Source organism: Pseudonaja textilis, chromosome 18, assembly GCF_049901715.1.
Source record: "Pseudonaja textilis isolate UNSWEBS1 chromosome 18, rPseTex1.2, whole genome shotgun sequence".
NCBI classification, from domain to species: domain Eukaryota; kingdom Metazoa; phylum Chordata; class Lepidosauria; order Squamata; family Elapidae; genus Pseudonaja; species Pseudonaja textilis.
Window position 1 is genome coordinate 1,473,808 of NC_142007.1, and position 68,145 is coordinate 1,541,952.

The 68,145-nt window shown below is 48.3% G+C and overlaps 5 protein-coding genes and 1 long non-coding RNA gene across 11 annotated transcripts; 1 reads left to right on the forward strand and 5 right to left on the reverse strand.

Moving 5' to 3' along the window:
- Positions 1-504: 504 nt before the first annotated feature.
- On the reverse strand, positions 505-6,277 carry LACTBL1 (lactamase beta like 1). The gene is made up of 6 exons (XM_026722065.2): positions 5,750-6,277; positions 4,805-4,914; positions 4,253-4,410; positions 3,065-3,312; positions 2,193-2,298; positions 505-1,837 (listed from the first exon to the last, which is right to left on the reverse strand). Exons 1-6 carry the CDS (start codon positions 5,925-5,927, stop codon positions 862-864), a joined length of 1,776 nt encoding a protein of 591 aa, XP_026577850.2. The 5' UTR covers positions 5,928-6,277; the 3' UTR covers positions 505-861.
- Positions 6,278-10,866: 4,589 nt separating this feature from the next.
- Positions 10,867-44,128, reverse strand: EPHB2 (EPH receptor B2). Of its 5 annotated transcripts, none has more exons than XM_087915110.1 (16): positions 44,034-44,128; positions 37,791-37,855; positions 34,456-35,140; positions 28,855-29,010; positions 27,590-27,925; positions 22,546-22,670; positions 20,020-20,182; positions 19,466-19,574; positions 18,627-18,694; positions 18,344-18,466; positions 17,705-17,952; positions 17,168-17,383; positions 16,082-16,231; positions 15,392-15,585; positions 14,499-14,654; positions 10,867-13,316 (listed from the first exon to the last, which is right to left on the reverse strand). In XM_087915110.1, the coding sequence occupies exons 2-16, from the start codon at positions 37,845-37,847 to the stop codon at positions 13,208-13,210; spliced, it is 2,895 nt and encodes a 964-aa protein (XP_087771236.1). In that variant the 5' UTR covers positions 37,848-37,855; positions 44,034-44,128; the 3' UTR covers positions 10,867-13,207. The 5 variants fall into 5 exon arrangements, with proteins under 5 accessions (XP_087771236.1, XP_087771235.1, XP_087771234.1 ...); XM_087915109.1 differs by having other exon boundaries at positions 18,344-18,469; XM_087915108.1 differs by having other exon boundaries at positions 18,627-18,733.
- A 4,138-nt stretch (positions 44,129-48,266) lies between these two features.
- Positions 48,267-52,007, reverse strand: C1QB (complement C1q B chain). The gene is made up of 3 exons (XM_087914853.1): positions 51,932-52,007; positions 49,951-50,142; positions 48,267-49,136 (listed from the first exon to the last, which is right to left on the reverse strand). The coding sequence occupies exons 2-3, from the start codon at positions 50,139-50,141 to the stop codon at positions 48,554-48,556; spliced, it is 774 nt and encodes a 257-aa protein (XP_087770979.1). The 5' UTR covers position 50,142; positions 51,932-52,007; the 3' UTR covers positions 48,267-48,553.
- A 1,506-nt stretch (positions 52,008-53,513) lies between these two features.
- On the reverse strand, positions 53,514-57,323 carry C1QC (complement C1q C chain). Of its 2 annotated transcripts, none has more exons than XM_087914850.1 (3): positions 56,699-57,323; positions 55,493-55,671; positions 53,514-54,270 (listed from the first exon to the last, which is right to left on the reverse strand). In XM_087914850.1, the coding sequence occupies exons 2-3, from the start codon at positions 55,668-55,670 to the stop codon at positions 53,714-53,716; spliced, it is 735 nt and encodes a 244-aa protein (XP_087770976.1). In that variant the 5' UTR covers position 55,671; positions 56,699-57,323; the 3' UTR covers positions 53,514-53,713. The 2 variants fall into 2 exon arrangements, with proteins under 2 accessions (XP_087770976.1, XP_087770977.1); XM_087914851.1 differs by having other exon boundaries at positions 56,375-56,712.
- A 2,594-nt stretch (positions 57,324-59,917) lies between these two features.
- Positions 59,918-63,562, reverse strand: C1QA (complement C1q A chain). The gene is given in 5 exon segments (XM_087914852.1): positions 59,918-60,570; positions 60,572-60,674; positions 60,808-60,983; positions 62,262-62,497; positions 63,422-63,562. Coding segments are annotated over 3 exon segments (726 nt in total). The 5' UTR covers positions 60,971-60,983; positions 62,262-62,497; positions 63,422-63,562; the 3' UTR covers positions 59,918-60,110.
- A 2,053-nt stretch (positions 63,563-65,615) lies between these two features.
- On the forward strand, positions 65,616-67,273 carry LOC148124450 (uncharacterized). The gene is made up of 2 exons (XR_015739823.1): positions 65,616-66,005; positions 66,945-67,273. It is a non-coding gene; the product is annotated as an uncharacterized LOC148124450 (long non-coding RNA).
- The last annotated feature ends 872 nt before the right edge of the window (positions 67,274-68,145 follow it).

Consider the following 68,145-nt stretch of genomic DNA (forward strand, 5'->3'; position numbering starts at 1 on the left):
AACCTGGATTTATTTATTTATTCATGATACTCGCCGTATAAATTAAGCATGATGCTTGCATGATAGTTCCCTAGGGGCCTAATATACCCTAGGCAACTTTAAGATGGGTGGACTTCAACTCCCAGAATTCCCCAGCCAGGTATGTTGTGCTGGTCGGGGAATTCTGGGAGTTGAAGTCCACCCATCTTAAAGTTCTTAAGTTTTAAGTTTAAAATTCTTAAAGATTCTTAAGAGACATTGGCCTAACAGCTACAAACTTCTCTCTCTCCCTCGTTCTTTCTCTTTCTTTCTTCCTCTCTCTCTCATTCTGTCTCGTTCTCTTGGGATCTGTGTACCTGTAATCATCATTTTTATTTTATTTTATTTTTATTTTTTTATTTTATTTTATCTCATTTCATTTTTTATTTTATTTTATTATTTCATTACATTTCATTATTTCATTTCATTTCATGATTCTTTCATTTCATTTCATTTCATGATTCTTTTATTTTATTCTTTTGTTCTTTTTTAATATATAAAGTTTTTTTTTGATAACAAAGACAAAAACAAACAGATAAAACCCTTCTTTCTGTTCAACGGTGTGTCAGTTGGGTACATGTATCATTGTGCGCATAGTAACATTATCATACATATCTTACTTATTAATGTTTGTAATCATTCTAGTCAGTATTTTATATCATATGTAACCATTATTATATTATCATTAACATTGAAATATGTAAGTACAGTATAATATACCAGAACCGATAAACGACTGAGTTAGACAGAGTAAGAAAATGAATATGAAATATACCCTGGAAAGACAGTAACTATCCTTTTGTTCTTTGATATGGGGATCGCCGCCGGAATCCTGGCTGACATTTAGGAGAAGACAGGTCTCCTTTGAAGACGGAGGATGTTGTAGGTATTCAACCCTGGGACATCGAAGCCAGGAGAGAGCCCCTTGGGGTCAAACGGGTAGAAGTTGAAAAGTTGCCCGTCCTGGGCCTCGAGGGAAATCGAGGCGGGCCCTACCTTCAGGACGCATGGAAATTCCTTCTCGAAGACTACCTGGAAGATGCGGTCTTGAAGGTGATGGAGCTTAATGGTCCGGTATTCTTCAGGGATGACCTTCTTGATATGAGGCCCGAACTGCTGCATCAACAGCTCTCCTCTGGACCCGACCTTGATCTCGTAGAAGGTCAAGTTGGAGAAAGTGTAGTAGCCCACATAGGGAACAGGGCTCGGTGGAGGGTTGAGCTTCTTCTCGACTTCCCGAAAAGCAGATTCCAGGGAGGGGATGAGGTACTCGTAGACCTGGGTTACGAGGTCTCCTCCTTGGGGGCGAGGACCGGCCATCAAGACGATGAAGCTCAGGCAGAGTTTGGGGACCAGGGAGAAGGTAGCCGAGAAGCCATCGATGTCTCCATCCTTCCGGAGGAGGTCGTAACCCATCTGCTCGTTAATCTCCCAAGGGGTGCCCGTCTTGTTGGCAAAGTAGTCCCTGGAGCACGTCAAGAGCGGCGTCGACATGACCTTCAGGGTCTCGGGCTCAAGAAGATGCCGGTGATAGGAGCCCAAGAAGACCATGGCCAACTTGGCCAGATCGGCCGCTGTGGAGAACATCTGGCCGGAAGGTCTATACCAGCCCAGGTCGTAGAGAGGAGCCACTTCTCCACTGCCGTAGACTCCGACGGTCATCCTGGAGTGGACGTTGGGCGTGATATCGAAGCCCGTGTCCTCCATGCCCAGGCGGTCAAGGATGTTCTCAGAGACCCAGTCCTGGTACTCGGTCTTGGCCACCTGCTCAGCTAATACATGAGCCAAGAGCGAGAAGGCCAGGTTACTATAATGGCACCTGCGGAAGAAAAGCAGAGAGGGTTACTATGTGATGGTGAGTTCTAGTCCCACCTTAGACAAGAAAGCCAGTTGGGTGCCTTTGGGTGAATCACTAGGGGATGGTGAATTCTAGTTCCAATGTAGGCATGAAAGCCAGCTGGGTGACTGGGTGAACGGTGTAATAAGCTCACCTTCTTCAGCAAGGAGGGGGGGCGGGGGGTTGGACTAGAAGACCTCCGAGGTCCCTTCCACCCCTAGAATTCTATGTGCTGCGCGCTGCGCCCGAGGAGAAACCTGGGCGCAGGTTCGAAACCCCGCAACCCCGAGTTAAGACAACCTGAGTGAACCAGGCAAAACTTGGGTCTTCCTCTCACCGAGTGCCTGGATCGGCCACCAAGATGTCATCTCGGAGAAGAGCTAACACTTCTTGGGTGCTTCCTTTCCACACGAGGCTGGTGGACCTCAAGCGCCGGGGAAGCCCTGAAGAACCAGGAAACCAGATGAACATTGGGGTGTGTGTGTTTGTCACCTTGTTCATGGGACGTCAAGAAAAAGGAGCAGGCTGGGTTTGGGGGGAAGGCTGGGTGGGAGATATTTCCTTCAGGTGGGAGCTAACTTTCCACGTCCAATTGCCAGGAATGGCCTGCTGGGGGCTCGGGCGGGGCGGGCTAGCTAAGACTCTGTGGGGTTCAGAGACCCTCCCCAATAACCCTCAGAAAGACAAGCCGCCAGGGAAAGCTCTCGATAGGCTTAACTGAATTTCTGGGAGTTCAGTCAAGAGCATTTCACACCTGGTAACAGTGTGGCAAGCTAGATAAGCAATCCACGCGGCGCTTGCAAGGGAAAATCGGGAAAATCAGATCACGTAGCCTCCGAGGGGGGTTAATCCCCAAATAATAAGACTCACATAACTCATCAGAAACTCCACTAAGATCCCTCTCACGGTCACTGCTTAGTAAACCTGGTTTCACCCCCGTCTTTTATTTAAGTATTAAAGGCATGAAATAATAAAACAACTTTTTGGTATATATTATCTTTTTTTTTTAGGTAATTAGGGCAAAGAAGCGATGTTGAGATGGCCACACCCATCTATGATGTCCCCTTCTAGTCCTTCTTTTAATTAGAAATACCAAATTCCTGCAACTTTTCTTCGTACGTTTTAGCCTCCAGTCCTTTAATCACCTTTATTGTGCTTCTCGGCCCTCTTTCTAGAGCCTCAACCTCTTTTTATGTCAGTTTTTCCTACCTGACAGCTGGCTGGCCATCCTTCTCAGGGTGACCGAAGAAGGCCTGCGGGGTAGCGGTTTGTCTTCGAAATAACTCCTCCCGTCCCTTGAAGAGGGCAGTCTGGATTCCTTGAGCTGCCCCAAGGGGTTTTTGATGGAGAAATTTGGGGCGTAGCACTCCAAGGAATCGTCGAGGGACGTTATCTTCCCTTCCTCCCAAAGCTTGTGCAGCATGAGGGTTGGGAACAACTTGGAGATGCTTCCGATCCTAACATGTCAGTACAAAAAAAAAATCACACAATCACAACGAAGAGCGTGAGAGGCGAGATCTAGGTCGCCATGAATTTGCCGTTTCAGGGGGAAAAAAACATCCCAAACCCAGGAGGACACTTGTGTCGTTGCGTTTGCAATCCTCGCTTCTCCTTTTCTCAAATTTACAACCGTGTTTTCGAATTAAGGGGCTCTAGGGCAGCAGAGAAGGACATCTGGGTTAGATAATTACAGATGGACAGAGTTGGAAAGGATCTTGTAGGTCATCTAGTCCAACCCCCTGCCCAAGCAGGAGACCCTACACTATTTCTGACAGATGGCAGTCCAGTCTCTTCTTGAAAGCTCCCACAACTTCTGAAGGCAACTTCTGTTCCATCAGTTGATTGTTCTCAGAAAATCTCTCCTCATTTCCAGGTTGAATCTCTCCTTGGTCAGTTTCCATCCATTATTCCTTGTCTGGCCTTCCAGTGCCTTGGAGAATAGCCTGACCCCCTTCCTCCTCTCTGGGGCAGCCCCTCAAATATTGGGAGGCTGTTCCGCTGTCTCCCCTGGTCCTTCTCTTCTCTAGACTAGCCAGGCCTGGTTCCTGCAACCATTCTTCATCTTGGAAGGGGCATTCTCGTCACTTGAGACTTTAAAAAAAAAAAAATTGGATTCCCATCTGTCAGAAATGGTGTAGGGTCTCCTGCTTGGGAAGGGGGGTTGGACTAGATGACCTACACGGTCCCTTCCAACTCTGATGATCTATTATCTGTTCTCTAAAGTCCTCACCCAAAGTTGTGTGTCCGAATCCCTAGATAACAACGGGAATTCGTGACGTGCAAAAAAACCCAACCACACACACACACACACACACACACACACACACACACACACACAAACTCGGGCACCTGATGCTTGGCCCACACATCCTTTAGCTGAGGAAACCCCCAAATCACCTGTAAATGGAATATTCATTGGGGAGGCCTGAGAAGTCGCTGGAGATGTTGCGTTTCCCAAAGTTGCCGGTCCACAAGACGGTGTCGTTGTAGATGACAATGGCCGACAAAGCTGGAAGGCCGGGGTTGCGGATTTTGTGCCGGAGGAGAAGGTCCACCTCGTGAGAATTTGGGAAACCAGAAAGCAAGGAATAAAATTTTCCCCCTCCGCTTATGGCTAGAACGAGCTAATATTTACATATCCCCTTAAACCACAATGCTGTTTCAGCTTAGTGTTAAAGTGTAAATGGTGGCTTGCGGATCATTGTTTCTGAAAAGCTGGTTGGGGTGAGCCCAATCATCCATGGTTAATAGAATAGGATAGGATAGGATAGGATAGGATAGGATAGGGTAGGGTAGGGTAGGGTAGGGTAGGGTAGGGTAGAGTAGAGTAGAGTAGAGTAGAGTAGAGTAGAGTAGAGTAGAGTAGAGTAGAGTAGAGACGAGACATCAGAAAACATCCGAGAGGAACAATCTGCAAAAATAACCACACCTGTTTGGTCATAATTTTACCTTTTCCAGAGCATCTTTTAGGATTGGAATGGGGTGATCCAGCTGGACAGGTTCTGGGTAACGGGGACACATCTCCACAGCTGCTGGTTTGGCCTCTGTATTGATTGAACCTATCAGATTACAGATTAAAAGAGTTGGAAGGGACCTTGTAGGTCATCTAGTCCAACCCCCCCACAACTTCCGAAGGCAACTTCTTGTTCCATCGGTTGATGGTTCTCACGGAAGGGCCCGGAAGGACAAAGGCCATGGACAGGCATACGACTTGAAGCACTTCACAGAAAATCCATATGTTCACTGGATTATGGGCCTCATGAAGTCGTCCCACCTGAGATGGTTCGGGTAGGTTGGACAGACATATGAAAACAAGACTCGCAGAACCAAGCCGGATCATCAGTTGGCTTGAAGTTCACTTCTATCACAAAACGGTTAAAGTAGTGTTGGTAAAGTCCAACACAACTTTAAAGAGGTCTGGATTTCCTCAGTCTGAAAGGATTTAATTTGGCAAACTTGGCAACTTTGTCCGCAAGTCTTAAAGTTGCCAAGTTTGGAGAGCTCTGGTCTAGGTCTTCCTGCTGGAGCTGGGGGGTTGGACTAGAAGACCTCCGAGGTCCCTTCCAGGCACCCTATGAATCTAAAATCTGCTGGTTTCATGCAGCAAAGAAATGCAGAAAGCTTTGTTCCAGATTTTTTTTTTCCCTCCAAGCCAGATCTGGTAATCAGAGATTTAAAAAAGCCAAATGAGATTAAAATTAATCAGTGAGTTTGTTAGAGAGGGGGCTTGCATGCACACGCAAAACATAGTCACCGAACCAGTAGTAACACCGGTTGAATCCCACCCCTGGTCGAATGTACTACATGTCCCATCTCCCAAGGAACGTGCAGCAGCCGAGGTTCACCGTGAAGCCGCCAGCGAAACCGGTGAGATGGATTGGATTTTGTACTTACCGGACTCCACTTTGGGCAGACTATATTGCCACAGGAAGCAGCTGGTCATGACTACAAAGAGTAGGAAGAAGATGAGGAGTGCCACATGGGCTACTTTCCCTTCCATGGTGGAGGACTGGAAGAAGTTGAGCCTGATGGCCGTCTGATGTGCAGAAACGAATAGATTAACACGCGCCATGAAAGAGAAGGAACAAACGGCGTATTATAAGATACGGGAACTATTTTATCGACGGCCAGAGAAAAAACAGCACAGCTAGAAACAGCTAATAGATGCGTGAAATGTAGAAAATACGTTAATAGAATTAAACATGTTAAGAAGAGGAGTGTTATAGCAATATAAAGGGGCGTGCATAAGCGCACCATCGTGCCTCCTGTCCCTGTTCTGTTGTTCCCATTTGTTTCATGCCTATTTCCGGTTTATACTTACACCTATTATCTTGTAAGCAATTGACAAATCAAACAAATAAATAAAGTAAAAAATAAAAGAAGGAAGGAAAGAAGGAAGGAAGGAGAACAGGGAAGGAGAAGGCAAGAAGGAGAGAAAAGAAGGGAGGGAGAAGAGGAAAAGAAGGGAGGGAGTGGGAGGAAGGAAGGAAGGAAGGAAGGAAGGAAGGAAGGAAGGAAGGAAGAAAGGAAGGAAGGAAGGAAGGAAGGAGAGAGAGAGAAGAATGGAGGGAGGAAAGGGAGAGGATACTGTTTCCAGCTCTGTTCTCAGGGGGAGAGAGAGAAAGAGAGACTTTTGGCTTCATGCAAGGAAAACAGCAGTAGCAGCAGAAATCTTTCTTTTTCTCCCCCAAACTCCGCCAGAAATGAGTCTTTGCTGGCACAGCCGCTTGGAGCAGGAGGCCTTGCAGGGTCCCCAAAGACTCATTTCTGGCGGAGTTTGGGGGAGAGAAAGAACGAATTTCGCTGCTTTCCATGCGTGCAGCCAAACGCAGAAGAAGAAAGAAGCGGAAAGAAACAGCCCGGTGGCCAGGTGAGGCGCGTGGGGCAAGTTCCCCCCCTCCGCCCTTTCCCCCCTCCCCACACTACCTTGTGGTGTTCGCAAGCCTTGTGTTCCCAGGCAGCCTGGATTAATTGTTTTTTTGGGGGGGACATTTCTCTGTGGACCACCAAAATTTTCTCGTGGACCACCAGTGGTCTCCAGCCCACTGGTTGGCAACCACTGGACTAGACCAATGGTCTCCAGATTTTGTGGCTTGGTGGCCTGATGGGGGGGAGAAGGGATGGTTCCTGCAAGCGGTCTGGGGGGGGGGGCTTGTTAGGACCCCTGCCCTAGACAGCATCTCTCCGCCCCATCCCTCGTGAGCTTTCCCACATACCTATCTGGGAATCACCTGCCTTCCAGATAAGGCCACACCTGCCTTATCCATATTGATGGATTCCCAGAGCGATTCAAAACGTCACGAGGAAATATTGCTCCCAGGGTGGCAGAAGGCGCTTATAAATAACACACGTTCGTAAGGATTTTTATGGGAAAAAACACACGGGACGTAAACTTCACCTCTAAAACCATCCATCAAACGCGTCAGTCCCTCGGTGGCGGGGCAGGGAGGGTGGGAGGGGAATTGTGGCTCGTATAAATGTCATATTTCGTGACTCACCGTTCAAAGGGGCGCCACACTTTAGCGCGGGAGCCAAGTCAGTCAGAAGGAGGGAGCAGTAAAACGGCAGAGTCGGAAGGGGCCTCGGAGGTCTTCTAGTCCAACCCCGCCCCCTCCCTTGCTCAAGCAGGAGGTCAGGATTCCGGCAGTGACCCCAATGAAATCGTGAAATCAAAAATTCCTTCTTCTCCGTTCTTCTGGCAAAGCCCCCCTCGCCCCCCACTTCCTCCTACATCACCCAGAGAACCTCTGGGTGAAGGATGGTCCCCAAAGACGGATGGTTGACCACTTGGGTGTGCGTGTGTTGTGTGTGCAGGTGTGTATGCGTGAGATCGGTCCTTAGCAACCCTGTTGCCCAATTCCTGAATTCTTTCCTTCTCTTCCTCCTTCTAGGACTTCGTCCTCCCATCCAACCATTGAGGGTGAGGGGAGAGGTGGACCTACCATGATTTTGGGGGGTCTGCTTTCCTCCTGCCGGCTTCGGGTGGCAAGAGCGGTGCACGATGGGCTCCGTAGTAGCAGATTTTTTTTTTCTCCCCTCCTGTCTCTCCGCTTCTGTCACCCGGTTCTGAGTTTCTGCAGTCTATCGCTGGAACCGAGCAAAATCCAGATTTATGGGGCTAAGCTGCCGGCCGCAAGCTGTTGTGTGTTTCCACCGTTGAAAAGATCTAGGAAGCAGAATAAAGCTCCTGCTTCCCCCATCCGAGCAAGGAATGGAAAGCAACACACACACACACACACACAAAATTAAGAGAGGTGGGGGATCTTCTACAGGTTATGTACTCTGTGCTGGCTGGGGAATTCTGGGAAGTCCACGCATCTTAAAGTTGCCAAAATTGAGAGGCAGGGATCGATTCTGTCCTGTCCTTCTATTCTATTCTATTCTATTCTATTCTATTCTATTCTATTCTATTCTATTCTATTCTATTCTATTCTATTCTAATTCTATTCCATTCCATTCCTATTCCTATTCCCATTCCTGTTCTTTCTTCTATTCTATTCTATTCTATTCTATTCTATTCTACTCTACTCTACTCTACTCTACTCTACTCTACTCTACTCTATCCTATTCTATTTCCATATAGTCTATTCTATTTTCTTCTCTTCTCCTATTCTATATTCTCTTCTCTCCTCTTATTCTATTCTATTCCTTCTCTTCTCTCTTCTATTTTAATCTTCTCTTCTACTTTCTCTTCTATTTTCTCTTCTCTTCTCTTCTCTTCTTTTCTCTTCTCTTCTCTTCTCTCCTCTTTATTGCTTTATTTGCTGAGAACCGTGCTTCAATTCACGTGTCACTCAAAACAAAGGGGGGAAAAAAACCCAGGTTTTCGTTCCATTTTTAGAGACATCCAGTTGCGCTTAATTAAAGTCTACTTTTGCTTTTAAGGACCAGCAAGTACATAAATCTGTGGCACCCTCTGCTGGTCAGCTATACAATTTATTCCTTCCTTCTTCCATGTAAATATTAGGGCTTCCATATCAGACTCTTCATTGATTATGGAAGGGAGGGAAGAGAGGAGAGGAGGAGGGAGGGAGAAAGGATGAAAGGAAGGAAAGATGTGATGGATGGAAAGCAAGGAAGGAAGGAAGGAAGGAAGGAAGGAAGGAAGGAAGGAAGGAAGGAAGGAAGGAAGGAAGGAAGGAAGGAAGGATGTGATAGATGGGAAGGAAGGAAAATGTGATAGATGGGAAGGAAGGAAGGAAGGAAGGAAGGAAAGATGTGATAGATGGGAAGGAAGGAAAATATGATAGATGGGAAGGAAGGAAGGAAAGAAGGAAGGAAGGAAGGAAGGAAGGAAGGAAGGAAGGAAGGAAGGAAGGAAGGAGAGAAAGAAATGGAGGGAGGAGAGAAAGGGAGAGAATACCCATTTCTAAGACGTGCATAAGTGCACCATCGTGCCTGCCATCCCTGTCCTATTGTCCCCATTTATTCGTACCCATTTCCTGTATTCTTACTCATGTTTATGCTTATACATATTACCTTGTCAGTGACTGACAAATAAAATAAAATAAATTCTGTTAACGCAACCAACGCAGGGTTGGTTCTGGTTTTTTTGGCAGCTGCCTTGTCTGGTCCATCAACTCAACATCTTGGCCTGGGAAGTTGGCTTCCTTTCACCCAATTGCAAACGCGTTTGGATGTAGCCACGGATGGCCAGAGGCCAAGCTGTCATGGGTTGACAACAGATGTCCTTCCATGCATGAGAAAACCCCGGGTTTTCTTTTCTTCTCTTGTTGGTCCACAGACCTCCTGGTTTGTTAACTGACGCCTACAGCGATGGGCGTAGATTACCGACGGCGTCCCTGCCCTAAATTTTTTCACGTGTTGGAGGAGGGGAGGGTTGCCGTTCTCGCGGGTAGCTCCTCCCAGCTTGATCCTCCCTCCCTATCCATCTCCAAATCAGTGGCTTGGAGAGCCCACCGCCCTCCGCCGATGAGCAGGCTCGGGGCATCTCCTTTGGAGGTGTCAATCTTAGTTTGTCATCTTCCCCGGACAAGCGGGTCCCACCAACCCCCCTGAGGTCAACGTTGAAGGCCCAGTGAGTTGGGCTGAAGGCCAACCCACTCGTCTCTCCCTGCCACCCTTCCCGGACATGGAGGATGATCCGTCTTGATGAGCCACGAACTTTTGAACCCGTGGAAAGTTGTCCTTCAGACAGGGGATGGAGTCATCAAGAGTTCAGCGCCCTTTCACGCGTCGACACCGTGAAAGAGGCCATCAGGAGCAATATCCATCAACGGGTGTGTGTGTGTTGTGTGTGTGTGTGAAGTCCCTCCGTCCCTCTGTCAACATGCAAACCCACAGCCCATCGCAGAAGACCCAAACAATGTCCTTTTTTGTGCCTCTGAGACAATTAGGAGGCCGAGCTTGGGATGAATCGAGCCAGGACACCTGCGTTGCCTTGGGGTCCCCCTGCCCCACCCACCCCCTCGGGGGGGGGCTGCCCTGTCTTCCCCCCCCTCCTCCCCTGCCAGGTTGCATCACCCTCCAAAGGTCTGTTGGGCTGAGCGGTCCAGGGGTGTGAAAAATCCTTCTTGGAGACGGGGAAAGTTAATTGGAGAAGATCAAAGCATCACGCATGGATGGCTTCTTCTTCTCTCCAAGGAGACAGCGAAAAGGGGGTCGAGGAGGGAGGAAAGACAGCCTCAGTGCCTTTTCCTGATGTTCACGGGAAGCTTTGGAAACGGATGGAAGACGGGTTCCGCGACCGCCATCACGGAGGCCCTTCGGTTGGGAATCCTGGATTCGAAACGGGGAGGGCTACCGTCACGCTAAAGACGGGTGAACTCCGTTCTTCCGAAAAGAAACGGAAAGGAAATGAAAAGAAAGAAAAGACACGGGCAGGGGGGGTTTGAAACGGGGCAAATTATTCCGGGCGTGGCATTATTACTAAGGCTTTACCAAAGCGGTCCTAACCCTTTCCTGTGATTTTCATTCTCTGCCCCGGTTTACAGCACCTCGAGGTGGAAACGTAAAGGTGCGAAGACTCAAGGAAAGAAAGAACGGGTCCAAACGTTCACACTTCACATTTATTTTGGAAAAAAAGAGTCTTGTTTAAAAATACTCCTGCAAAGATCGCGGAGTCAAGGGGTTCTGCGGTTGTCTTTATAAATACATTGAGTTTCATTTTTTTCTTTCTCTCTTCCTTCTCCCCTTTCTCCAAAGAAGTCCGATGGAGTTACGGAGAAGGCCTGGTTGGAATGGAAGACACACCCTTGCGGGGGAACAAGGGCTGGAAAAAAAAACCACCTGTTATTCACATTTTTTTTTTTTTTTGTCATTCTTTTGTAAAAAATACAAATACTGTCCAGGGTAAAGAACAAAGGTTGCAAGAGACCTGGGGATGAGTTGAGATGCACCTTCGTGAAGCTTCAAGTCCGACGGGCCGTGAATGTCCAAAGTTTAAGACCCTCCAATTCCAAACACCCCTCCCAAAAAGAAATTACAGACAAGAGAAGAAAAACCTCAAATTTTCTCCGTTTTTTTTAAATAAATACTCGCTCCTGTTTTGCAGCCACTTCTCCATACTCCATCGTTTCGTACCAGATCCACATCCAGACGTCCAAAAGCTGGCTTGAAGGTGGTAACCTATTGATCCAAATGTTGCCTTCTAGATGAAAGGTTCTTGATGATTGCTTGGTCCGGTGGAATGGGGTAGCCTCGGGACAGGTGGACGTGAGTTTGGTAAAACAGGTGAAAGACGGGGGCAAAATGAGAATTTTGCACTCACAGAACAGAGCCAGTGATGGTATTCTACCGATTTGGCCCGGTTCGACTGATCTGGTAGCTCCGACGATTGTCTGTGAGCAAACCTGTTCGCTCTGACAACGATCGGCTGCTGGACCCCCCGCCCCACCTGTCAATGACTCTATGCTGACCTTTAACTCCTGCTTTTCAGCCTCCGCTGCTTTTGGACTGCCCTGTTGAAGACACCGGGAGAGTGCAGGATTTCAGGAGACGGTCAGTAGCAAACCCTCTGCGCTCCTGCAAAAGTGGGCATTTGCAACGCCCCACCAAGCCGCACCCCCAGACGCCCCATTGGTAAAAAAAATAAAATAAAATTTGAAACCCACCACTGAGCAGAGCCCAGCTACCAAAGCCAACGGGCCGTGTGAACTTGGGTGCCCAGAATTCCCCAGCGAGCGCGGAGAATTCTGGGCGTTGGAAGTCCACGGATGCCGGCTGCAGAATCGAGAACACAAGAGCATTTCTCTAATTTGGCAACATGGAGAATTCTGAGCGTTGAAGTGCCCATTTTGCTGCGTGGGGAATTCTGGGAGTTGGAAGTCCACCTATTTTCAAACTGCTCGACTAAAGATAAAAGACCCTGGATAAAAGACTCTTCATAAGCCAGCTGGCTGATGTGGGAGGAACCACATCTCAATTAGAATGAAAAGGTGAGTGAGTGGGACGGTAGGATAGCCACAATTTGAGCAAACCCATAATTTGGCACTTGGGAGCAACTCGGTGTCAATGCCTGGCTCCTTGGGAGGAGAAACACAATATTTTTTTTTTTTGCATTCGGAGGAGGGCGAAAACAACACAGCCCCCATCACCACCTCGGGACCCCCACTGCAAACGAAGGAGAAGTCATGGACAACCACCACAACAACAAAAAAAAGCACAACAAGTCTACAACACGCTTACAAGGGAGGAACGCCTGGTGAACAACGGCAAGTGTGTGTCGGAGCAATGCCATTCGGGGTGGAAAAAGAGGAACGGGGTTCCAGGAAGCGCCAAGATTCCACCCAATCCCAACTCGATCAAGGACCGATCTGACCCTCGGGAAGCTCCGGGAGACAAGGTTGAAGAGGACATCAAAATTTGTAAAAATAATAATAATAATAATCCCCAAAAATGCTTCTGTCCTTCAAAGGAAAGCGGGTTTTCAAAAGACCCATCTGTAGGTAAAACCTCCTGTCTCCGGGCCCTTCTTCAGTCCAGCCCAGTGACCGTGTCTACCGAACCCCGGATGAGACGAAGCCTCCACAGCTCCGTTACGGACGTCCAGGGACCTCCTGTGTAGACGGCGACGCTGGTACGGCTCATTCAAAGGACAGACAGGGTGGAAGGGGAGGGCCAAGAAGGGCTGCTTGCCGTCCCTTCCCCGACTTTAGCCCTTTGAGGAGAAGGTCCACGCCGCCGACGTGGAGTTCGGAAGTGTCCTCCTAAATAAGAAATCCAGGGGAGGGGGGCTCTGGTGTGCTGAGAGTCCGTGGCTGCTCAGCGCTCCCGTGTCCGTCTTGGTTCGAGGAGCCCCGAGGCCCGTAGGAAACCTGGACGTGCTCCAGGACAACGGGGGAGCGGGACCTCCAAACCCGTAACCCGACGTGTGTGTGTGAGAAGCACGTCTCAAACTTCCACAGACTGGATCTGGCTCATCTGCGTCCGCATCACCTGGACACTGTTCAGGATCTTCTTCTGGTGTCCGGCCAGCGTCACTCCGACTCTCAAGATATCTCTGCGAGGATGGAAAGAAGAGCAGGGAAGATTAAGGAGAGACTGTGTTGTATTCTGTATTGTAATGTTTTGTATTTTGTATTGTACTGTACTGTATTGTATTTTATATTATTTTCTATTATATTGAACTGCATGGTACTGTATTATATTCTATATTGTTTTGTATTTTGTATTGTATTTTATATTGTATTGTATATTTTGTATTGCATTGTTTTGTATTTTCTATTATATTGTACTGTATATTTTGTATTGTATTGTTTTGTATTTTGTAGTGTAGTGTAATGTACTATATTGTGTTTTGCAATGTATTGTGTTTTGTCTTGTACTGTACTGTATTATGTTTTGTATTTTCTATTGTTTGGTATTTTGTATTGTACTTTGTATTGTATTTTAAATTGTATTTTGTATTAAATACAATACAATGCAATACAATATACAACACAGTACAATATAAAGTACAACACAAAGTACAACACAAAATACAATACAAAATACAATAGAGTGTAATACAGTACAGTGCAACACAATACAATACAAAATACAAAACAATAATAAATTATAATACAAAACAATATATTTTGGATTGTATTTTACATTGTATTGTATTTATTTTATATTGTATTGTTCTGCGTTTTGTATTGTTTTGTATTTTGTATTGTATTGTACTGTATTGTATATTGTATTTTATATTGCATTGTTTTGATTTGGTATTGCATTTTGTATTGATTGTATTACATTTTATATTGTATTATTTTGTATTACATACTGTATCGTGCTGTATTCTGTATTGTTTTGTATTTCGTGTTGAACTATATTATACCATATTGTATTTTGTATTGTTTTGTTTTGTGTTTTGTATTGTATTCCATTCCATTCTATCATGCTTTTATCTTATTTATTTCATTATTCGATTGATGATTCTATTTTACAGGTAGTCCTCTAGTTACGATCACAATTGAACTCCAACATTTCTGTTGTGGAGCGAGACATGGGTCAAGTGAATTTTGCCCCATTTTACAACCTCCCTCATCACCGCTGTTGAGGGGATCTGTGCTTCTTACATCAATCCCCCCGGTTGCTAAGTGAATCACAGACCCTAAACGAATGGTTGTAAGCCGAGAACTACCCGCATTTGATTTCAGGCGAGGAAATAGTTTACAATTTTAACGCTTAGTGTTCTTACTCCATCGTCATCTGGGAAACCAAGGCGAAGGTGGAGAAGCCGTTGCTGGCAAAATTCTCTTTGTACTGGCCCATCTTGATGGCTTCCAGCCACTCGTCGACAGTATTGAAAGTAGAATAATCTGGAATGGTCCGGTCCAGCAAAGGAAGATTAATCCTGTAAGGTCAATCAAATTAAAACCCATTTTTGCTTCCGAGGAAGACCTTTCAACCAATGAAGAAGACTCAAAGTCTTCTCCACGATCAAATTTTAAAAGTTTGCTTCCAAGGAAGGTCCTCCATCCAACGAAGAAGACACAAAGTCTTCTTCAGTATCGAAGTCTGAGTCCTTCAACCCGTGAAGAAGACTCAAAGTTCTCCACAATCAAAGTCTAAAGGTTTGCTTCCAAGGAAGGTCCTCCATCCAACGAAGAAGACACGAAGTCTTCTTCAGTATACAAGTCTGAGTCCTTCAACCCGTGAAGAAGACTCAAAGTTCTCCACAATCAAAGTCTAAAGGTTTGCTTCCAAGGAAGGTCCTCCATCCAACGAAGAAGACACAAAGTCTTCTTCAGTATCAAGTCTGAGTCGTGAAGAAGACTCAAAGTCTCCACGATCAAAGTCTAAAGGTTTGCTTCAAGGAAGGTCCTTCAGTGAGTCCTTCAACCCATGAAGAAGACTCAAAGTTCTCCACAATCAAAGTCTAAAGGTTTGCTTCCAAGGAAGGTCCTCCATCCAACGAAGAAGACACAAAGTCTTCTTCAGTATCGAAGTCTGAGTCCTTCAACCCGTGAAGAAGACTCAAAGTTCTCCACGATCAAAGTCCAAAAGTTTAGTTCCAAGGAAGGTCCTTCAACCAACGAAGAACACACCAAATCTTCTTCAACGTCAAACCCCAAAAGTTCCCGTCCTTACCCTGAGGAAAGAGGTGCCATGGCTTTCAGGCTGTTGGGGTTTCGGATCATCTTGTCTAAGGTGTTGACAATCTGTCCGAATTTCGGCCGGTGGTTGCGGTCCTTCTGCCAGCAGTCCAGCATGAGCTGATGGAGAGCGCTCGGACAGTCCATGGGCGGTGGCAATCGGTAGTCTTGCTCGATCGCATTGATTACCTGCCAACGAATCATCCATACTTTTACACCTCTTGAACCTTGTGTGAATTTTACGCTCAGCGCTCCCGACTTGTTGTTATTTTGGTTCTATGGCTAGTTCTCAACTTAGGACCGTTCTAAAGTTATGACTGATCCCCAAAAGGGGACTTGAAGCCCAGATTCAAAGCTCCAACATGGTCCCCTCCATGGTCGGCACTAAACTTTGGGTCACATTCCACCAAATCCCACCCAATCAATTATTATTATGGCCAGAAACCATCATAGTAAAGAGGACAAAGACTTTGAGTTAGGGATTACGGCCTCCAAGAAACATTGAGGATATTCTCACACGGGTTCCTTCTCCTCTGGTCCATGAGCAACCCATAATTTCTGGGGGTGGGGGGGAAGAACCCCACATTTTCTGCTCCTTGGTGTTTACAGGAGATGCCATCCCCAGAAGTTCTACCCATCCTACAAGCCCAAAGGATTCCTCAGATATTTCCAAGCTCTGACTTACGTCCTGGTTGGTCATATCCCAGTAAGGCCTCTCTCCGTAGGACGTTACTTCCCACATGACGATGCCATAGCTCCACACGTCGCTGGCAGAAGTGAACTTTCGATACTGGATGGCTTCGGGTGCCGTCCAACGGATGGGAATCTTCCCGCCCTGGGAAGAGAAGGAGAAGAACTGGGTTCGAGAAGGACTGGGCGCCTTACAGCGGGAGTCTCCCAACTGGGGCAAGGTTAAGAGTTGTGGACCTCAACTGCCAGAATTCCTCAGACAGAATTCCGGAAGTTGAAGTCCACTCAGTCCGGCTGGGCAGAGCAGGGGAGAGATAGAACAAGGGAGAAGGAGTTCAGAGGAAGACCGAGGCCCACCTCCTCTTCATCCTAGGGCACGCGGGGAGGATCGGAGAAGGGAGCAACGTGGGTTGCGTGGCTTATGGGGGAGGAAGCGGCCCTGACTCCCTTCATTAGGCACACCTGGGAATGAGAGTTTAAAAGAAATGCAAGCTGAGTGCGGCATCTGTTGGGAGATAAACCTGAGTTTATCTTGTGTTGACTCCACTTATCTGTGTTACTGGCATCTTCCCAACCGTGTGAATTTCGCCCTGCCTTCACATCTAGAATTCTTGCTCCTGCCCTGCCAAACTAATGACCTCGTTTTGGCTTGAGTGGACTTTAAATGACAGTTTACGTTGACCACGTTTTGGACTTGATTCTCTGCAGCCCAAAGGCTGTTCCTGGGAGGGTTTTTATCTCCGCCCCAGAAGGTAACCAGGATGTTGGGGGGGCAAAGTTGGAGCTTATTGATTATCTGACTGGGTTGCCTTTGCGCCGCGCCCCTCGGGGTCCTCGCAGGCCGCATGCCAAGTGTGATAAGGTGGGTGTTTTTGTAAACATTCCCCTGAAAGACTGTGGGCCAAGCCTTGCGGGCTGTACCTCAACGCAATTCACCGCCGCGGGAAATAAACGAGGTTTGGCCGGGATTCGAGATCGGGTTTGATGCTTTTTGAGGGAATCCTGGCTTGTCCCCTTGCACTGATCTCAGTTAACCTTCCCCAAAATCTTATCCCACCATCCCTTCCTCCCATCCTCTTACCAGGGCGCTGGTGTAGGTGGGATCCGAGGTGTCGTCCTCCAAGAAGCGGGAGAGACCGAAGTCGGAGACTTTGCAAACCAGGTTGCTGTTCACCAAAATGTTGCGGGCGGCCAAGTCGCGGTGGACGTAGTTCATGTCGGCCAGGTACTTCATGCCAGCCGCGATGCCTCTGAGCATGCCCACCAGTTGGATGACCGTGAACTGTCCGTCATTTTGCTGAAGGACGAGGATGAGGGACAAGAAAGGGGTGTGAGATGCCAAGACGGGAGAAGGGGGGGATGTTCTCCTCAACCTTCTCTTCTGGGTGTCTTTGACTGACTTCCAGGTATCGGAATAGAGCGGGGAGGGACCCTTGGAGGTCCTCCAGTCCAAACCCTTCCCCCCAAGCAGGAGACCCCTACACCATTTCAATCCATCCATCAAGTCCCAAGACCCCCTCCCCCCCTTTTCCCTGGGGAGCGAAACGTGTCCTGCAAGAGGGGAGGGGGTTCCCCCGCGAGGGAAGGCGGGACCGTCCGTAACGCCGACGTTTCTTACACGAAGGAAGGAATCCAAGGAGCCGTTCTCCATGAATTCGGTGACGATCATGACGGGGGGGCTCTTGGTCACCACCCCCTCCAGGCGGATGACGTTGGGGTGGTCAAACTGGCCCATGATGCTGGCTTCGCTCAGGAAGTCCCGCCGCTGTTTCTCGGTGTAGCCCGATTTCAAGGTCTTGATGGCTACGAAGGACTCCCGTTTGCCCGGCAACTTCAGGTGGCCACTGCAGACCTCGCCAAATTCTCCTGAGGGGTGGGGGGTGGGGGAGGGTAGAGGGGAGGGAGGGGGAAAAGCAAGCCCCCCCACCACCAAAAAAAGACATTTATCTCTCCCCCTGAAATCTCGCATTTCTACATTTCAGGGTTGAAACGGGGCGCGGGGGGTGGCGCTCCTCGGTGGTCTCTGAGCTGGGTGGGGGTTTTTTTTGCGGACGTTTCATGACCCAACTAGGGAACATCATCAGGGCTAGAAAGCTCCCTCCTCCTCCTCCACTTTGCAAACCCCCAATCCCTTCTGGCACTGATAATGTAACCTAGTTGGGCCGTGAAACGTCTGCGAGAAAACCACCCAGCTCAGAGAGCACCAAGGACCCCACGGTCCTCCTCCTCCTCCTCCTCCTCCTCAGGTGGGCCTTACCTGCCCCGATCACCTGTTCGATTTTCACGCAGGAGATGTCAATCTCCTTGGCAAACTCCCGGACGGCTTCGTTGGGATCCTCGTAGGTGAAGGGATCGATGTAGATTTTCATCCCCGGAGTAACTACTCAAAAGGAGAAGACAGTATGGGACATTTGCTCACCCACCCACGACACTCGACAACAAGCCTGCGTGATAAGCCAGAATAAACCCCCCCCCCCCCCCCCCCGACCAACCCCCTCCTCCTCCTCCTCCTCCTCCCGCCCCCCGTAACTCGTACGTACTGTGGCCGCTGGTGTAATGCTGCAGCTTGTCGGTGTACTCCGAGTCGTTGCGCTCAAACCCATGCCGTCTGGAAGGAGAGCATCGTGCTGAGCGGTAGGCCGACGGACTAGCAGAGCAGGGGGGCAAGGCTGGGATTCAGCAGCGGGTCCCCCCCCTCCTCCTCCTCCTCACAGACGGCCCCCCCAAAACCAAGACCCCTCCCCCTTTTAAACCCCCCCCTCCCCTTGCCCCTCAAAGGCCCAGCGTGGTTCCGAAGTTGTAACTGTCCTGAGTATGTGCGGAGGGTGGGGGGCCAGCCCCTGCCCACCCGTAAGCTCCCAGGTACATGGGAGAGAGAGGGATGGAGGGGACCCCGGAGGTCCTCTAGTCCAACCCTGCAGGCAGGAGGCCGTATCTCATTCAAGGCAAACGGCGGTTCCCCCCTCTTCTTGGAAATATAATATAAAGCGTTGGAAGGGACCTCGGAGGTCTTCTAGTCCAGCCCCCTGTTCAAGCAGGAGACCTTAGACTATGTAAATTAATTAATCAATCGATCAATTAGAATAGAGCTGGAAGGGACCTCGGAGGTCTTCTAGTCCAGCCCCCCCCTCCCCAAGCAGGGGACCCTATATGATTTCAGACAAATGGCTGTCCAGTCTCTTCTTGAAAATTTATTCCTTTATATATGTGTGTGTGTGTAGAGGAAACTTAGTGTAAACCGAGTTCGAAGGAACCTCGGAGGTCATCTAGTCCAACCCACAACCCAGGCAGGTACCATTTTGGACAAACGGGAAGCCCGTTTAAAACGTTCCTGCTTTTTCCCCCCCCGAACAATCCCTCATTCCAGATTCCTGCCTACCTGTTGCAAACCAGGATGATAACCACCAAGGCGATGAGGAAGACCAGCCCTGCGGCCGAGGAACCGATAATCAAAGGCAGTTTCTCCTGGATGCTGGTTTGATACTCGGCTGGAACGACACCGCGGAAAAGGGAAGTTAAACTAAGCCAGGTTTTACCTGCCAGGGCGGGCCTCGGCCGAGAGCCACTCCTGCTAGCTAGGAAGTCTTAGCATCGCAGAAAGGGGAGGCCGGGAGGCACCCGGGAGGTCATCCCCATGCTTGGCGCAGGATTTCAAACAAGATCCCGAAATCAACGAGGGATCGAAAGATTGGAAGGGCTCTCCGAGGTCATCCAGCCCAGGCCCCTGCCCCAGTGCGACTCCCTCACCTCCCCCATGTTGGGAATGTGGCGACGGTCATAACCACGAGTCCGTTGTGCCAAGCATCCAGATTTTAATCGCGGGAAAGGCCGTAAAATGGGAAACACAGTCCTAAGTCCCTTTAGGGCCGTGGTAACTTTGAGCCGTCACTAAATGAGTGGCTGGGGAGCATGGGAGGTGGGGATGTCACTCACCTTCCGTCATCGTCTGGAAGTACATTTTCCCGCTGTAACGTCCGTAGCCGGCCACTGTGCGAGCTCGCACCTGAAAGACGTAAATGGTTCCGGCCTTGAGGTTTGGCACCGTCACCGTATTGGTAAAGCTCTTCACCGCTGTGGCATTGAACTCGCTCAGGTCCTACCGGGGGGGGGGAGAAAAAAAAAACTATGACGGTTATTCCGGTAAAAGAGGAAAAGAACAGAGAAGGGAACATAATTCTTGGCCGGGAAAATAACATGGGTTCCCTAGTTTGCCTCCACTCCAGATGGATAATGCAACACGGGGCAGAGAAATCAGACCTTGGAATTAGAAGGGGTCCCCGTGAGGTCATCCAGCCCAGCCCTGACTCGGTGCAAAAAATACAAAGCGATATGCGGTATATTGAGCAACGGCTGTCCACCGCCGACTTAATTCCATGAAGGGAGCCTGTTTTATTTTTTTATTTTTTTCCCCCCTCTGGGCCAAAAGTCGTAAAAGGGGTCAAAACTCAACCGATTCCTCACTTAGCGACATCCATTGGGATCATACGCTGAGGACATTACCAAGAGCTGGTTTGGGGCGGTGGTTGAGGCATCCAGCTTGAAACCAAGGAGGCTGAGTCCTGCCCTGGCCATCAAGCCAGCTCGGTGACCTTGAGCCAGCCAATTTCTTTCAACCCTGGGAAGGAGGCAATGGCAAAGCACGCCTGAAAAACCTTGCCAAAAATACCCGACCTCACATAGGAACTCTTGAGAATCGGCCACTACTGAACCGAGGAGAAAAACAAAAAACAAAACAGCACAATAACCAAGAAATAACTTTCTGGTTTTCTAAAAAGAAAAAAAATGCGTAACTATTTTAGAAATAAATATGTCAATATGAAATGTATAAATATTGCGAAAAGATCGGTTTCGCCAAAGCCCCGAGTTCAGCATCGCAACCCCGGGCAATTTTCCAGCTGGCGTTTGCAAAAACCATGGCCTTGCAAAAAGGGTGAATACACACAACCTGTGTGTGTGTGATTGCAAAAAAAATAAATAAAAACAGTGGTGGGAAAGCATTGGAAAAGAGGAATATTTCTCCTTTTGCCGTGAGGAAGCCAGGCTGGGAGGGAGAAGAGCCTGCCAAATTCTGCAAAACAGCAGAATAAATTATGCAGTATCAGATGCCCCCTCCTCAAACACCTCCCCCCCACTCAACCCTTGCATTGCTTTTTCTCCTGGCAATCAAAAATAGGTCACTGAACGAATTATGCAGCTTTTGTAATCTCTGGTGGGGAGGGTGAGCGGTGTCTCCGTTTAAACACGATTTTAATTAGCCTTTAAAAAAAAAAAATAAGACCCATCCTCGTGTCCAAAATCTATTTATTTCCTCCTGCAAATGGGGGAGTTTTCCTTACCGTCCCCGGATAAATGTGGATTAATTCAGTATAAACACATTTAAACACGAACGGTGGGCAGGATCTTACGGTCCTTGTGAGATTATCTCCGTACGTCCCAGGGGTGTGTTTTTTTCCCCACCCCCCCCAAAAATAAACTGGATTTTTTTTTCCACTTCTCATCGAAGAAACTTTTTCGGTTCCCAGGAGTTTTGAAGAAGCTTCTTGGACAAGAAGCGAAATGTTTTCAAGGGAAAAGAAGAAGAAAGTCCAGGTTACTTTTGGAAGAAGCAACTTTGGGACAAGCAGGATAGAGTCCCAAAAGTGCTTGGTGTTTTTTTTTCCAAGAGTCAACTGGACTTTCTGATTTTTTTCTTTGAAGATGTTTCGTTTCTCATCCGAGAAGTTTCTTCCACTCTGCTGGATCGTAGGGAATTGAAGGATTTATACGTCTTGCAGACAAAGCTGGTCGTTTGCGTTCTTTGTAGACAGACGTTGAGGCTGCTTGGAGGTTTTTATCTGCGTCCTCAGGGCCTCCTGAGTCGTGCAAATGGGTGTGGGGCCTTCTTGGGAGTGCTGTGGGACTGCTCCGTGCTTATTTGCACGACTCAGGTGACTCAAAGCCCACAGATAAATCTCCAAGTGGCCTCAAGGGCTCTCTCAAATAATGCAAATGACCAGCTGTCCGCAAGGAATATCAATCCTTCAATTCCTTCGTTCAGAGCTGAGGAAGCTTCTCGGAGGAGCTCCAACTCCTGTGTCCCCAATGTCCTCCTTGATAAAGTAAAAGTGAAGGTTCCCCTGGCACATCCATGCCAGTCGTTTCTGGCTTTAGGGGGCGTTGCTCATCTCCGTTGCAAAGCCGAAGAGCCAGCGCTGTCCGAAGATGTCTCCGTGGTCATGTGGCCGGCAGGATGAAACACCTTCGAAGTGCTGTTTCCTTCCCACCAAAGGTGGTTGCCTGTTTTTCTAACTTGCATTCCTTACATGCTTTCGAACTGCTAGGTTGACGGAAGCTGGGACAAGGAACGGGAGCTCGCTCCGTCACGCGGCGCTAGGGACTCGAACCGCCGAACTGCCAACCTTTCTGATCGACAAGCTCAGCGTCTCTTAGCCGCTGAGCCGCCACGTCCCTCCTTGATACCTTCTCATAATACTGGAGCTCATAATCCAAGATGACCCCGTTGGGCTGGTCCGGCTGAGACCACGAGAGGGTGATGCTGTCCACCATCCGGCTGACTTGATGCATGATGGAGATCGCCGACGGAGCTGCAGGAGAGAAAGAGGGTGGAAGGGAGGGAGGGAGGAGAGAGAGGGAGGGAAAGAGAGAGAGGGAGGAGAGAGGGAGGGAGAGAAGGAAGGAGGGAGAGATAGAGGGAGGGAGGGAGAAGTGGGGGGAGGGAAAGAGAGAGGGAGGGAGGGAGAGAGGGAGGGAAGGAGAGGGGGAGGGAGAGAGAGGGAGGGAAAGGGGGAGAGACCAAGGGAGGGAGGGAGAGGGAGGGAGGGAGATAGAGGGAGGGACGGGGGAGAGAGAGAGAGAGAGAGAGAGAGAATATAATCTAAGCACCATCTTTGATCTCGGGTGGAAGCTGCTGAGATACAGGTGCTACTTGACTTACGACCGCAACCGACCCCCCCCCTCCAATGTCAGCCGCTAAATGAGACACGGGTCAAGCGAGGTTTGCCTCCATATTTTGGCCTTTCTCCCCACAGTGGCCGAGGGCGTCACTTGCAGTCCGGTCGTTAAGCGAATCTGGCTTCCCCTTTGGACTTTGCCGGTCAGAAGGTTGCAAAAGGGGAGCAAGTGACCCCCAAACTAGGAGTATAAAGAATGGTTGATATTGATGTACATAAATATGTATTCTTTATTGTCCGAAATAGCTACAGAAGGCAATTAGGCATGTCAAAATGATCACACCATGTCCACTTTTTAAATGTTTTCTTTTTGTTCAATAAACAAAATAGACAGACAGATAGATCGATGGATAGATGGATGGATAGATAGACAGACAGACAGACAAATAGATAGATAGATAGATAGATAGAGAGATAGATAGATAGAAAGATGGATGATAGAGAGACACATGATAGAGAGGCAGGCAGGCAGAGAGACAGATAGATAGAGAGACAGATAAATAGATTTCATCACTTCCTGTTTTTCCAAAAATACCGGAAGTGATGAAATGGGCCTAGTTTTTCGGCCTGCAAAGCCTGCAGAAGCCTTCCTGAAGCCTCTGGGAGGCCGAAAAAGGCCTCAAACCAGCAGAAAACCAGCTGTGAGGCGCAGTGCAGGTAAGGGGCGCCGCCTCCGCGGGGAGGGTGGGGATTATGCGCACAGAGGGGGGGCCTGGGTGGGGGGGGGGCATTGCCTTCTGGAGGCTGACACGCATGAGCAGGAGCATGGAAGCGGGCGCATAATTTTGGCCACGGGAACCCCAAAAAGTGAGCCACCCCTGGCCTAGGGTCTCCTTTTTTTGTTTTTTTTGAAAACAATTTTATTGGTTTTTTTAACAAACAAACAAACAAAACATAAAAACATCAGCTCTCTTCGATACTTATATACAAACAGTGTGTCGGTTGGTTCATCAGTTTTGTGCATTCATTTCGTAGTCACAGTTACAATTACATTACATAATAACTCTTATTATCAACCCAAGCTTTGTATATCCTCATATCATTATTGAAAGAAAAAAAAGATTTGACTATACTTTTATTCAATCATGCCTTGTGAGATAACTATAATTTAAGTCATTTATTCTATAACAAATCATATAATCATACCAATAATTCTATCTTTTAAAAAAAGAAAAAAAAACATTTTATAAATGTAATGTCAAGTAACAAAAGAAAAGGGAGAAGAAAAGTCAATAATATTCCTTATTACCTAACATTCTAAATATTCTATTTTTGTATTTCATCATCCAGCCATTGATAGAAAAGGTCCCAAACTGTATAAAATTGAGAGAGAGATGGATATGGAGATAGATAGACCGACAGATAGATAGATAGATAGATAGATAGATAGATAGATAGATAGAGATAGATAGATAGATAGATAGATAGATAGATAGATAGATAGATAGAGGTATAGATATAGTAATAGATAGATGGATAGATGGATAGATAGATAGATAGATAGATAGATAGATAGATAGATAGATAGATAGATAGATAGATAGATAGATAGATATAGATAGAGAGAGAGATGGAGATAGATAGATAGATAGATAGATAGATAGATAGATAGATAGATAGATAGAGATATGGAGATAGGTATAGATATAGATGAACCACTCAACTCCACGCCTTTAAAAACGTAGATTTGAATCCATCCCCACCTTCTGTTGCTACCCAAACGGCCTTTGATTGACATCTGTTCTGGGCAGGCACGGGCGGGGGCGGGGGGTGTAGGGGAGGGTGAGAAATGGGGCTTAGCTAGAAAAAAAAAATCCAGGCAGGGAAAAAAAAATCCAACCCACCCCCAGAAATCCCCTTTGCAAAACACAAAACAAAACAAAAAAAATCCCCACGGAGATCAGAACAAATTTGGATTCATCCTTCTTTCACCGCTTCATCCTGGAAACAGAGCCGCTTTCTCTCTCTCTTTTTTTTGGGGGCAAGGGAGGAAGAAGAGGATGAAGAGGAGGTGGGAGGTGGGGCAAGGAGGAGCCCCCCCCCACCCCTTTCCAAGGACAAATGCCAGCCAGCCTAACTGGCCACCATCTCCAAGATGCTTGAAATCCTGCCAAGTTCAATCCATCCCAGATCCCCGTGCGTGTGTCCCCCCCACCTCTCCATTCCTCCTCCTCCTCCTCTCCCCCCTGTCTGGTGTCAGCTGCCAATTCTGTAATCTTGGGGGAAAACCCCCCCCTTCTCTTTTTTTTTTGTTTTTTGTGTTTTTTCTCAAAAGAAGCCCCTCCTGCATTCATCAAAGCAGTCCAGCCTTAATCCTCTCCACACCCAAACAGGGGTCTCCGGGGAGAAGGGAAGGGTTAAGAACGAGAGGGGGGGGCGGAGGGCAGCTGTATTTTGAAGAGGGGGGTCTCCTCTGCCCCCCCTTCTCTTCCAAACTCCATTCAGAAGTTCTCTTCCAACCCCCCACCCACCCCCTCCAGCGTCAGGTTTCCTAGGGGCCGGCCGCTTGAAAGGGAGTTTTGCTATTTTCCATTACCGTCCAGACAGACTGAGGCTCAGGCTTGGAGGTCAGGTCAGAAATGTGGGAAGGGGCTCTTGGGAAGGAAGCCGGTGTGGGAAAAATTGGGGAGGGGGTTGGATCGAGGGTCTGGGAAGGCGGGGGACGGGACGACGACGGGCAGCCTGCAGTTCCCCGTTTGAAAAAGAAAACGGGGGCAAAGAAATATGTGTGATTCAACTGTTCAAAAGTTCAGAGGCGTTCGGCATTTGTGCCCTGATTTTACGAGCTTTTCTGGCTCGGTCGTTAAGGGAGACATCACCACTGAACAATCTTTTGAGCAGAGGGTTGGACTAGAAGACCTCTGAGGTCCCTTCCAACCTTGTTACTCCGTAATTCTATCATCCCAGATCAACGAATCCCCAGAAGTTGTGGGTTCCCCATCGCTGGAGGCTTCCAAGAAGAGACTGGAAAGCCATTTGTCTGGAGCGGTGTAGCCTCTTGTTTGAGCAGGGGGTTGGACTAGAAGACCTCTAAGGTCCCTTCCAGGTCTACCCTGATTGATTGATATGATGTAGGCGGGTCTTTTGCTTGAACAGGGGGTTGGACTAGAAGACCTCCAAGGCCCCTTCCAGCTCTACTCTGATCGAGCGATCGACCGAAATGGTCTGCTTGAGTAGGGGGTCAGACTAGAAGATCTCTGAGGTGTCCCCCCAAACTCCGTTATTCCCTATTCTGAGCCTCTCTATTCCCAGAAAGAATCGTGTTTGTTTGTTTCGTTTTCCTTCTGTTGTGTTGTTTCATTTTGTTTTGCAAACCTGCGATTTTTATTTTTTATTTGACGACCCCTCTGAATTTTTATTCTTATTTTTTTTTTTATTTCCCCCCTTCCTTCCTTCCTTCCTTCCTTCCTTCCTTGGCTTCTGTTCTGCCAGCGCCTTAATGAGGAGCACGGAGGCGGCGGCGGCGGCGGCAGCAGAAGCGGAGGGACTGGATGGCCCGAGGAGGATGCATGCGGCCTCTCTAATTATGGGGAGAATTAGCACGCCGACAGTTACTGTTTAGGTTTAATGAATAGATACATCACAACAGGATCGGGATTTGCAGCTCCGAGGATAATAAGGCTGAGGCAGCTCGGAGCACGTGGGAAAAATGACAACTGAGGTTGTGTGTGTGTGTGTGTGTGTGTGTGTGTGTCAGCGAGTGTGGGGGGTTTTTCCCCCACCCCCCCCCCACCTGCTACGCACAAAAGCGCACACGTCTCCCTCCTCCCCTTTCTCAGCTGTGAAGGCGACAATGTTCACAGCTGCTGCAATAAACTCACAATTAATTAATTGCAACAGACAAGGGGGGCAGAGAGTCAGGGAGCCCCCCCTCCCACATCCAGCCAATGTAGGCCCACCCACCCACCCCCCAAAAAAGACCTGAGCAATCTGGGGGTCCTTTACGCAGATGCACCAGACCTGCAGATAATAATAGGGTTGGGAAGGGGCTTCGGAGGTCCACTAGTCCAACCCCCTTCTCAAGGAGGAGACTGTTTCATACAGAATGACAGAGTTGGAAGGGACCTCAAAGGTCGTCTAGTCCAACCCCCTTCTCAAGCAGAAGACCCTGGACCATTTCAACCAAATCAGTCAATCAAAATAGCGCCGGAAGGGGCCTCGGAGGTCTTCTAGTCTGACCCCCTTCTCAAGGGAGGAGACCCTAGATCATTTCAATGAATCAATCAGAATACCGCTGGAAGGGGCCTCAGAGGTCATCTAACCCAACCCCTTGCTCAGGCAGGAGACCGTTTCTTACAGGATGACAGAGTTGGAAGGGACCTCGGAGGTCTTCTAGTCCAACCCCATGCTCAAGCAGGAGACATTAGACCATTTCAATCAATCAGAATAGAGCAGAAAGGGGCCTCGGAGGTCTTCCAGTCCAACCCTGCTCAGTCAGGAGAGCCCTAGACCATCCCAGCCCTGAAGAACGAGGCAGAAAAAAACGGAGGCCCAGCGATCAATCAATCAATCAATCAATCAATCGATTAAGAAAAGCCTTTGGAAGTCCTTACCCGCCTGGTTGGTGGTGATGTTGACGGAGGCAAACTGGGGGGAGAAGGGGCTCTGGTCTGTGACGCCGTTCACCGCCTGGATCTCGAAGGTGTATTGCGTGTGGGCCAAGAGGTCGTTGATGTACACCCGTGGCTCGGTCAGGCCCAGCTGGCGCGGCGTGAACTGGACGTTGTCCCCGCAGCGGGTGCAGGCTCTGCGCCCCGAGCCGCAGCTCTTGCAGATGATGTTGTAAACCAGGTCCTCGCGGCCCCCCGAATCCCGAGGAGGGGTCCATTCCAGCATCAGAGAGGTTTCGTTCACGCTGGAAATGACGGCCTGCGGGGCCGAAGGGATGGCTGCCGGGGAACCGAGAGGAAAGAGGAGAGCGGGGAGTTAGACGACGCGACCCGGTTGCGGCTCGTTGGCCTTGGGGCAGCGGTTGTGGAGGTAGGGAGCGCGAGCGGGTTGGGCTAGATGACCTCCGAGCTCCCGTGCAACTCACTACGGCCACGATTGTCTTGGGAATGGGAAGGTTTGAAGGAATGGCTGCCTGATAACCGAAAGAAAAGAGGAAAGCAGAAGTTAAATTACACGACGGTTGCGGCTCGCTGGCCTCAGGGCAGCGATCTGGAGATTAGAGAGGGAGAGGGTTGGGCTAGATGACCTCTGAGCTCCCATCCAACTCAATGTGGCAATGACTGGGCTAAATATAAGCAGATTGCCAGGGATTTTGATCATGTGACTACGGGGACGCTGCACCAACGGTTGTAAGTGTGAAACAACCACTGGCGCCTTTCCGCCCCCATCCCGTTGTAACTTCAAATGGACACTAAGCAAACCGTCGAAAATCAAGGACTACCTGCCATGGAAAACTTGGCCGTGAGATTGAGGAGAATGGGATAAACCTAGTTTATAAAGGAATAATTTTTTTCTAATCTGGAGGCTTTCAAGGAGAGACTGGACTGCCATCCGTCAGAAACGGTGTAAGGTCTCCTGCTTGGGCGGGGGAGTTGGACTGGATGACCTCCAAGGTCCCTTCCGACTCTGTAATTATTCAGAAGTTGTGGGAAGCTTTAACCCTGGGAAGCTGGCAAGAAAAGCCTGGACTGCCATTTGTCGGAAACGGTGTAGGGTCTCCTGCTTGGACTAGATGACCTCCAAGGTCCCTTACGAATCTGTTAATCTGAGGGGCTGGGGCCCAGGGTTGTTTTTTTTTTTAAATCCGTTCGCCCTCCTCCTCCTCCTCCTCCTCCTCCTCTCTGCCACCGTGTCGGGCGGGACATACTGGTGCACGGCATTTCCAGCGGGTCCGAGTCAGCGCGGTAATAGCTGTTCCGGCAGACGCAGTTGGTGGCACCTTCGGACGTGGTACGGCTGTTGATCGGACAGTGGACGCAGCTCTCGTCCCCCTGGTTGGCTTTGAATGTCCCGGATGGGCATCCTGGGTAGGAGAGAGAGAGAGAATGGGTGGGTGGGTGCATTTAAAAATTGGGCTCCCCTGCCCGATAATTCATGGAAACTCAACCGTGGCAGCTTTTAAGAAACTTCAACTCCCAGAATTCAACCCTTCTCCTTTTCTCTCTCTCTCCTTCTTCTCCTTCTCTCTCCTTTTCCTCTTCTCCTCTCTTCTTCTCCTTATCCCTCTCCTCCTTCTCCTTCCTTCTCCTTTTCTCTTTCCTTCTGTCTCCTTTTTCTCCTTCTCCTTCTCTCCTTCTTTCTCCTCCTCCTTCTCTTCTCTTCTTCTCCTTATCTCTCTCCTCCTCCTTCTCTCTCCTTCTTTCTCCTCCTCCTCCTCCTCTCTTCTCCTTCTCCTCTCTCTTCCTTCTTCTTCCTTCCTTCTCTACCTTCTTTCCTTCTCTTCTCTCTCTCTCTCCTTCTACTTTTTCTCCTTCTCTCTCTCCTCCTTCCATCTCCATCTCCTTCTCTTTCTCCCTCTCCTTCCCCTTCTCCTTCCTTCTCCCCCTCCTCCTCCTCCTCCTCCTCTCTATCTGGGTGGATAAAACATACAGGTAATCCTTGACTTACAGCAGTTCATATACTGACCCTTCAGACTTTCAACGGCACTCAGAAGTGGCCATTTATTCAGATTTTTACCACCCTTGCGGCATTCTCAACTTCCTGAATTTTGATCACGTGGCTACGGGGATCCCACAACGGTCATAAGTGTGAAAAATGATCCTAACTCCCCCCCCCATTTTTTTTCAGCGCCCTTGCGACTTCCAACGGTCACTAAACGAATTGTCATTAAGTCGAGGACTAGCTATATTTCTCCCCCCCACCGCCAAAAAAATAAGATTTATTTTCCAATTCTGTTGTGGCGGCTGAGTCGAAGCAGCCTAGATTGTCCCAAAAATTGACACTGGGGGGGGGTGTAGGGTGTGGGAGTGTGGGAATGTAGACATTTGGATGGGGGTGGGGGGAGATTCCCCCCCCCCCAAAAAAGAGATCCGGATACAAAAGGCGCTGCGTTTGCAGAGAGATTCCCCCGGCTTTCCCTTCCCGGCCCGCCCGAACTCGCGGCTGGCATTTTGATCCAGAAATTAAATTAAAAGTGTGACGGAGACCGTTGATTAAAAGCAGAACGCGAGACTCATTAGAGGCTCTGACACGGGGGCTTGTCAAAAGGAGGAAAAAAAAAAAAGGAAAAAAAAAGAAACTCGGCGGTGCTAATTAGCTCCTTGTTAATGTCGCTTCCTCGACACTTGGTGGAAATATTAGTCACTTTGGTTGGGGAAATTACGTGCGTGTGTGTGTGTGTAAGGGTAAGGGGGGTGTCGTGAAAGAGGTGTTGGGCATTTGTGGGATCCGTCTTACGTGGTGCAAGCAAGCCCCCCAGCTCACCCTCTTAGAAAAGAGCAACGGAGTTGGAAGGGGCCTCGGAGGTCATCTAGTCCGACCCTGTGCTTAGGCACCACTTCAGGCAAAAGGCTTGTCCGTTCTCTTCTTGAAAAACCTCCCGTTTCCCTTTGGGGGCCTGTCTTCAATCCTTGCAGGAGGCTGGGTGGGCTGAGGACCCCCGGACGAAATCGAAAACGAGGAGCGGGATTGGGATGGCTCCGGAAATCCCTCGCCGTCTCCAGCCCGGTCTGCAGGGGATTCAGACCGGGTTGGGATGGGGGGTCGATCTCAGCCACTCTAGGGGGGCAATATCGGAGGGGCTGCCCCAAAGAAGTGGGGGTCAAGCTATTCTCCAAAGCACCTGAGAAGGCCGGACGAGAAGCAACGGATGGAAACTCATCCAGGAGAGAAGCAACCTGGAATTAAGGAGGAATTTCCTGACAGGGAGGACAATTAGACAATGGAACTGCTTGCCACCAGAAGTGGTGGGTTGCTCCAGCGCTGGAGGGTTTTAAAGAAGAGACCGTAGCGGGTTGGACTAGAAGACCTCTGAGGTCCCTTTCTGAGTCTTTTTATTCTCTCCTGTCCTGCATCGATCTAGACGAGAGAATAATATTTTCAAGAAGAGATTGGGCAGCCTTTTGTCCAGAATAATACAATCTCCTGCTCGAGCGAGGTTGGGGGGGCTGGACTAGAAGACCTCAGAAGGCCCCCCCTCCCCGCTCTACTCTTTGACGGATGGACGGCTTGATCCTCGGCCGCGGGAACTGCAGCCAGCCAGCCAGCCAGCCACGCCGGGGCTTCCAGCTGCTGACAGCGGTTTCCATGGCAACGGGCTCGGGAGCCCAACTGGGGCAGAGCCCACCAGCTCTGCATGCCTGCAAAAACGCACACAAACGCACACTCACACACGCACACGCACACACCCCAGACAAAAGCCCAAATCTCCCCCTCGGCCAGGAGCTTTGCAAAGCTTTTCATCTCCGGCAAGGGCCCCCCTCCCCCTCCCACGGGCGGTTGAGGGGGGCTGGTGGGGGCGGGGGCGTTGCTCTGGGACCCTGGGAGCCGCCGGCTCATCCCTGGTTTAGCCAATCAGGGTTCAGGGTCTGGCTTGGAGGCCCGGTTGCTTTGTATGCGCCGGGGGGGGTATGGATGCCTGCAGGATTCCCTGCAGGGTTGCTAAAATCCGGACGGCGTGCGCACCTCGGATAGGGTAATCGAAGGGGGACCTTAGAGGTCTTCTAGTCCAACCCCGCGAGACGGTTCAAGCAGGCATCCGTTTTTGAGCGTCCCTTGGGGAAAGGATGGCCAGGATTGATATATCCCGGGAGAGGCTTCTGGACAAGGGAAATAAAAAAGCAAAATTCATCCCAAAAACCGTGGGGGGAAAGAGAAAGATAACTTCACACACACACACACACACACACACACGAGAGAAATGTAATTTAATCCCCTCTGCAAGAGAAACGTAGCTTGACTTGATGGTACCTAGTCAGTCAGTCAGTCAGTCAATCAATCAATCAATCAACCAATCAATTCTAGCTGCATCGTTACTGCCAGGGTAAAGCTTTCTTTATTGAACAAAAAAAATATATTAAAAAGTCAAACAACACATAATAATTAGTTCCAATCATTTAATTCCCTTCCTCTTCCCTCTCTTCTCCTTTTTTCCTCCTCCCTCCCTTCTATCTTTCCTTTATTCCCCTCCTCTTTCTCCTCTTCCTCGTCCCTTCCTGCCTTCCATCCTTTTTCTTTCTTTTCTTCCTTCCTTCTCTCTCTCTTTCTCTTCATTTTTCTCTCCCTCTCCTCTCTTTCTTTCCCTCTTCTCTAAGCCCAATATTCCCTCCCTTCCTTCTTTCCTTCCTTCTCCTCCTCCTTCTTCTCTTCCTTGTCCCTTTCTTTCTTTCTTTCTTTCTTTCTTTCTTTCTTTCTTTCTTTCTTTCTTTCTTTCTTTCTTTCTTTCTTCCTTCCTTCCTTCCTTCCTTTCTTCCTTCCTTCCTTCCTTCCTTCCATCCATCCTTTCTCTTTCTTTCTTTTTTCTTTCTCCCTTCTCTCTCTTTCTCTTTATTTCTTTCTCTGTCCTCTCTTTCTCCCCCTCTTTCTTCTCTAACCCCAGTTCTCGGAATATTTCTTTATCAGTTGTGGGTCATTGCTTGGATTCCTCTTTTGTGAGTTTTTGCGGCTGCTGTCACGGCCCCCCAACTCCTTCATGGAGACCTCACCTTCTCGTCCTGTTTCCAGTGGCTTTGGAGAGAAAGGCTGGGACGACGTCACCGATCGACCCCTTTTTCCACCTTTTTTTTTTTTTTAGCCTAAACTCAAAAACGTAACACAACTACAGCTCGTCCTCGCAGTACAACGATTCGTTTAGCGATTCATCTGAAGTCACCCCATCGCTTGCGGGTGGGAGAAAGCGACCCAGGTCCAGGTTTTCACACCGACCACCGTCTCGGCATTCCCACGATCAAAATTCAGAGGCGTGGGAACCGACTCGTATTTTACGACGGTTGCCACGCGATGCAGTTCCCCTTCCGACAAGCCGTGGGGGAGCCCGATTCACTTAACAACCGGGTTACTCGTTTAACAACTCACGATCATTCGCCGAACAACTGCGCCAAGAAAAAGCATGAAGAAAAAAAGAATTGTTTTCCTCTCTCTCTCTCTCTCTCTCTCTGTGCGCTACGCATTTTAAGGTGCCCATCTTGGCTTTCCTCCTCCTCTCGGCTGCTGGGGCTGGTCTTCCCTGGGTGGTCCTGCAGAAAAAGGGGGTGCTGGGACCCCCTCTCACCCCTCGTGCCAAACCAAGCGGGCAAATAAACCAAAGTCCTTCTTTTGCAAAATCTGGCAGGCCACACTGCACCTCTTGCCACTGCCCGATCCTGCCACCCCGCCGCCTTCCGGGTTGCAGGCTTTGCACCCATGCTGGCTGCTTGAAGGAGGGTGCCAGGAACAGAAGCCGCTTGGCAGGCGGAGGGAGGGGAGGGAGGGGGGGGGGGGGGTGCCCATTGCGCCAAGGACACAAAAGCCCCCACAGCTGTCTGTTTGCAAACAAGGCTGCTGAGCCAAAGAGAGGCGTTTGAAAGCAGTAATTGTCTTTAATTAAAGGCGCTGGATTTCGCTCGGCTGGGCCCCCAAAGCGCCTCCAGATGCCTGGAAAGTGGGGGGTTGGCAGAGGGATGAGGGAGGGGGGACGGCACCCTGCACACCACACAACGCGGACGCGCGCACACACACACAAACGCCCAGAGAACTGCCTCCTCCTCCTCCCCGCCCCGGGATGTGTAAGCCCAGGGTTGTGCGTATAAATTCTTGGGGCTGGACTCTTGACGGCTCCTCCTTCCGATGGAGGGAAGAGAGGGGCAGTGTGGTGTAGTGGCCAGGGTCTTGCAAACGGGATTGGGAAGATCCCGGTTGAGCTCTATCTAGGGACTCAAGTGATTTTGGCCAAGTCTCTCTCTCTCTCTCTCTCTTGCTCTTCATCTACCTATCAATCCATCAATCTATATCATTTATCTATATCTATCTATCATCCATCTAACTATCTACTGATCTACCTTTCAACTATCCATCTTTCTATCCATCCATCCATCTATTCATTATTATCTATATCTATCTATCTATTCAGCCATCTATAATTCATCTACCTACCATCCATCTATCTATCCATCCATCTATTTATCGATCTATTCAGCTGTCTATCAGCCATCTACCTATCTACTTATCTACCTTTCAACTATCCATCTTTCTATCCATCCATCCATCTATTCATTATTATCTATATCTATCTATCTATTCAGCCATCTATAATTCATCTACCTACCATCCATCTATCTATCCATCTATTTATCGATCTATTCAGCTGTCTATCAGCCATCTACCTATCTATTTACTAATCTACCTATCATTTATCTATCTACCCATCATCTATCTACCTATACTTATTTACCCATCACCCATCCATCCATCCATCCATCCATCCATCCATCCTACCTATACATCCCCGGCCCTCCCCAAGTCACCAACCCTCCCACCGCCAACCCTCACTCACCCCTGCAGACGGTGCCGTTCTCCACCGACTCGTAACCGGACTTGCACATACAGCGCCCGATGGGCACCAGCCACTCGCCGTCACCGTTGCAGTACAGTTTGATGGGCACATCCACCTCCTCGGCGTTGGGGATACACGTGCCCCTGGCCGCCACCAGAGAGGTGCTCTCCGCGCCCGACAGCGTCTCTTGGAAGATGGCGCCGTTCTGGATGACGCGTAGGCACTTGCGGTAAAAGACGCGGACGGCAATCAGAGACATGCAACCCCCGTAATCTTGGAAGGCCAAATAAAATCCATTTTTGGAGACGGGCCCGAAACTCCGGATTTCGGTGTTGATCTTCATCACCCGCCCACCCAGGTCGACCTGGGAGAAGCTCTCGTCGGCCGCGATGGTGTCCACCTTGGCCCAAGGGTTCTCCATCCAGCTGGGGAAGCTCTTGGTGGCGCCGTCAAACTCCGACTCGTAGTAGTAAAGGTTGAAGGTTTCCTTACAAGACCCCGGCACGTTGGGGATGCTGCTGCAATCACGGACGGAGAACTTCATCTCCACGTGAATCCGATGGGCACCCCGCCGGCGGATGTATTTGGTCCGTAGCCAGTTGTTCTGGCTGGATTCGAAGACGTTGCAAACTTGGTACGTCCGGATGGTGTTCATGTTCTCGTCGTAGCCGCTCACTTCCTCCCACTGCAGAGGAGAGAGAGTGCCAAACTTTAAAAATAAATAAATACTCCTTTGGTCTTTTTAGTGGCCAGCAGAAAGGGAGTGGGGAGAAAGCAGTGCATTCCTTAAATGCTCCAGATAATTGCTAGGCAGCCGAAGCTGTTGGCACGCAAAATTATTACCGGAGAGCGTGATGGATGGCTCTTGGCTATGGAGGTGTCCCATTGGAGAATATACATCCAGGGGGTCGGGGGAAGACCAGGGTCAATGGGGAAATGAATGATGGGTCTCAGAGTCGGCTGCAACCAGGCAACGCCAACTGGGTCACTCCTAATAAATCCATCTTTAAACTCAAAGATGCAGCTACACACTTGTGATTTGAATGGTGGGGGGGCATGTTGGAAACTTGAGAGAGAGAGAGAGAGGGAGGCTGCCCCAAAGAAGAACTGGGTCCAATTATTCTCCAAAGCCCCTGAAAGGCAGGACAAGAAGCAATGGAGGGAAACTAACCCAGGAGAGAAGCACTCTGGGAATTTAAGGAGAAACTTCCCGTGAGGACAATTAAACCAGTGGAACTCCTTGCCACTAGAAATTGCGAATGCTCCAACGCTGGAGGTTTTTAACAAGAGGTTGGACAACCATTTGCCTGGAATCGTATAGGGTCTCCTGCTTGAGCAGGGTGGGGGGGTTGGACTAGAAGACCTCCAGGGTCCCTCCCGGCTCTGTCATTCCGTGATTCAATTTGCCGTTCCTATCGCCATCATTTTAAAACCACCGGAGGGTGTGTGTGTGCGCACGTGTGTGTTTATGTGTGTCTATTTTGATATTTTGATCCGCGCTGTGCCCTCGCCTCGCATTCAAAACGGGGGCATCCATCCCAGGCTATTTTATTCTCAGGAATTCCACGGCTGGGAAGGGATTCCCTGATCATCAGGTGGGAACAAAGAAAGAGGTGGAAAAATCCTTCTTTTTGTAAAAAAATAAAAATAAAAACCAGCAATTAACGATCCTTCAGCTTCAAGCCAGCCTCAGCAGCCGCCTGGAGAGCACACAGAACTTGTCCTAATTTTACACCCAACGTGTTTTCGGCGTTAATATCTCCAAACCGTCTTAAGGGAATTTAAAAAAAAAATAAAATAAATAAATAAAAGAGATTCCTTCTCAGCTAGATTTCCCCCTGCACCCTTCCCTGGCAGGGACACCCACCCACCCACATACCCTTTCCACCAAGCGCCGTTGTTTTTTTTCTCTCTCTCTCTTTTTGAAATCTGCTGCGAAGTTAATTAATCAACTAATTGCATTCATTAGCGCTGTCAGCCATATCGGAATTATTCCAGGAGTTTATGGCGTTCCGAGAGAAAATTGCCAAGAGGTTGGTGGGTTTTTTCGTGATGCAATTAAAAAAAAGAGAGAGAGAGAGAAACCCAGCAGCCGAAATAGTGATGGCTGTTTTTTTTTTCCTACTCCCCCCCCTTCGCCCCCCCCTTGTATGTTTTTGGGGAGGGGGCTTTGCAATTGATTTGGGGTGGGTGGAGGAGAGAGAGCGAGTTGTTTAAGGCACACAAAATTACTCGGATTTTATGCTGTTTTTCTGCTCCGTCTGGCGGTTGCCTGCTGCTTGATGGCGCTGCCCAGGTGTGCTGAGAGCTGAGGTTGAAGAGGGAGGGAAGGAAGGAAAGAAAGGAGGGAGAGAGGAAAGAAGGAAGGAAGAAGGGAAGGGAGAAGGAAGAAGGAGGGAAAGAGAGAGGGAAGGAGGGAGGGAGGAGAGGAGGAAAGGAAGGAAGGAAGGAAGGAAGGAAGGACAGGGAAGGAAGGAGGGAGAGAGGAAAGAAGGAAGGAGAGAAGGAAGAAGGAGGGAAAGAGAGAGGGAAGGAGGGAGGGAGGAGAGGAGGAAAGGAAGGAAGGAAGGACAGGGAAGGAAGGAGGGAGAGAGGAAAGAAGGAAGGAAGAAGGGAAAGAGAGAAGGAAGAAGGAGGGAAAGAGAGGGAAGGAGGGAAGGAGGAGAAAAAGAAAGGAAAGGAAGGACAGGGAAGGAAGGAGGGAGAGAGGAAAGAAGGAAGAAGGGAAGGAGAGAAGGAAGAAGGAGGGAAAGAGAGGGAAGGAGGGAGGGAGGGAGAAGAAGAAAGGAAAGGAAGGACAGGGAAGGAAGGAAGCAGAGAGGAAAGAAGGAAGAAGGGAAGGAGAGAAGGAAGAAGGAGGGAAAGAGAGAGGGAAGGAGGGAGGAGAGGAAGAAAGGAAAGGAAGGAAGGAAGGACAGGGAAGGAAGGAGGGAAGGAAGGAGAGAGGGAGGATGGAAGGAAGAAGGGAAGGAGAGAGGGGAGAAGGGAGGAAGGGAGGGAAGGAGCGAGGAGGAAGGCAGGAAAGGAGCGAGGAAAGGGAAAAGAGGGAAAGAGAGAAGGAAGAGAGAAAGGGAAGGAAGGAAGGAAGGAAGGAAGGAAGGAAGGAAGGAAGGAAGGAAGGAAGGAAGGAAGGAAGGAAGGAGAAAAAGAATTTCCCACTCGAATGGATTGTTGAACATCTTTGTAATTTTGCTTTCTCCAAAAACCGAACCTTTGTTTTACGAAGCCTGGGCCCCAAATATCCCCCAAAGCCAGACCAAGCAACGCCCCCCCCGCCCCCGTTAAGCGTTTGCTGGCTTTAAAACCCAACCTTCCCCCAAAACCCCAAAACTCACCCCTGAAACCGGGTGCACCGTCCAGCCGAGCTCGGCCGTCGCTGTGGTGGAATCCATCAATGTCTCTGCAGGCAAAAAAAAAAAACCCAAAAAAACAAAACAGCAACAACAAACCTGGTTAGTCCTGTCCTTTCCCCCTTCGCTCTTCAGCTAAAAAAAATAAAATTCCAGTTCACCTTTGCAAATTTCTGAAGTGCAAAGGACATTTCGCTCAGCGACCAATTTTTATTTTTAAAGCTCTTAAAAGGCTTTCAACGTACGACCAAAATTGTGCCCTGATGTTGTTAAGTGAGATGTGTGCGAAGTGAGCTTTGGCCGACGTTTGGCCCGCACACAATTTTTGGCACAGGAGCCCTAAAAGGTTAGCCACCATTGCCATGATCCCTTGCATTGGGGCGGCGTCTGGGCAACTGAATGGAGCGGAGTGTTTTCCTGGCTAGATGCCTTTCCTGTTACCAGGGCGGAGTTTTTTTTCACCCCAGCAGATATATTCTCATTGTGCTGAGAGAGAGAGAGAGAGAGAGAGAGAGAGAGAGAAAGAGAGAGAGAGGAAGGAAGGAAGGAAGGAAGGAAGGAAGGAAGGAAGGAAGGAAGGAAGGAAGGAAGGAAGGAAGGGAAGGAAGGAAGGAAGAAAGAAAAAGAAAGAAAGAAAGAAAGAAAGAAAGAAAGAAAGAAAGAAAGAAAGAAAGAAAGAAAGAAAGAAAGAAAGAAAGAAAGAAATGCCCTCTTCCTAGAATCGGACTCACAGCCTCCTGATTGAGAGGCGATAACTTCGGCCACTAAATGAACAGTTATATAAATCGAGGGTTGAAGATGGAATGATTATATTAAAAATAAATAAATGAATTATAAAATAAATAAACCGAGGACAGCCTGTATGGACGGAAAGAGCTCACGTACTTTCCAATTGGGAAGATGCTTTTGAAAATCCACATTTGTCCTACATTTTCTCTCGTCTGTTTTGTTCTTTTTCTCGTTTTAATGAAAAATAATCTTAAATAGATGATTTTGGCAGGTACGTCACCGGACGCCCATTCCAGGAGGCTAAATTTCTGCTGTCTCCGCTTGCAAAGGTTCCCCCACCTTGCCGGAAGCGAGTGCGGGGGTTCAAATGGGTAGAGAGAGAGATCTTTTTAATAAATAAATCCACAAATCAGGACGGCTCGATTCCAGGTCATTGCACAAAATACTCGACCTCTTCTGGCATCTTTTGCACAAGGAGCGGCTCGCCGAAGGGAGCCGGGATGTGATGCGCTCCTTCCCTGCCGATTTGGCATTGGCGGGGGAGGAGGAGAAAAGTAAAATCGCCCGGGCAGCCAGGTGTAGCAGCTCGACCTGTTGAACTAACTGCCTGCCTCTCTGGATTCCCGCTGGACTTCTCTTGATCGGTCCAACGAACTTCTTCACCGCTTCATGGTGCGCCAAATCCAGCTGGGACTCTCCAGAGCCGAACCCCGGTTAGTCAGTCCGCGACTTAACGACCGCCGCGGGTTTGTCCACTCTAGCGACAGGCGCCTTGGATGCAGTCGCCGAAACAATGGAAGACTCTCTTGAATCCCCATCGGTCAATGGCAAGAGGCTGAATTATTAGAAGGACAGAGATGGGAGGGACCTTGGAGGTCTTCTAGTCCAACCCCCTTTTCAAGCAGGAGACGCTTTCGTACAGAATGACAAGAGTTGGGAGGGGCCTTGAAGGTCTTCTAGTCCAGCCCCACCACTCAGGCAGGAAACCCCATCCCATTCCAGACAAATCGCTGTCCGGTCTCTTCTTAAAAACCTCCCGCGATGGAGCAACCCACAACTTCTGGTGGCAAGGAGTTCCACTGGTTGATTGTCCTCCCTGTCAGGAAATTCCTCCTTAATTCCTGCACTGGTTCCTTGTATGTTTTAGTTCTCTTAAATGCTCTTCTCTGCGCTCTTTCCAAAGTCTCAAAATCTTTTTTACATCATGGCAACCAAAACTAGATGCCGTATTCCAAGTGTGGTCTTAGAAATGAGGGTGGAGGGGGGGAGAATATTTTGTATTGCGTTCGCTGAAGCATCCTTCGTAACTTGATCACGATCTCTTGGAATATGAATTTAATTATTTCCTTTTTTTTAAAATAAAAAAAATTCAATTACTAATGGGGTCTCCAGCAAGCTGAAATGGAAGCGCTGGCAAATATTCAGGGGAGAAAAATCATCGTTGTCCCCCCGTGGCTTGGATGACTTTTCTTTCTTTCCCTGTCTTTTGGCAGATAAATATACTTTTTTTTTTTCTTCCTTCCTGCTAATGTGTTTTGAAATATTTTGGGTGGGGAGGCGAACCTGCCTCCGAGGTACTCTTTTTTCTTGGACTCCGTGGCTCCAAATTTATCTGCTCCCACCCACCCCCGCTCAAAAAAAAAAAAAAGAAAAACTTTCCTAGAGCCGATAAAAGGAATTTGGTGGTGAGACCGATCTTTAACCAGCCCTAAAATACAGATTCTCGTAGTTCCTTGAGTTTTCTTCCACCAGAACGGACGAGGGAGAAATTTGCTGAAGATAAGACTTCTAAAATCCATAATCCATCACAAACGTCAGATTGGACGTTCTTATAGACCAGTGATGGTGAATCTTTTTGTCGTGGGGTGCCAAAAGCGTGGGCGCATGCCGACACCCACAATGCAATGTGCCCCGACCGCCTGCATATACACACACAACCCTCCTTTAATTGCACTGCGCGTGCACCTCCCAGCTGATTTTCGGCCTGTTTTGCCATCCCAGCTGCTCGAGGGAAGCCTCTGCAGCCTCGGGAGGGCGAAAAACAGGCCCGTTTTGTCACTTCCGCTATTTCCACAAGGCCCGTTTTTCGGCCTCCCGAGGCTGCAGAGGCTTTTCTTGAGCATCCGGGAGGGTGAAAAAGGCCTCAAACAGGCTGAAAAATCAGCCAGGGCGGCTCATGTGCCCCCACAAATGACCCTGCACGCCACAGGTTCACCTTCACGGTTATAGATTGTACAGCAGTGGCGGGATTCAAAATTGTTTTACTACCAGGTCGGCTGAACCGGGATGAACCGTTAGAATACCACCACTGCTGTACAGGGGTAGTTCATTTAATGACCGTTCCAAGTTACAACGCCCTCCCCCGAAAAATGTATCTTAGGACCGTCATCTCACAGTTACGACCGTTGAAGCATCCCCAGGGTCATGTGATCCAAATTCGACCACTTTTGGCAAGGGACTCATATTTATGATGGTGGTAGAGTCCCCGGGGTTACACCTTTTACGACCTTCGGACGAGCAACGTCCACTGGGAGGCCGGATTCGCTTAATGACCGTGTGACTAATTCAAGAACTGCAGGGATTCCCTTTGTGAATGTGGCAAGAAACGTTGTAAAACAGGGCTAAACTCGCTTAACACATGTCTCCCTTAGCAACATAAATTTTGGGGGGCTGCATTGTGGTCAAGGACTACCTGTAAATTGGATTCTCCTCTGCTCCGTCGCCAGACTTTTAATTATTAATATTATAAACTGGCCATTTTTTTCACACCCCTCTGTTTTATTTGGGCACATCCAGGGGGAAAATTTCGAATCCCTAAAAATCTCACATTTGTCCAGCCACAGAAACAGCCTGTTTTTACTCAACCTCTTTTGAGATTCTCCGAAAGAAAGAAACCAACGTCTGGGTGGTATTTTTGGTTTGTTTGCAAACAAAGGCTGCCGTCGGCTTATTTTATTTTTAAATTTTGTTGGTTTTTTGTTTTTTTTTCTCCTTCCCTTTTTTAAGATCGGGATTGCAGGTGGACCTTGGTTTTAAGTTTCTTTATAGATAAATATAGTTTAGATATAAAGAGAGAGAGATGAGAGAGAGAGAGAGAGAGAGAGAGAGAGAGAGAGAGAGAGAGGGTGAATGAATGAATGAATGAATGAATAAACAAATAAATAAATAGAGAGTCTACACAATTACACACACCCCTTACTCTTTCCAACCAACATCCTTCTCCGCCATTTTGAAAACCTCTCGCTTTGGCTCTCTGCACCCCCAAATCCGCTTCGAATTGGCGACACAACCCCCTCGCCTAGCCCACTGCCCCAAAAGAGGAACCAAAACAAAACAAAAAACAAAAACGGGGAGGAAATTAATTTTGTATCCATCGAAATCTTCCACCCAGGCCCCACTCAAAGCTCATGGAACGTTCCAGAAGCGACTCTGCAAATTTGGGGTTTTGGGGTGGGGGGGTGTTCTTTGCAGGAAGGCGAACCCGGAAAAATCTCAAGACATTAAAAAAAAAAACCAGCTAGGTGGGCGGTGATTCGAAACAGATACTTGGATGTTTTCAAGCCCCACAACACATTAAATTTAATTTTGAATTCACGCAGCGCACATTGAAATACCCCAATTCCAGCAAATTCCAACGGACGGGGATTCCCAACTACTCAAAATAGGGTTTTTCTCACAACCATGACAATCCGAGACACCCCCAAAACTCGATTTTAGCTTAAGGAGATTTGGGGGTTCCCACGCCAAGAAGCGTCAAAAAAAAAAAATGCCACCTTTTTGCAAATTTTTCCTATCCCCCACCCAAAATGTCCCTTAAAGGTGTACAAAAGAGAAAAAGGCAGGCATATTCCCACGGGAAGGGAATTCTCTCAGAGGAATTTTGGAGAAAGATGGCAGCCTGAGAGGAATTCTAGTGCCTTTTCCTCACCATAATTATTAAAATATAAATATATTAAAAAAAAAATCAAATTAGGGTGGCCTGAAACGCCAGATCTCTAGGATTAAAGGCCCAGTGGGTCAGTTTTGTGGCCCATTAAATATATATATATATATAAAATTAATTAATTCAAATTAGGGTGGCCTGAAACTCCAGGTCTCCAGAATTAAAGGCCCACTGAATTAGTTTTGTGGCCCATTAAAATATTAAAAAATAAATTAATTCAAATTAGGGCGGCCTGAAACTCCAGGTCTCCAGAATTAAAGGCTTGGTGGGTTAGTTTTGTGGCCCATTAAAATATATATATATATATATTAAAAAATAAATTAATTTAAATTAGGGTGGCCTGAAACTCCAGGTCTCCAGAATGAAAGGCTTGGCAGGTTAATTTTGTGGCCCATTAATAAATATATATATATATATTAATTAATTCAAATTAGGGTGGCCTGAAATGCCAGAATGAAAGGCCCAGTGGATCAGTTTTTGTGTGTGTGTGTGTGTGTTTTTTGCAGGGGCCGCCAAATCGTCCAAATTTTGCTGGTTCAGATCCGGCCCTTGCAAAAGCCACAATGACGACAACACTTGGGATGCCAGGTCCCTGCCATGACATCCTTCAGGTGCACAATGGCGCCATAACACACTGGGTTGTGTTTTTCTTTTTTCTTTTTTTTCCCCCCGCGTCCCTCTTAAAGACGGCGAGGGCTCGTTTAATCCCATGTGGGGGGGGGAAATGCGACCCGTCAAAAAAAGAATATTTTTGGACAGCTGTCATTTTTGGGTGGGTGGGGGCATGGAAGATGAAAAGCGCCCACCCAGCCCTTTTCAAGCCCCACAGGGCATCACCCCCACACACACCCCAGTTCCACCAACCCCCTACATCCCCAATTCTTCCTCTTCTTCTTTTTCCTTCTTTCTTCCTCTCTTGCCTCCCAAACCCACCCTGGATATGTAAAACACTGCAGAGCCCCCCCACCCCCGCCGCCGCTTTTTCCTCCATGCAGGGGGGAAGCCAGAGAGGTGGGGGGGGGGAACAGGGGGCGCAGCAAGGAGGGAAGGAAAGACGGGGTGTGCCCCACCCCCAAAAAGGCCAAGGGGTCTTTTCCCGCAAGGGGGAGGGAGCGCAGGAGAGGCGCCCAGCGTTTTGCAAGCAAGCATCCCCCTTCCCCCTCCCCAACCATGTGCATCCTCCGCCGGTCAGCCGGAGCATCTTTCCAAGGAGGAGACCCTCACCCCCCGCCCCTCCCCTCCCCCATTCTTCTCGGTGGGGCGGATCAACGGCACCAACCGGGCTGACTGGGCAGACTGGGAAGCCGCCTCCGCCTCCCACGCCTCTCCCGACGCGCCGCCCCGAGGGGTTTGCAAGCAAGCGCCCGCGGGCGCCCCCTTTCCCCAACCCCCCTTGGCGTGTGCGTGTGTGTGTGTGTTGTGTTGGGGAGGGGGCGATGGGGTCCTTCCACCCGTTGCCCACCGCGGCGGCCATCGCGGCCCTTCCCCACCCACCGCGGGGGTCTCCGAGGCGGAGGAGGAGGGGGCTTCTCGAGCATCCTTTCCCCCGGGCTTACCTTCCACCGAGGCGGCCGAGCGCGGGAGCAGGAGGAGCAGGAGGAGCCGGAGCGCCCCGGGCCGGGCGAGGGGTTGGCGGGAGGGGTCGGGGCTGGGGGCGTCGGGGCGGCCCCATAGCGAGGCGGCTTCTCGGCGGCTTCTAGGCGGCCATGGAGCTCCGGCGGGTGGGAGGGGAGAGAGAGAGAGAGAGGGAGGGGAAGGGGGTCCGGGGAAGGGGGGCGGGAGGGGGGTAGAGGGAAGGGGCTGCTGCTTGCGGCTGCTGTCCGGGGATCGGGGGGGGGGGGGTTTCTCTGCCGAGCTCGGCCGGGCGCCGCGGATGCTGCCTCCGCCGCCGAGCGCGGGGTGGAGACTGGCGCTAGAGGCGGGGAGGGGGCGGCCAAGCCTCTCCGACCGCCCTCCCTCCTCCCCATCCCCTCGCCCGGCTGGAGAAGCGGGGGGGTGGGGAGGGTTGGGGGCGCGGTGGAGCCTCCGCGGGCGGGCGCAGTCTATCGCCGGAGAAGCGGGAGCCGCCGCTCTCGAAGGTGCTGAAAAGGGGGTGGAGAATCGTCTCTCTCCGCGGCTCCCTTCCCTTCCTCCCCCCCCTGGCACAGATCTACGGCGGGGCTGGGGGGGATCCAGCCAGGCGGGCCTTCTCCGCCAGCTGTTCGCTTGGATTTGGGAGATCCTTTGAACACCCCCCCCGGGTGTGTGTGCGTGTGTGTGTGTGTGTGAAAGAGATCCCGCACTTCTCGTTCCAGATCCTGTTGCCTGGGAAAAGATCCCCTCGCCTCGTTTCTCTCTCTCTCTCCTTCCCTCCCTCTCTCTCCAGTCATCATCTATCAACTATCATCTTTTAAACACCTCTCTCTCATCTATCTATCAATCAATCTATAGTATTTGTCTATCATCTGTCTATATCTATCATGTCTATCAATCATCTCTATCTACAGTATCTATTCTCTATCTGACCACTAGCTATATCTTTCTATCTATCAATATCTATCTATCTATCTATCTATCTATCTATCTATCTATCTATCTATCTATCTATCTATCTATCTCTATCTATCTGTCATCTATCTTTATCTCTATCTCTCTATCAATATCTATATCTCCATCTATCTCTAATTTAAATATCTGTATCTCTATCTCTATATCTCTATCTCTCTATTTAAATCTCTCTCTCTGTCCCTCTCTGTCTCTCTCTTTCTCTCTCTCTATATATATATTAATATCAATATCTATCTGTCATCTGTATCTATCTATCTATCCATCTATCTATCTCTTTATCTCTCTATATCAATATCTATATCTATCTGTCATCTATATCTATCTATCTATCTATCTATCTATCTATCTATCTATCTATCTATCTATCTATATCTCTATATTAATATCTATATCAATATCTATATCTATCTAAATATCTATGTTTCTATATCAATATCTATATATCTAAATATCAATATCTATCTATATCAATATCTCTATCTCTATCTATCTCTATATCTATTTATATCTAAATCTCTCTCTCTATCTATCATCTATCTTTCTATGTATCTATTTATCCCTACCTACCTACCTATCACTCCGTCTCTCTGTCTGTCCGTCCATCTCTCCATCCAATAATTTATTTATTGAATTTATTTACTGCCCCCTCACATGTCAAATAACTCTGGGCGGTCAGCGGCCCAATAAAATTAAAAACCTTTTTTAAAAAAAAGCCCCACCGACTACAAAACGACAGACCCCCTAACTTCACGGCTGGTGTGTGTGTGTGTGTGTGTGTGTGTGTGTGTGTGTGTAAGGATCTGCCCATTGCACAACACAGCCCTGAACGTTGGCCCTCTTGGGAGGGGAGGTGATCCCACTTCAGAAGAAGACAAACAAAAGCCCCCTTCTCCCCCCCACCCCCCACCCCCACTCAGAGTGATAAGAAATCTCAACCAAAACTTGGCTTATTGGCCACGCCTTCCCTCCATTCAACCTTGAGCCAGGTAATTTCGGCTTAAAATCCTTCCACAATAAAGTTTTATGGAGTGGTTTGTTCTTTTTTTTTTTTAACACGGACCGTATAATTTCCAACCGAGACTGGAAAGGGGTTTACTTAAGGGGAGGGGTCCATGAAACCTCCCCAAAGTCCATTGCTCCCCCCCCCCCGCAAGGAAAAGTTGTCTGAAATACAAATTGGCTTTCTCTGTCAGAAATGGGGTAGGGTCTCCTGCTTGGGCAGGGGGGTTGGCCTAGATGACCTTCAAGGTCCCTTCCAACTGTGTTATTCTACTCTTCTTCCTCCTTCCTCCTTTCTCTCCTTCCTTCCTTCCTCCCTCCTCCATCACTGGGGACTTTCAAGGAGAGGAAATATATTTATATATTTTATATAGAGAGAGGGAAGACTCTATATTATGAAACAGGCATTATCTAAACAATATGACCTAGATGCTTTAAGAGTCCTTTGCAATGTTGGCCTCTTTTAAGACATGCGGCACTGACAACTGAATTTGATGGATTATTTTAAAAAAAAAAGAATTGAAAGATGAATTAGAGAGAGAAAGAGAGAGAGAGAGAAACAGAGGGAAAGAGATAGTGGGAGAGGAAGGAAAAGAGACTGAGAGGGGGAGAGAGAAAGAGACAGAAAAAGAAGGAGAGAAAGAGAGGGGGAGAGAAAAAGAGAGGAATAGAGGGAGGAGTAGGGGAGAGAAGAGAAAAAGGGGGATGAGGAGAGACAATGAAAGAGAGAAAGAGGAGGGGAGGGAAGGAGAGAAAAAGAGAGACCGAGGGGACAAAGAGAGAAAGAGAGAAGGACAAAGAGAGAGAAAGGAGGAGAGAAAAGAGGGATAGAGAGAGGGGAAGGAGAGAGAGAAAAGGAGAGTCAGGGAGGGGAGAGAGGGAATGAAAAAGCTAAGGGAAGAGATGGAGAAAGAGAGAGGGAGGTACAGAGAGAAAAAGGGAGACAGAGAAAGAGAGAGAAAGAAGGAGAAAGAGAGGGGGAAGGAGAGAGAGAAAAAGAAAGTCAGGGAAGGGAAGAAAGAGAGAGACAGAGAAAGAAGGGAGAAAGAGAGGGAGGAAGGAGAGAGAGAGAGAGAGATTATGGGAATCTGTGGAAAGGAGAATTAGAACTTGGAAAAGATCAAAAGATACAAAAAAGGTAAAATATCCTTTTAAATTTTAAAAATGAAACTTAAACCAGCAGAAAAAGAAACATTCTTTGAAACCTGGCCGTTCTAATGCCGGGGTGGCTCGACTCTAGGGGACCCTAGAGGCCATCCAATCCAGCCCTTGGCAGCCCTGTGAGGGTTGACCTCTGGCCTCCAGATGCCCCCCCCCTCCTGCTAATCTGGACGTGGTCAGCAGACCTTTGAAGCAAAATCGATTCACGTTTAGGGGGAAATTCTGCCAAACTGTCAGCAGTTCGATCCTGACCAGCTCAAAGTTGACTTCCGTCCTTCCGAGGTGTGTGTGGGGGGGTGTAACTCAATCTCCCTCCCTCCCTCCCAGCCAGTATCCCCCTCTTTATAAAGCTGGGGGGATAAGGGGGTCTTATTCGCCCCGCCTCCCTTGCAATCCCCCGTGAGGTCTGGATGCCAATCCTTGAGCGTCTAGCGCCCTCTGCTGGCTGTCTCTGGCTCGCCTGAATGCTGGACGGAAGATACAGGTACGTCCTGCTTAACGGCAGTTCGTTTAATGAGCGTTTGAGGTGACCAAGGGCTCAGTTGGTCATCCAGGACTGGCCTGTCTGTTGCTTTCAACCTTTCAACGTTAGCTTTGTCTGTATTTTTCTTTTTAAATTTTGGGAACCTTTAAAACGCACGGACCACCATCGAGCCCAGAATTTACGTCGCTAAGCGAGGAATGTCTGCGGGGGAGTTATGCCGCCGTCGTAACCACGAACCAGCGGCTAAGCATCCGAATGTAAAGTCACCCGGGGGATGAGGCAACGGTCATAAGTGTGAAAAAAGACCGGTCGTCACTTTGCACGGGCACCGTTGTAAGTCGAGGACTAGGGTCAAGAGCCCCCTCCCCAAAAAAACCCCTTTCTCACCCCTCCAGATCCTAAATTCCCCCCACATTTCCCGGCTTGAAAACCCGAGTTCGAATCGCCTCACGCGTCCTTGCGAAACTTTTTCTTTCTTTCTCAATGACGGTTTATTGATCCGTTGGCGAATCTTGACGAGATCTTGAAGGTTGGCGGTTTTTTCTCCCACCCACCCACCCACCCTTTTGAAAAATAATAATAATAATGACAACTCATAAAACATTCCTAGGCCTGTTTTAGTAATTGCCATAAAGGAGAGGAAAAAAAAACGGGTTTTTTTTTGGAGATTACCTCATGATTAATCATGATTTAATGCGGGGCGATTGCTGGAATCCTGACCAATAATTTGAGGAGTGGGGAGGGGTGAAGCAAAGAGAGGGGGGGGGCTGAGCAGGAGGAAGGAGACGGGGAGGGTTGCAACTCCTAAGCCCACCGGTGTTAATCCTTTCGGGCGGGCGGGGCGGGAAAGTTGGACACCTGCCCCTCCCCGAAAGGTAACGGGGTTCAGACGTTCGATTCGGGGAAGAGAAGGAACCCGGAGAATATGCTGTCGGCGCCTTCTATGCCCCCCAGGAGGGAGTTCTTCTCCGTCGGCTCCAGCCACACCATCTCGTCCCGGGCCATGCGCAGGACCACTCCGCCGGTGGTCACCTGGAAGGTGTTCAGGACGTAGTCGCAGAAGGTCACCACGTTCTCCCCGCTGGCTGTACCCCGGCCTTTCTTCACCTGCAGGCACAGGTTGCCCCGCGAGGTGACGTGATAGGTGAAGTAGTAGATGCCTGGGATCCGGCAGGTGAACTGGCCGTAGCGGTTGTTGTAGTGGTTGCCCACGTTGGCCAGGACCCGGTCGAAACGGACCGGTTGTGACCGACGGGGAGAAAACGTAGGGCCCCGCACGGCCGAGAAAGCGGACCGGTGAGAGGCTTTGGCATCACCCGATTCGCCTTTGGGGCCCCGGTCACCAGGGAGCCCCGGGGGACCTTTAGCCCCCGTGGGACCCCGGGGGCCAAATTTTCCCGGGAAACCTGGCATCCCGGGTTCACCCGGTTCGCCGGCGTCTCGATAGTCTTCAACTCTTCCCGGGGACCTAAAGAAAAGGACGCAAAACAAAACAGTCGGTGCGGCGGAGAAGACGACGGACCAAGGGTGGGGAAGCTACGGGGGCCTACCTTGCAGGGTTGGGGCTGTGCGGGGAGGAGGACTAGGGGGTGGGGAAGAGGAAGGGGAAGTGTAATGGGCGGAGGGTGAGAATCGGCTTCAGGGAAGGGAGGAAGAGCTGCAGCCAAGGCAGAGGAGAGAGAAGGGGACGCTTGAGTCCCGGGATGGAAATGTACTTGGAGAAAAGGAAGGAAGGAAGGAAGGAAGGAAGGAAGGAAAGTAGGAAGGAAGGAAAGTAGGAAGGAAGGTCAGAACAAGGAATGAGAATAGAAAAAGAAATTGGGAGGAAGGAGGGAAGGAAGGAACAAAGGAAGGAAGGAAGGAGGGTGGGTTAGAGCAAAGAACGAGAATAGAAAAAGAAATTGGAAGGAAGGGAAGGAAGGAATAAAAGGAAGAAGGAAGGAAGGATTCTCCTTCTCCTTCTTTCTCCTCTTTCTCCATCTCCTCCTCTTCCTCCCCTCCTTCTTTCTCCTTCTCCTTCTTCTCTCTCTTCCTCCTCCTCCTCCTCCCTCTCCCTCTCTTTTTCCACCTCCATCTTTCCCTTCTCCTTCTCCTTTCTGATCGGGGTTTGGGGTAACGAAGGACAAAGATTTGTGAAGCAGTCAGGTGGAGAGTTTGCGGCTTCTCCGAGGTAGAGGGGTGGGCTAGATGACCCAAGGCTCCCTCCCAACCTTTGCCCTTCCTCTGTCCTCGAAGCTGGGGTCTGTCCATCCCCCCCTCCCCCCCCCTCCCCAATAGCAGACGCGGATCTTTCCTCCTTACCTCGTTCTCCTTTGCTCCCGTCCGCTCCATCCTGGCCGTTGGGCCCCGGAGCTCCTGGCATACCGGGGGTCCCCGGGATAAGTGGGGGCCCTTGGCAGCTGCTGGCACCTGCCAACCACGCCGAAGGCAGGCATAGCATCAACACCCCGGCCAGCACCTTGGCGCTGAGCATCCTGTGTGGGCACCAAAAGCAAGAGAGGGAAACCTGGGTGATTCTTGGTTTGTCTTGGACACCCCCCGTCCTTGGTAGCTTCCGAACAAAGGACTTCAACGCCCAGAATTCCCAGCAATGCCGCCATGGCCATCCTGGCTGGGTGGGGGGGGATGCTGGGTGCTGAAGGCCACCGGTCTGGATTGGGTGCAGTCCTTCTCAGTCACAGGAACTTTAAGATAGGTAGAGAGTAGCTATGGCATTGGAATTAGGTTAACCCAGAATAACAAGAGTCGGAAGGGGCCTCGGAGGTCTTCTAGTCTAACCCCCTGTTCAAGCATACCGTTTCAATCAATCGATCAGAATAGAGCTGGAAGGGACCTTGGAGGTCTTCTAGTCCAACCCCCTTGCCCAAGGAGGAGAGAGATCCTATAGCATCTCAGACAAATGGCCGTCCGGTCTTTCAAAAGCTCCAAAGGTTTTTATACCCCAAATATCTGGAGTCAACCTCGCCATTCTCCCCTTTTAAACTACTGGTAATTTAAAAAAAAATATATCCACGTTAACCAGTTTGAAGTCCAAAAGACGAGAACAGCAACAAAAATGCAGAAAACCAAAGCAATCCACACTCGGAACAAACATCATGTCTAATTCCAGATAACTTTTCCAGATCAACAGAGATTCTCCATCGTCCAAATCGCGGGTTTCCCAAAGGTGATTTCCCCCCCCCCCCGAAAAAAATATTAAATTTTCTTGTTTTTTTCTCTGAAAATGTTTCACTTCTTTAGCAGAGATGTCTAAACTGACTGCTTTGATTAGAGAAAAAACACACACAATTACTTTTGTTTTCTATTTACAAAATAGTGGGAGATGATAGATAGATGATAGATAGATCATCTATCCAGTCTATCATCTATTTATCTTTCTTTCTATCTATCTCTTATCATCTAATCTATCATCTATTTCTATCTCTCTATCTATCTAATCTATCATCTATTTCTATCTCTCTCTCTCTCTCTCTGTATCTAATCTATCATCTATTTCTCTCTCTCTCTCTCTATGATCTATCTATCATCTATTTCTATCTCTATCTCTATCTCTCTATCTAATCTATCATCTATTTCTCTCTCTCTCTCTCTCTCTCTCTCTATGATCTATCTAATCTATCATCTATTTCTATCTCTCTCTCTCTCTCTCTATGTAATCTATCATCTATTTCTGTCTCTATCACTATCTGTCTCTATGATCTATCTAATCTATCATCTATTTCTATCTCTCTCTCTAATCTATCATCTATTTCTATCTCTCTCTCTCTCTCTATGTAATCTATCATCTATTTCTGTCTCTATCACTATCTGTCTCTATGATCTATCTAATCTATCATCTATTTCTATCTGTCTCTGTCTCTCTCTCTCTCTTTCTCTCTCTATTCAATCTATCATCTATTTCTATCTGTCTCTGTCTCTCTCTCTCTTTCTCTCTCTATCTAATCTATCATCTTTCTGTCTATCTCTATCTCTATGATCTATCTAATCTATCTATTTCTATATCTATCTATCTATCTATCTATCTATCTATCTATCTATCTATCTATCTATCTATCTATCTATCTATTTCTAAAAAGAAAGAAAACAAGAAAGTTCAGTTGCCTTTTTTGGAAAAAGCACCCTTGGGACAACGGGATGTGGGCCCTTTTATGGACCCCAAGAATCTAGGATTCACCACTGACAACCACACACACACACACACACCCCTTTGCAAATGGGCTGATAGCCACAGTAAAAAGGTCTCCCCAAAAGCTATTTTCTTACCTGGCCCTTCGATCTAGCAAGAGCTAAGCTGACACACACACCACGTCGTCTCTCCGTCCAGTACCGTCAAAAGAGAATTTCCTGGCTAGGACATGCGTGCGCGCACACACACAAACACACACACACACCTCTGGGTTTCAGGCTGCTGACACACACACCCCTCCCTCCTTGTTGTGTTGGCCACCACAAGGAAACTGGCCTCAGCTTCTCCTTTCCGTGGGGTGACACCCCCCCCCTTCCTCTTCCCAAATCCTTCCTCTGCCCTGCCAGCAGTTTCACATCCACTTTTCTCACGAGTGGGATAAGGTGGGGAGGGGGATGTTTCTTGGGGCCTTTTCTGCTACCTCTGCAAGAAAAGGGGAAAAAAAAAAAAGGAAGAGAAATGTTGGGTCCCTGGTGGTTTTTGTGGTTTGGGGTCTTGTTCTTTTTTGGGGGGTCTCCTCTGGCTCCACGGGGCACGGGGAGCGGGAAGCGTGTTGCAATCTGGAACCTGTGGCTTGGCCGTCTCAAAGGGGTTTTAATTTTGCTGGGTTTGCAAAGCCGAAGGGTTCCGGCCAGCCCAAGGGAGGCGGAATGCAACAATTGCAAAATAATGGGAGAGGAAAGAAAGAAAGAAAGAAAGAAAGAAAGAAAGAAAGAAAGAAAGAAAGAAAGAAAGAAAGAAAGAAAGGAAGGAAGGAAGGAAGGAAGGAAGGAAGGAAGGAAGGAAGGAAGGAAGGAAGAAAGAAAGGAAGGAAGGGAAAGGGAGAAAAAGTGAAAAGAAAAAGAAGAAAGGAAAGAAGCAAAGAAAGAAAAGAGGAAAAAGAAAGGGAGGGAGAAAGGGAGAGAAGAGAGAGAAAAAGAAGAAAGGAAAGAGGAAGGAAGGATAGATGACACAAAATAGATAATAGATTAGAATAAGATAGATATGATAAAAGATAGATAGATAGATAGATAGATAGATAGATAGATAGATAGATAGATATGATAAAAGATATAGATATGATAGAGAGATAGATATAGATAAATATGATAGAAAGAGAAATAGAGAGATGGAGAGAGAGAGAGATGGTAGACGGACAGATAGATATGGATGATATAGATTGTGTTTGTGTGTGTATACATTTTTTAAAATATTTTTTATTTTGTGTTTTATTTTTTTAAATATTTTTTATTTACTTTTGGCTTTTTAAATTATAGATTTTTGTACTCCACTGTTTTTCTGCTGTCTCTGATTTTTTGATTGGCTGATTGAGCTTCTGAATTATTCAACTCTAAACCAAAGTTTAGATTAAATTCCCAGAATCCCCCAGCCATTTTCTTGCCACCTTTTTAAGAGGGGTGGACTTCAATGCCCAGAATCCCCCAGCCATTCTTTTAGCAACTTTTTAAGATGGTGGACTCCAACTCCCAGAATTCCCCAGCCATATTTTTTTAAAGAAACTCTTGAGATTGGTGGACTCCAACTCCCAGAATCCCCCCGGCCAATATATAGCTTGGGAATTCTGGGAGTTGGAGGTCCACCCATGTTTAACTTGGTAAAACTTGAGAGATGCCTCCTTCTTGTAAGCAATGGTGAACCACAAAACCAAAGACTCCTGGATTATTATTATTATTATCATCATTATTTATTTATTTCAATTGCCATGACAAACTCTTTATTTTATTTTATTTTATTTTCAATCAGTGGGGAAGGCAGGAGAAAACCTCGAAGGATAGAAGAAAAGCTACGGGGGAATCCCAGAAAAAAGGTCAAATTTCAGGCAGGCTCCGGAGCCGACTGGGCTCTTTCTGGAGGAGAAGCTAATCGGGAAACAATAGGAAGCCCGAGAAGACGCTGTCGGCGCCGGCCACACCCACCATCCCATTGTAATCGTTGACCGCCAACCAGACCTGGTGGCCGACTTCCAGTTGGAGTAGGACCCCACCGGAGCTGACTTGTTTGGGGTTGGAGAGGTGGTCGCAGAAGCTGGCCACCCGCTCCCGGTTACGGAAGAGGTTGACGCACAGGTTGGCCGTCAAGGACGTGTGGAAGACGAAGTAGTAGACGCCCGGGATGCGGCAGGTGAATTTGCCCGTCGAGGTGTCGTAATCGTGGTAGGTGTTGGTCACGTTGCCATGGAAGACGACCGGCGCATTCTTCACCGGGTGCTCGTGGGTCTGGCGCTTGACGGTGAAGGCGGATTGGTACATGAGCTTGTGGCCGCCGGCGTCTCCGGATTCCCCTCGTTCGCCTTTGGGGCCGATGTCTCCAAGGCTTCCGGGGGCTCCTCGGGGGCCGCTTTTCCCGGGCAAACCAGGAAGCCCCGGGGAGCCTGGCTCTCCCTTGGGTCCGTGGCTTCCAGGGACGGCCGGAGGACCTAGAGATTGGAGGGAGAAGGGGAGTTTTAGAAGCCGGATTCGGGCCTCAGGTGGCCTTTAACTTTACAGGCGTTCCTTTAAGAGAATAAGAGAGCTGGGAGGGGCCTCAGAGGTCCTCTAGACCAACCTCACCCTGCTTAAACAGGAGACCCTAGGCCATTTCAATCAATCATCCTCGATCCTCGATCTATTCTATCTATCTATCTATCTATCTATCTATCTATCTATCTATCTATCTATCTATCTATCCTATCTCTTTTTCTTTATCTATTTATTTATTCTAGCTATCTATACTATCTTTCTCTTTATCTATCTATCCTATCTCTTTTTCTTTATCTATTTATTTATTCTAGCTATCTATACTATCTTTCTCTTTATCTATCTATTCTATCTATCTATCTATCTATCTATCTATCTATCTATCTATCTATCTATTTATCTATTTATCTATTCTAGCTATCTATACTATCTTTCTCTCTCTCCCGCTCTATCTATCTATTCTATCTCTCTCTCTTTCTTTCTTTCTATCTATTCTACCTCTCTTTCTCTAGCTATCTATTCCAGGGGTCTTTAAATTTGTCAGCATTAAGACTTATGGACTTCAACTCCCAGAATTCCTCCTCCTCCAGTCAGGTTAGCTCAGGAATTCTGGGAGTTGAAGTCCCACAAGTCTTAAACCTGCCAAGTTTGAAGATCCTTGCCCTGGGCCATTTCAATCAATCAATCATGAGAATGGAGCTGGAAGGGACCTCGGAGGTCTTCTAGTCCAACCCCCTGCTCCAGCAGGAGACCTGAAACTATTTCAGACAGTCTCTTCTTAAAAAAGCCTCCGTTGATGGAGCAGCCACAACTTCTGGTGGCAGGCAGTTCCACGGGTTAATTGTCCTCACTCTTGGGAAGTTTCTCCTTAAATTCCAGGTTGCTTCTCTCTCGGGGGAGTTTCCCTCCCTTGTTTCTTGTCCTGCCTTCGGGGGCTTTGGAGAATAATTGGACAATCCCACCCCTCTTCTTTGGGGCAGCCCCTGAGATATTGGGGTTCGGGGTTTGTTGGTCTGAATGATGTCCACTCCTGTGTTTTTGCTTTTCCACTTATTTTTTCCCCCCTTAATTTTTCTTTCACGCATACACAACAATACACACTGCCATAACCAAGGGGCACCCAGGGGCCATCCAGGCTGGCAAACACAAGGTTCACCCGGATCGTTAAAGCCAGCGGCTAACCTGGTTCTCCTTTGGGCCCTCGGTGTCCATCGCGCCCATCTTTCCCCGGTGGTCCTGGGACTCCGGGCAGACCCGGGGCTCCGTAGCAGTAGTTTGGGGGATCTGCAGCCCAGGTGAGACCGCTCAGGATCAAAAGGAGGAAGGACCAGACCAGCAGCCTCACCGATGTCATTTCCATCCTGAGCAGGGGTGAGAGAATCAAGCTGTGGTTTGCAAAACGTGGCAACAACTTTAAGACGGGTGGACTTCGACTCCCAGAATTCCCCAGCTACAAAGTCCCAGAATTCCTTAGCTACAAAGTCCCAGAATTCCTTAGCCAGCACGGAATCCTAAGAGGTGAAGTCCACGTGTCTTAAAATGACTAGGGTTGAAAAACAATAGAAAAGGAAGATTTGCTGGGGTCATAATGGCCCAGAGTGTTGGCTAGAAAGAATAATAATAATAATAATAATAATAATAATAATAATAATAATAATAATAATAATAATAATAATAATAATAATAATGATGGAATGGGGAAAAAGAGGGGACTGGAAGGAATGGAAGGAAAGGAAAAGAAGAAGGGAAAGGAATAGAAAGGAAAGGAAAAAGGAAAGGAAAGGAACAGAAAGGAAAGGAAAGGAAGAAGGGAAAGGAATGGAAAGGAGAAAGGAAAGGGAGGGAAAGGAAGAAGGGAAAGGAACAGAAAGGAAAGAAGGAAGAGGGAAGAGAATGGAAGGAAAGGAAAAGAAAGAAGGAAAGGAAAGGAAGGACAGAAAGGAACAGAAAGGAGAGGAGGAAGAGGAAAGGAAAGGAGAGGAGGAAGAGGGAAGGGCAGGGAAGGAAAGGAAGAAGGGAAAGAAGAAAGGAAAGGAAAGGAAGGAACGTGGACAAGCAATCCACCTTTGTGCCCAGGGCCGTTTTCCTTCTCCCTCCGGGCCTCCTTTCCTTTCAACGCCACCCTTTTGGATGGAGACAGAGGCAACCTGATTTCCCTTCCCTTCCGCCTTACAATCTTCCAGAATCCATGAAGAATAAATTCATTGCCCAGTCGATCTGCCAGTTGCCCCTTCCCCAATTCTGCTGGGCTCCCCCATTTCCCGCCCCCCCGAGAAACCCAAATGCTGCGCCTTCCCCGGAGCGAAGGAGGGTTGATTTCCTGAACCTTGGAAGGAAAGAAGGAAGGAAGGAAGGAAGGAAGAAAACCCGTGGAGGGGCATCTCTTACCTCTCGGTGGGATCCTAGCAGGTCTGCAGGCAATGGGGATTAAGGAGCCGCCGGCTCGTTCGGGGCAGAAGAATCGCTTGCCACATCATCAGATTCGACGAGGAAGTTGGTGGTCCCCCCCCCAAAAAAAGGCAAAAGAAAAACAAGGAACTAAGTCCACCACATTTGGTGCTTCTCTTTCGAATCTAAAACCTCAGCATCAAAGCTTTTCCTGCCTTGTAACCAGACAGTTTCAAGCTCCCCTTTCCCAGGAGGAGGTTTAGCGGAAAGTCTCGATTCGGCTGGGAAGGTGCTCACCGAGTGGCCCACCTTCCAGGGTTGTTGTGAACGTATAGGGGTCTCCTTGCCTGAGTTGGACTAGAAGACCTCTGAGGTGCCTTCCGGCTCTATTCCGATTGACTGATGGATTGAAATGGTGGAGGGTCTTCTGTTTGAGCAAGGGGTTGGACTAGAAGACCTCCGAGGTCCCTTCTAGCTCTATTCTGATTGATTTAAATAGAGGGGTTGGACTAGAAGACCTCCGAGGTCCCTTCCAGCCCTAGGATTCTAAGGTCAAATGCAGGTGGCAGAGAATGTCTTGGCCCCACACGGAGGGCTGGAAGGGACCTCAGAGGTCTTCTAGTCCAACCCCCTGGTCCAAGGCAGGAGGCCTTATACCGTCCCAGACAAAAACAATTGTCCAATCTTTTTAATTTTTTTAAAGCCTCTGAGCAGCCAGAAGGCGCCTCTAGGTCAGGATCGATTATTTCATTATTTTAATATACGACCATTATGGAAAGATTATTACAGGCCTGATGGGGGATCTTCACAGGCCTTGCCCAGGGGGCTGATATAACCTTTTCCCTATTAGAGAAATGATCTACATTGAACAGAATAGCAGAAAAACAGAGTGGAAGGGACCTTGGAGGTCATCTAGTCCAAACCCCCTACTCAAAAAGGAGACCCTAGACCATTGCAGTCTATATCGATCTATCGATCTGCAGTATCTATCATCTATTGTTCTATCATTCTATCTATTGTTCTATCTATCTATCGATCTGCAGTTTCTTTCTATCTATCGATCTATCAATCTGCAGTATCTATCTATCTATCTATCTATCTATCTATCTATCTATCTATCTGCAGTATCTATGTATCTGTCGTTCTATCTATCTATCGTTCTATATATAGTTTATTTATCTATCGTTCTATATATAGTTTATTTATCTATCTGCAGTTTCTAAACTATATAAACTATCTATATATAGTTTATTTCTCTATCTGGAGTATCTATCTATCATTCTATCCTGTCTATCTATCTATCTGCAGCTTCTATCTCTCGTTCTATCTATCTATCTATCGTTCTATATATAGTTTATTTATCTATCTGCAGTTTCTAAACTATATAAACTATCTATATATAGTTTATTTCTCTATCTGGAGTATCTATCTATCATTCTATCCTGTCTATCTATCTATCTGCAGCTTCTATCTGTCGTTCTATCTATCTATCTATCGTTCTATATATAGTTTATTTATCTATCTGCAGTTTCTCTCTCTCTCATCTATCGTTCTATCTATCATTCCATTGTTTTATCTATCTTTCTAGCTGCCTATTGTTCTAATTATCATTTATGAGAATATAGGTGGAAGGGACCTAGGAGGTCATCTAGTCCAACCCCCACTGAAAAAGGAGACCCTAGCTAGACCATTTCAGTCTGTCTGTCTATCTATCTGCACTATCTATCTGCTCTATCTATCTATCTATCATCTACCTATCGATCATCTATGAGAATATAGGTGGAAGGGGTCTAGGAGGTCATCTAGTCCAACCCCCCCACCCCCCGGTCAAGCAGGAGACCCTATATTATTCAGAACAAGGGGCTGTCTCGTCTCTTTTTGAACTCCAGTGATGGCGCATTTATTGGTGGCTAGAAGACTGTTAACAGATGTGCCTTGACGGCTGATTTCAGGCTGTATTCTTCGCGGGGTTCTACGGGAAGAAATTCCTGAAAATGGAAGGGTTGGAAGGGAACCTGGAGATCATCTAGTCCACCACGCCCACCCCACCCACCTGCCATGACAGCATCCCTGACAGCAGAAGGTGTGCTACCTCCTTTAAAAAGGGATTTTGCCTTTGAGACATTTGATTTGATTTCTCACTCCCAGTCAAAAGCTGCTATTTTTATACCATTTCATAGAAAGTGAGACGAATAGAGCGTAAGGGACCTTGGTGGTCATCCAGTCTAACCTCACGTAGGAGTTTGAATTAGGTTATATAATCTGTGATGGAAAGGTTGGAAGGGGCTATTCCCCCCACCTCAAAAAAACCTACTTTGGTGTCCATAGAATGTGCAATTGGTAGAGCATAAGGTACCTCAGTGATCATCCAATCCAACCCCACACAGAAATTCAAATTAGGTTATAAAATCCGTGAAAAATGTATCAGTCTTCAAGAACCAGTCATAAGATTCTTCCTTTGGCACTGTTGTAACTTTGAACAGTGGCTGAACGAAGCTCGAAAGCATAATATCCAAATAACAGTATTACTTGGTTCCAGGCAATAACTGTGTACTCTTTAATTCGAGTTTTTCTCCACGTATGATTGTTCATTTAAGAATGGTCTTTCTTTCTTTCTTTCTTTCTTTCTTTCTTTCTTTCTTTCTTTCTTTCTTTCTTTCTTCCTCTCTTGCTCCCTCCTTCCCTCCCTCCATTTTTCCTTCCTTCCTTTCTTCCTCCCTTCCTTCCTCCCTCCATTTTTCCTTCCTTCCCTCCCTTTCTTTCTTTTCTTTCTTTCTCTCTTTCTTCCTTTCTTCCTCCCTCCCTCCCCCCTCCCTCCCTCCCTCCCTCCCTCCCTCCCTCCCTCCCTCCCTCCTTTCTTTCTTTCTTTCTTTCTTTCTTTCTTTCCTTTCTTTCTATCTTTCTTTCTTTTTTGTTTCTCCTCCTTCCTTCCTTCCTTCCTTCCTTCCCTCCCTCCCTTCTTTCTTTCTCTTTCTTTCTTCCTCCCTCTGTCCTTCCATTTTTCCTCCTCCCTCCCTTCTTCCTTTTCTTTCTTTTTTTTTTTCTTCCTTCCTTCCCTCCTTCCTTCCTCTCAAACAAGAACAAGCAAGACGAAAAGAATTAAAACCTATAATTACGTGCCCCTCCCTCCCTCCCTCCCTCCCTCCCCTTTTAGGACCTCTGAAATAGGGGGAGCTGAAAGCCCACCGAAAGGCACCCACACACCGCAAATCAGCAGACTTTTTGACTTTTGACCTGGACAAAACTTTTATTGGGCAGCAAGAAGGACCCCGCAGCTCCACCCGGGGGGCCCTGGCGGCCTCCCTCGAGGGGGAGCGTAGGCAAGCGAAGCATGGCAGTTCAGCCCAAGGCCTACCCCACCCACCCCCAGCCTGAAAAGAAAATGAAAGCCCCTTCCTCCTCCGAAGGCCGATCAAGCCTTGGTGGGGAACAAGAGGAAGCCGCTGAAGACGCTGTCGGCTTCCGTCCCGGCGTAGATGTTGGCCGCACCTGGCGGATCGCTGTCCAGCCACACCTGGTCGCCCGGAGCCAGGTTCAGGACGCTGCCCCCCGAGTTGACCTGCAGGAGGCCCTGGCTCTGGTCGCAGAAGGTGGCCACCGACTGGTCCCTGTGCATCAGGTCCAGGCAGAGGCTGCCCTTGGAGATCACCTGGAAGGTGAAATAATAATAGCCCGGCACCCGGCAGGTGAATTTCCCCGTCTGGGTGCTGTAGGCGTTATCCTGGTTGGTGATGCTGTGGTCGAACACCACGGTTTTGGGGAGACGCCCGGAGACGGGTTCTTGGGACGCCGAGAAGGCCGTCTTGGGCTGGTCCTGCAGGTTCCCCACTTGGCCTTTGGGGCCACGGTCCCCCGGTTCTCCGGGGGCCGGGGCCATCCAGGCCTCGGAAACCTTGGCTGCCTGGCTCTCCCGGGAGGCCAGCCTCCCCCGGTTCGCCTTTCGGGCCCCGGATGCCGCTGCTCCGTGTCCCCAAGCCTGGAACAGGGGAAAAAAGTGTGTGTGTGAGAGAGAAAAAATCGGGTGGGAAGGGCCCCTCAGAGGTCATCTAGGCCAACCCTCCCTGCTGGAGCAAAGTTGAGGGGGCGGGCATCATTTTTTTTTATTTTACCTGGGGCACCCAGGTCTCCTTTTTGGCCCGGTCTTCCATTCAGGCCCGGGGCTCCCGGATGCCCGTCTCTGCCGTCGGACGCTTTGCAAACGTTTTGCTGGCCAGCCACGATCTTCAACGTCAGGATCAGGGCAGCCGCTGCAAACCACAGGGGGCTCGCCATCTTGACTCTGTAGCTGTGAGCAGAGAAAGGGGGGTGTCATTCTCTTCCGTTATTCTATTATCCTGTCATTCTATTCTGTTATTCTATCATGCTGTTATTCTATTATTCTGTTATTCTATCAATCTGCTATTCTATTACTATTTTATTCTATCATTCTGTTATTCTGTTATTCTATCAATCTGTTATTCTATTATTTTATTCTATCATTCTTTTATTCTATCATTCTGTTATTCTATTATTCTGTTATTCTATCATTGTTATTCTATTATTTTGTTATTCTATCATTCTGTTATTCTATCATTTTATTATTCTGTCATTCTAGTCTGTTATTCTATCATTCTGTTATTCTATCATTCTGTCATTCTATCTGTCGTTCTGTCTGTTATTCTATCATTCTGTTATTCTATCATTCTGTCATTCTATCTGTCGTCTGTCTGTTATTCTATCATTCTGTTATTCTATCATTCTGTCATTCTATCTGTCGTTCTGTCTGTTATTCTATCATTCTGTTATTCTATCATTCTGTCATTCTATCTGTCGTTCTGTCTGTTATTCTATCATTCTGTTATTCTATCATTCTGTTATTCTATCATTCTGTCATTCTATCTGTCGTTCTGTCTGTTATTCTGTCATTCTGTTGTTCTGTCATTCTGTCATTCCGTATGAAACGGTTTCCTGCTCAAGCAGAAGGTTGGACTAGAAGACCTCCAGGGTCCCTTCCAACTCCGTTGTGCTGCTCTGTTCCACTGAGCAAAAGGAGATACCAACTTACTACAGAGTTTTCAAACCTTAAGCTTCTGTAAGCTTCAGGTTTAGTCTTGGATTTACACAGAGAAGAACCCCGAAATGACATAATTATCATCATCTTCATCATCATAAGTAGAAACAAGGGGTCTTGGGAAGAGCTACAAGAAACACCGTCTGCCTGTGAGGAAAAACCGGTGGGACCCCAAAACAAACAGGAACGGAAGAGGCTAAAGTGCCCTGGAAAATCCAGAATTTGAACCCCACCCCTTCTCTTCAGGCTATCCAAGGACTAGATGACCCACAGGGTCCCTTCCGACTCTCTTCAAAGGTTGAAGAAACACGGTTCCTGGATCTTGCTGGGCAGGAAATCCAGGGGAACCTCAACTGCTTTAAAACGAGGGACCAGCACAGCAGCAGCCATCACTTCCAACCATCCGCTGAAGGATTGTCCACCAGGAAAAAGGCCTAAAAGGGCCAAGTTGGGGGATAATCCTGAAGTTGAATTGAAGACCCCTCAGGAAGGAGACCCCAAAATACCACTTACCTCCTTGGAAAGAAGACCAGAACCCGACCAGGTTTCTGGAGACAAACGTCCCACTTGGGTGCAGGAAGGACGATGGGACGGAGGAGGAGAAGTCCTAGATGGCCGAGTTTGGCTGAGTAAGAGAAAATGAAGTTTCCCTTCCTTCTTTCCCGCTTTCAATTGCTTCCTCCTGCTTGCGGCCACAAGCAAATGGTGACTTTCGAAACAGAGAAGGTTGTGCCCATCGCCTTCTCCTCCTTCCAAAAAGAAGGGGAAATCAAAATTTGCAGAAGGTACCAAGATGGGGGTGAATCACCCCTACTTTAGTAAATAGCCTCAAGAGGCAGAAGGAGGTGGACAGACTTGAGCATTATATTTAACAAAATAAAATTCAGTGGTTGAGAAAAGTAAAGGTTTACATTTAGAATTTTAACTCTCACATCCTGGACATAAACTGTTTCAACTCCTTCCCTCAAAACGAAGCGATGGATCCTTGCACACCAGAACAACTAGACACAAGGACAGTTTTTTTCCCCTCTTCCATCGCTCTGCTAAACAAATAATTCCCTCAACGCTGTCCAACTATTTACAAAGTCTGCACTACTATGACTATCGTTCTCCTCCTCCTTCCTAGTACTTATCTCTTCCCACTTATAACTGTGTTGCTTGTATCTTTACAATTTATATTGTTTTATTTGTTTTCCTAGTATGATTTGATTGCTTATTAGTAACCTGTGACCATCACTAAGTGTTGTATCTTATGATTTTTGATGAATGTATATTAGTTTTTATTTATGGACGCTGAGAGCTTATGCACCAAAGACAAATTCCTTGTGTGTCCAATCAGAGAAAAAAATTAATCAGTTGTCTCCAGAAGTTGTGGTCTCTAGAGGTTTTCAAGAAGAGATTGGACAGCCATTTGGTCTAGGGTCTCCTGCTTGAGCAGAGGGTTGGAATAGATGACCTCCAAGGTCCCTTCCAGTGCTACGGTTCTATGTTCTTACAATCGAGTAGAATGAACTTCTCCGTTTCCTCTCCAGCCCATCAGATACAGCTGATATCAATCTTGTTCGGTCTAAAAACACAACGTTTACAGCTTCAGAAACTAGGGAGGCCCATTTTGTGAGCCCATTGTGTAGCTGAGGGCTACGCAGTCTCTTATCTTGCAAAACTACACTCACCGGATCCTGCCAAGATTGAAATCCCACCGTCTTATTTTGATCGTTTATTTAAAGCATGAAGTCTTGCGTGCCCATTGGCACACACGAAATACGGCAAGTGAAACACGATGGGAAGCGTCTTGCTGAAGAAAGCAAATTTGAATCCTTGTTGTTATTATTTATCTGGTGTCTCCTGACCAGTTTTGCTGAAGCAACAGCGAACCTTCTGCTTTTTCGCCTGGGAAAACACACTCCTTCCTTCTTTTGATCCGGCCAATTTTCATCACTTTGCAATTTTATTTTATTTTATTTTGCTCTCGTGCAACCAGACAGAGATAAATTAAAAGCATGGGGCGTTTTGGGGGGCATTTATAAAAAGGAAAAGGAGACTTTAGGAGTGGCCAGGGGGGAGGAAGTGACCTGCAGCTGCTCTTCCAGTTTTTGTAGGACAAATCTCTGGATGTGACTTTGTACCCTGGAAAAAGAGGAACAAAACAGGCGCCGACAGATTGCAAAGTCGCACTGCCTGACTGTTGAAATCAGGGAGCTAATGTTAAACCCACAACTTCTGCTGGCAAGCAGTGCCATGGGTTAATGGTCCTCATTTTTAGGACATTCCTCCTTAATTCCAAATGGCTTCCCTCCTTGGTTAGATTGTCAATGGGGAAACATCCCTCAGCCAGTCAAGGCACCTGTCCCAGGTGAGGAGCTGAGCTTGGCATGAGGAGACGGGATTGGGGAGCATTTTCGGTGACATCCCCCCGTCCCTTCCCTGCGACACGCAGATAATGGAATCACCCCACTGTGGGTTGGTGCCCGTGGCTAATTTAGTGCAAAGGCCTCCCGTGAAGAGATCTGGCCGTGGGCCGGCACTGCAACTTAATCTGGTCCCTGGAGGTTCTGGGCGCCTGAGGTTTTGGCATCGTGACCCCAAAAGGTAAAGAGAGTGAGTGGGGTTGGAGTCACTCCCCCTAAATGACACCCCCGGTTGAGCAACCGAGGTTAAAAATAGATCATCCTAGATTAGCGTTTCTCAAACTTTGAGATGGGTGGACTACAACACCCAGAAATTGAGTTCCACCCTGTCTGTCATGTTCCCGTTGGAGTCAGAATCTGCGGGGGAAGATGATCTGGAATTGGTGCCGACAGAGATCAAGGGGGCAGCTTTGTTGGCCTCGGAGGAAAACGGGGAGGAGCAGGGCCTTTCAGGATTGGGATGGATTGTAGGCAGGGAGGAAGAGGGGTGCAGGATGACCAGGAGTGGCTAAGCAGAGATAGAACTCAGGTGATGAGCAGGGATCGCCCCCTCCTGATCCGAGAGTACGGAGAGTGGAAAGAAGGCGAGAACATCCCATGGATTTCGCCATGTCTGTAAACGGATTATTTTTATTTATATTAATTTTCGCGATTCCTTTTCTCCACCTGCAATGACGCAAAATGGCCACGAGACGGCGGGCTATTATTATTAAGTTCTTTTGTCCACCTGCAATGACGCAGAATGGCCACGAGACGGCGGGCTATTATTATTAAGTTTTTTTTCTCCACCTGCAATGACGAAAAATGGCCAGGAGATGGCAGACTATTATTATTAAGTTTTTTTCTCCACCTGCAATGACGAAAAATGGCCACGAGATGGCAGACTATTATTATTAAGTTTTTTTTTCTCCACCTGCAATGACGAAAAATGGCCACGAGATGGCAGACTTATTATTAAGTTTTTCTCCACCTGCAATGACGAAAAATGGCCACGAGATGGCAGACTATTATTATTAAGTTTTTTTCTCCACCTGCAATGACGAGAAAATGGCCACGAGATGGCGGACTATTATTGTCAATGCAATTTCCCATAGACTAAAAAACCGCGGTTTTCATGTAATTTGAGGTCTATTTTCACCCCGTTTTCTCCATAGTGATGGGGGACGCAGAGTAAGATATTTACCCCGAGTCCCCTCGCCAAAAGCTCCGTCTGTCCCTTTAAAAGGCGGGTTACAATCAAGGCGCGACGTCTCCCCACCTTAGGCCCCCTTGCAATCGCCCTATCTTTTCCAATAGAACCGAATTGAGGCGGCCGGCTGACTGCCTGCACGGGACAACCGGTCGGGGCAGGGAAACTATCCAATTGCCGGGCCCGGGGAGGACGGGAAGGGAGACCATCATCCACGAGAGAGAGAAATATCAGGTTTGAAAACGGTCAGCTAAAAGTGTATTCGAGCGGGGCAGGCAATCGGATAGACACCTCCTTGCAAGGGGCCTTTCTCTCCAGCAGCCACGAGCGTCGAGAAAAGTCCTATTAGGGGGAAAGGCAGCAGCTGGGAGGCTGCCTGGCGTCGCTCATAATCCACTTTTAAGGCCCAAAAAGGGGGAAAAAGGCATTTTTAGGGGCGAGGCTCCCCATTTGCAAAGCGATACTTCTTTTGCTTGAGCCAGAGCCGCTTCTGCCGCCCCTGGGCATGAGTTTTGTTTTATTTTTTTTCTTTTGCAGGTGCGACTATCAAGTCGAAATTGCCATTTTATTTTGGGGGGTGGGGGGTGCAAAGCTGCAATGAACTGGGCCAGAACCCGGTACTGAATGAATCTTCTTCCAGGGCTTCGGGGCCAAGGAGAGGTAAGTGAACAGCTTGCATGCACAGGGCAGCCTTTCTTTAAAAAAAAGGGGTGGTGGTGGAGGAAATAAAAAAAACTTCAGAGAAAGGGGGGGACCCACAAGGGAGGAAACCATGATTGACATGGAAGAAAGTTTAGACCCAGAAGGATGGAGGCCAGAAATGGAAGTTTTCCGTGGCAAATGCATTAAGGGCCCTTTATTCTATCCTATCCTTTATTCTGTTCTGTTCTTCTTGGTGTTCTGTGTTGTGTTGTGTGTTCAGTTCCTACTCTACTCTAATTCTACTCTAATTCTAATTCCCTCTACTCCTCCTACCCCACCCCATTCTATTCAGGGTGCCACCCCCCAAATCTTCAAGGCCTTTGCCCCACAATCCCAATTTCTCCTTGTGTGCTGTTAAAAGCCACCCGGGCAGGTGCCCTGAGCCAATCTCTGCATGCCAAAAAAAGGGGACTTCCTGGTTGTTTTTGACCTCTTTTTAAATGCTCTGGGTTCCAAATTTCTTCCCGCTTCCCCCCTCACTCCGTCCCTTTGTGTGTCCCTCTCCACCCCTCAACAAAACCAGACAGAAATTCAGAGATTATTTGAAGATGTTTCACTTCCCATCCAAGAAGCTTCTTCAGCTCTATCAACATCCTATCAATACTTTCTCTCATTCTCCACTTGGAGGTTGAGTCCCTTAAGGTTTGCCCCTCCCTCTTCTCCCCATCAAGCTCCCCGTCCTGCAGGGGCCACGCGTAAGGCTTTAAAGCCCGTGGCCGTGCCACGCAGGCTCCTCCTTAGTGCCAGGGCTGTTAACTCCTCTCTGCTCTGGAAGAAAGGTAGCATTTCAGCTTTTCTTTTTGAAATGGATTGCACCCTCCGCTTGGTTCGGCTCTCGGCCCTGGGCCCGAATCCCCCCAGGTGCTTCATTTGCTTTCCTTGCTGTTTTTCCTCCAGGTAGCCAAGAGGTGGGCCGGGTGTTGCATACAGCCAGTTTCCCAGCGGCTTTCCCAGTGCAACCTTCCTCCCGTGGAGCTTCGCCCAACCCTCCACCGGAAGCGTGGCCTCGTCCCCCTACGGAGGGAAGCTTCTCCCCAGCCGGGTCTCCCCCAAGCAGGAAAATGGGACCTCTCTCTACAAAGCCCCCTTCGTGACGCCTGGATTCTCCACCATCGGACATCTCACTGAAGAAGGAAGTTCCCTCCCCAAAGAGGCCTGTGGAAATCTGCTAAAATATTCGTATTGGGGGGAGGAAATAAAGACTCGGCGGGATGGGGTTTTTTAAAGTTTATTTATTAGGGAGACACACTTAGGGAAGGAGAAACAGCTGTGCAAACCAGCCATGGAGGGTCAAGGACCCCCCCCTTCCCTGGCTGGAACAGGTACAGTGTTCTTTTCCTGTGAGGGGGAGGTCTGTGCATCTCTCCCTCTCTCTCTCTCTCTCTCCTCTCTCTCCTTTGACTTCCTGTGGTTTCTCTCTTTGATGGGCATCGTTGGTTGGTTTGCTCACTCGCTTGCTTGTTTCCATCTGGGCATTTGGTTGACTTAGGAGTCCCGTCCTTCCGAGGTCGGTAAAACGAGGACCCGGATTGTTTTGGGGGTGCAATGCTTTGCTGACTCTAAACCGCTTAGAGACGGCCGTAAAAGCCCTGTGAAGCGGCATAGAAGTCTTTTTAAGTGCTATGGCAGCTTAGAGGCTGCAGGGAGGCCCATCAGCCGCGGGTTTGGCTGCCTGGGAATTGTTGGGAAGGAGGCAGAAAGGAAGCAGGAAGGCTATTGTGCTTGGGGGAATGGGGGTAACCCATTGCTTCCCTTCTGGAAGTCTCTGTGTGTGTGGGGGGTCTCCTTGGTGCTCTCTGAGCTTGGTTTTCTTGCAGACGTCTCATTACCCAAGTAGGTAACATCATCAGTGCAGTGAGGATGGGGTGATGGGGCACTGATGATGTTACCAAGCTGGGTGATGAAATGCTTGCCAGAAAACCCAAGTTTGGAGAGCACCAAAGACCCCACAGTTCAACCCTGAGCTGTATTCGTGTGTGTGTGTGTGTGTGTGTGTGTGTGTATATATACACAATACACAGGTAAGCTCCGTTTTAATTGGCTTTTGTGCCCAAAGGATGCAGTGTTTTCTTTTAAGGCAGGGCAGCCTGGGTGAGGA

Bases quoted from the DNA above. Each gene is read 5' to 3' on its own strand.
- EPHB2 (XM_087915107.1), bottom strand. From the start codon at position 37,847: ATGGATTCCACCACAGCGACGGCCGAGCTCGGCTGGACGGTGCACCCG. The intron at 22,671-27,589 runs GTAAGGACTTCC...TCTCTCCTGCAG, and splicing joins CATCACCACCAACCAGGCGG to CTCCGTCGGCGATCTCCATC. The intron at 17,953-18,343 runs GTAAGGCCCACC...CCCACCCCTCAG, and splicing joins CGAACAGGTGATCGGGGCAG to GAGAATTTGGCGAGGTCTGC.
- C1QB (XM_087914853.1), bottom strand. From the start codon at position 50,141: ATGCTCAGCGCCAAGGTGCTGGCCGGGGTGTTGATGCTATGCCTGCCT. The intron at 49,137-49,950 runs GTCTGCTATTGG...CCTTTTCTTTAG, and splicing joins GGTAAGGAGGAAAGATCCGC to GTCCCCGGGAAGAGTTGAAG.
- LACTBL1 (XM_026722065.2), bottom strand. From the start codon at position 5,927: ATGGCGCGTGTTAATCTATTCGTTTCTGCACATCAGACGGCCATCAGG. The intron at 4,411-4,804 runs GTAAAATTATGA...AATTCTCACGAG, and splicing joins TAAAAGATGCTCTGGAAAAG to GTGGACCTTCTCCTCCGGCA. The intron at 1,838-2,192 runs GTGAGAGGAAGA...TTTCTTCCGCAG, and splicing joins GTGGCCGATCCAGGCACTCG to GTGCCATTATAGTAACCTGG.
- C1QC (XM_087914850.1), bottom strand. From the start codon at position 55,670: ATGGAAATGACATCGGTGAGGCTGCTGGTCTGGTCCTTCCTCCTTTTG. The intron at 54,271-55,492 runs GTTAGCCGCTGG...TCCAATCTCTAG, and splicing joins AGGGCCCAAAGGAGAACCAG to GTCCTCCGGCCGTCCCTGGA.